Source organism: Cornus florida, unplaced genomic scaffold (genome assembly GCF_030987335.1).
Source record: "Cornus florida cultivar Cherokee Brave unplaced genomic scaffold, ASM3098733v1 CherokeeBrave_3.0.0_Hap2_Chr04, whole genome shotgun sequence".
In the NCBI taxonomy this organism is placed as follows: domain Eukaryota; kingdom Viridiplantae; phylum Streptophyta; class Magnoliopsida; order Cornales; family Cornaceae; genus Cornus; species Cornus florida.
Genome location: NW_026775574.1, coordinates 13,812,707 through 13,884,795, shown reverse-complemented (window position 1 = coordinate 13,884,795; position 72,089 = coordinate 13,812,707). Strand labels below are relative to the sequence as shown.

The following is a 72,089-nucleotide window of genomic DNA, read 5'->3' as shown; positions in this document are numbered from 1 at the left end:
GCTGGCCTCGTTCACTTGACGAAGGATCTCAAATTGGTGCAAGAACTCTTCTCGCATCGTTTGCATTAGCTCTATCTATTGGTCAGCTGCCGTTGTGGCTCCTCCGATTGACGTTCTGGATCATAGTTGCATAAAAGATTTGAATCACTTGTGGGAGTCTATTTCTATACGTTTCCCACAGACGGCGCTAAAGTGTAGGTGCAAATAATTCGTCTGACTAAAAAGTCAAAGGAATTGATACAACTCACTCGAGATAAATAAAAAATAAAAAAAAAGAATAATTCAGAGAGAAGCTAATTATGCTTGATACCCTTTATTGGATGTCTACACCTCTATTTATATACAAAAAGAAGATAGAATTATAGTAGAACTCGCATTGCTTGTCCTCTAATTCATTCCATATACAATTCCTTACCAACATAGTTCTTCCCTTTCGTAGTTTTTCCTATACCAAGTTTCCTCTATCCAGAGTTCCTTTTATGCAGAATTGTTAAGTAAAAAGAATTTGATTCAATTAAATTAGATTTAGATATAAATGGGCCGACCCTAGAGCAAGAAACTAATATGGATAATCGGTCTTCCAGCGGTTTTATTTGGACTTTACCGAGATTGGACTTTGATGGCCAGTTTGGAAAAGAGTTTGGATTTTGACTTACTTCAATGATGTGGCTGATTTTTATTGGTGGAGGGATTTTTCCCTCCACAAATAGCAAAGTTGAGTTTTGTAGATTCACAGTCTCCTGTTTACAAAGAAGATATATATATATATATATATATATATATATATATATATATAACGTAGAGTTAAGAGGGATGTTTTCTTCTAGTATTAATTAGGGCACTTTCGTCTTTTAAGAAATTTGATTTTTTTATTGACATGAATCTGAGTGAAAGTTAAAACCCAAATGTCTCTTCCTCTAATTTTATCTAAGTAGCTTCCATGTCCCCATAGAAAACAAAAGGCACATCTTTGGCACCTTTATTCCATTTTTTGTTTGTAATCTTATAAGTTGTCATTGATGATAAAATTATTCACTTAATCACAACTTAATCCTCAATTCATTGCATCCGACGACTCATTAAGTGTGATAGTTGCGGATCATTCGATACGATATAACACATTATGTATTGTACTGCATTCAATCTTATTTTAATAGAAATTTGCCACTCTATCTGAAAATTTATTTGGATCAAATGCAGAAAACACTTCTACAATATGTTTACAGTGCATATCACATCCACCACGTGCCAAAAATACCCTTAAAGTTTCAATTTGGTACAAATACAAATTTAAATCCAAAGTTGACTAAATTACCCTTACTGAACCATTTTATAAAATATATAAAAATAAGTAATTTTGTAAAATGACTGAAAATGACATTATTAGAAGACGCCTCTCATGTACAAAAAACATCCCTAAAGTTTCAATTTGGTTAAAATAGGTCTATTTTATAAATTTAAACTCTAAGTTGACTAAATTATTCTTACTGAATCATTTTATAAAATATATAAAAATAAATAATTTTGTAAAATAACTGAAAATGACACTGTTGGAGGACGCAGACAATGGACAAGTAAAGATAAAATTAGAAAATAAAAATAAAAATAAAAATAAAGTTATAAAAGTAGAGTAAAGATAAAAATAGAAAATAAAATACGAAAATTAAGTGCAAACTAAAGAAAACAAATCTACTCCAAATTCTGAAAACCATTGTATATTGATATTGTATTTTTTCCTTTTTAATTTTTTTTTTTGTTTAACAGTGTTGGTATGAAAAAAAATAAAATAAAATAAAGAAAAAAAAAATAGTAGAAAACAGTAAACTGAAATCTCAAAAAAAATTCAAATCCTTTGTTCTACAAATTCTCAAAGTTAAAAAGAAAAAAAAAAAAAAAAGTTTATATATATAGAGAGAAAAAAAGTATCACAAACAATATATATATATATATATAAGGTAATGTGCACATAACACCCTTATACTATGAAATTAGTAGCATATATAACCCCTTGGTATTTTCGGAAGAGTAAAAGGTCAAAATGAGTATTACAACACTAATTATGTCAGATTTTTGTATTGAGGGGTATTTTTGCACAATGTAAAAAGATTAAGAGTATTATTTGCTCACTTTTTCAGATAGGGGGTAAAAGTGCTACGCAAAGTATACTTTAGGAGTGTTCTGCACTTGTCCTAAATTTGTTTAGAGTGTTTTTTATGTGACAAGGAAAAGTTTTTTTTTTTTTAATTTTAAGATATTTTAATCTACAATTTTAAACAAAATTGGCTAAATTGATTTTTGACCATTTATTTTTTAGAAAGTCAATCGGTCATATGAATTATGTTCCATTATTATATTCTCTATAATGTCATAATTCCAAGGGACAAGTGCAGAAAACACCATCAGCCAACAAAAAAAAAAAAAAATTGTTGAAATCACCCATAATTATTATTCCGTGTAACATTTTTATCCCTATTTTAAAAAGTGTGCAAAAAAAAAAAACCCATATTCTTTTCACATTGTGCAGAAACACCCCTTAATAAAAAAATATGACATAAATTAGTATTGTAATCCCCATTTTACCCATTTACTCTTCCGAAAATGTCCAAGGGATCTTGTAGTGGAGGAGTATTTTGTACATATGAAATTCAATATATATATATATATATATATATATATATATATATATATATATATATTTGGAATTATTGAATTATTTATAATTATTACCTTTGGAATTATTGAATTCTGATTCTTTACCAAATTGTTATACATGAAATGCAATAATTATTTATTTATTCATTCCGGGTATGAAATAGTTGAAAATTTTCTATGATACACCGTATATATTTTTAAACTCAATCTCATTTGAAATTCTTTTTTATTTCAACATAAAGAATCCTAGCTTAAATACAAAATCATGCCAATATATATATTAAGGGTATAAATAAAAAAAGAATTTATTTATTATTGCATTTCATGTGCAATAATTTTGGTAAAGAATCATAATTCAATAATTCTAAAGATAACAATTATAAATAATTCAATAATTCTTAAATATATATCTATACTATTATTAAATATGCAAAGTGTTTCAGTGTTTCATTATTTCAATATTTCAGTATTTATTTACTAATTGATATAAATTCTATAAAACTCAAAATTACCTAATAAAATTAAAATTAATTCAAATTAACAAATCTATATCTATATCTATACTATTATTAAATATGCAAAGTGTTTCAGTATTTCAGTATTTATTTATTAATTGATATAAATTCTATAAAACTCAAAATTACCTAATAAAATTAAAATTAATTCAAATTAACAAAATATAAAAAGAGTTTAATTCAAATTATAAAGTCCCACATTGGTTTTAAGTAAAAAGGATTATATGAAAGTCTCTTATAAAACTATAGAGTCAAAGAAATAATAATCACACCTTTTGGGCTTTTGGCTACGATCAAGTGTAATACCAAATTTTTTTGGGTTGGCCTTTTGGCTAACCTTTCTTGGTCTTTTAGTTAAGATCAAGTGTAGTACTACTTTCTTGGCCTTTGTGCAAAGAGGAATTTCAGTATTTATTTATTAATTGATATAAATTCTATAAAACTCAAAACTACCTAACAAAATTAAAATTAATTAAAATTAACAAAATATAAAAGAGTTTAATTCACAATAAAGAGCTTTTATTAATTATTATATCTCACAATATAAATTCTATAAAACTCAAAATTACCTAATAAAATTCAAATTAACAAAATAAGTATTTATTTATTAATTGATATAAATTCTATAAAACTCAAAATTACCTAATAAAATTAAAATTAATTAAAATTAACAAAATATAAAAAGAGTTTAATTCAAATTATAAAGTTCTACATTGGTTTTAAGTAAAAATGATTACATGAAAGTCTCTTATAAAACTATAGAACTAAAGAAATAATAATCACACATTCTTGGCCTTTTAGCTAAGATCAAGTGTAGTACTAAATTTTTTTGGGTCGGCCTTTTGGCTAACCTTTCTTGGTCTTTTGGCTAAGATCCAGTATAGTACTACTTTCTCGGCCTTTGTGTAAAGAGTTTCAGTATTTATTTATTAATTCATATAAATTCTATAAAACTCAAAATTACCTAATAAAATTCAAATTAATTCAAATTAACAAAATATAGAAGAGTTTAATTCACAATAAAGAGCTCTCATTAATTATTATATCCCACGATATAAATTCTATAAAACTCAAAATTACCTAATAAAATTAAAATTAATTCAAATTAACAAAATATAAAAAGAGTTTAATTCAAATTACAAAGTCCCACATTGGTTTTAAGTAAAAAGGATTACGTGAAAGCCTCTTATAAAATTATAGAGCTAAAGAAATAATAATCACACCTTCTCAGCCTTTTGGCAAAGATCAAGTGTAGTACTAAATTTTTTTGGTTCGGCCTTTTGGCTAACCTTTCTTGGTCTTTTGGCTAAGATCAAGTGTAGTACTACTTTCTCGATCTTTGTGTAAAGAGGAGTTTTAGTATTTATTTATTAATTGATATAAATTTTATAAAACTCAAAATTACATAATAAAATTCAAGTTAATTCAAATTAAAAAAATATTAAAAAGTTTAATTCACAATAAAGAGCTCTCATTAATTATTATATCCCACGATATAAATTATATAGAACTCAAAAGTACCTAATAAAATTAAAATTAATTCAAATTAACAAAATAAGTATTTATTTATTAATTGATATAAATTCTATAAAACTTAAAATTACCTAATAAAATTAAAATTAATTCAAATTAACAAAATATAAAAAGAGTTTAATTCAAATTACAAAGTCCTAAATTGGTTTCAAGTAAAAAGGATTACATGAAAGTCTCGTATAAAACTATAGAGTTAAAGAAATAATAATCACACCTTCTCGGCCTTTTGACTAAGATCAAGTATAGTACTAAATTTTTTTGGTCCGACCTTTTGGCTAACCTTTCTTGGTCTCTTGGCTAAGATCAAGTGTAGTACTACTTTCTTGGCCTTTATGCAAAGAGTTTCAGTATTTATTTATTAATTGATATAAATTCTATAAAACTCAAAATTACCTAATAAAATTCAAATTAACAAAATATAAAAGTGTTTAATTCACAATAAAGAGCTCTCATTAATTGTTATATCCCACGATATAAATTCTATAAAACTCAAAATTACCTAATAAAATTAAAATTAATTGAAATTAACAAAATATAAAAGAAGTTTTAATCCAAATTACAAAGTCCCACATTGGTTTTAAGTAAAAAGGATTACATAAAAGCCACTTTTGTCTAAGATCAAGTGTAGTACTAAATTTTGCAGTATACTACTACTCACCCAAAATATAATAAATTCAAATTATACTATACTACTCACACAAAATATAATAACAGTAATTACCTAATAAAATTCAAATTAACAAATTATATTTGTGATACCCCTCGATTTTAGAGTCACGGGTGATCAAGTCCGAGCAAAGATCCGAGGGATATCAGACAATCAATATGTAAACGAGCAGGAATAAAACTGAATTAAGATTAAAAAAAAATAATGCGCTGAAAGAAAACTAAAATGAAAAATCCTCAAACCTTAAATAATAAATTAATATAATTTAAATCCGTACAACTCGGAAATCCACCTAGTGGACCCCTAATCCCAAATCTTTAAATAAATTTACAGAATTAAAATCCAAAACTAAAATAGAAAGGAAATCATACGTAACCGGAAGAGTGAGTGTCTGTATCTGCACCAACACGATCAAGCTCTAAGCTTGGTACTGACGAACACTTGAAAAATAAGAGTGGGTCAGGCCCACAAGCAAGTTCCAATTTACTACAATCCGTACATAAACCCGATACGCAGATACACCCTAGATAGCTCGGCAATATTTAAACATAGTCCATATATATATACACACACTATATGATACTCACTAACCTATAGTCATCACATCTGAGTAGAAGGTAACACGCAAAACGCCGCCGCGTCGTCATGCACACCCAGACCTACCAGGGAACGTCTTTAGGTCCAGTTATCCCTCCATGCGATATACGCACCCCAACCATGATCAGGAGACTCAAGCTCGTATCATGGTACCATAAGTATATATGTAAATTCCTTCTTAATACTGAAAGTAAAGCAAACATCCGTCATGTTGTTCAACTGTCTTAGTTGACAGGACATGCATCCATGTAGGATTTAACTGTTTTAGTTAATCTATTCCATATGTATGAATGGGTAGGAATTAGCGTTGTGACCTAATCCATCCCTCCGTATGATACCGTCCCATACCGGTGCATACATGCAAATGATTCGTAAATAATGCAACATTATAAGCAGTACATCAAATATAGTCCACATTATCCACATAATTGATAAACAGAATTTAAACAGTTCATCAACTTGCAATCCAGAATCCATCCATGTAATTAACGAGACAAAGTTTAATAGTTCATCAAGTTAAAATCCAGAATCCATCCATGTCATTGACAATTTAATTCATTTAATTAAATTTCAACTAACCCATAGTACAATCCAGCAGTTGACAACATTAACAAAAGTAAGAGTCAATTATAAAGCTGAGAATGACAAACAATAACTCAGAAAATCCACAGTACTAACCAATAATTGCTCAAACATATAGAACAGTTTAACCATTAAAATAACAATCTCCATTTAATTAATGAAACCTAATTTATTAGTTCCTTAATTAAAATCCAACCTATGCACAAATAAGATCTAATAGATACATGACCCTATTCTGTGTCTAACATAGATTTCAAATCCATCCTCCAGTCATCTAAGTTGCTAAATTAAATTTACATAACTAGATACTTTACAATCGCCAACAATGTGCGTCATTACATAAAACTCCTACACTATGAAAACCCTTAGCATATTAGGATAAATTATGCATTGTGGGTCCTAATATAGCATAATATCATGTTTAGACTCCATGCAACAATCCGTTAAATTTTTTTAAAACAAAACTTAGCGCCCTAGTCCTTCCTATTCGTTAGCAGCGTACAAAGTTGCTTATTTTTACACTGTTTATTCCATTTGCCCTATGGACCAAAATATATAATTAGAGGAATTAAAATCCCTTGAAATTACTTTTAGAATTCTCATTCCAGTCCTTGAAACTATTTAGAATTTCAAACATGCCCCAAATAGTGCCCAAACAGCTCCAGAATGCATCCAAACGTGACTTAACTAAGGGAGCCTGCTCTAAAATCAAAGAGCGGGCTCTATGAAGGGGGAGATGGCTCCCACAATCTGCAGCCCTCTCTCTCTCTCACTTTGAGCCTTCTCCTCTGCTCCAAATTCATCTCTGCTTCGTCCGGTTGCCTTCTATACTTCCGGCGATGCCCACTGTCCCATCCCAAACCTTTCTAAGAATTTTAGGGTTCCATTAAAGTTCTTAGATCTCTAGAGACTCCTCCTATTCCAGTGTGAACCGATTGACAAAAAGCTTAAACTACACACAACAGTTTATGCAGGAAAACCAAATTCAGTTTAACTAAGCATACGAACAGTTTAAGGTCTGAAACATGTATCAACAAATCGTTTTAAAGTTTTCAGTGTTAAATTATAGTCCAAACCATCTTAGAAACTCCTTGAATTCCCTTACGAACTAATTTACAGAAGTTTAAAACCATATTTAACACAGTTTTATGCAAGAACCAACTTCAGATCATTTAAAGGTATAATATGCATCATCCACCATGTTTTAATCATTTAAATTAATCCCTGGAGACTATAAAGAATGCACAGAACACAAGTTTACAGGAAGGAGAGAATGAAACTTGCCTCTAGGTTTCAGTTTGAAACCTTTTGCCGTCTCTAAATTGTAGAATTTCCTAGACTGTATTTCCTCCTCTGATTACTGTTCCTTTCCTCTACTGTTTCATGGTTTCATCTAGAAGCAACTCTTTAATAAATCTCTCAAGACCCTCACTGTGTATCTCTCTTTACATCCCAGAGCCTCTGTTTTCCTCACAGGTTAATATTATGTGAATAGGGTTTGTTTTGAACCCTAGGAGACCATACTGTCTTATATATATATAGGTTCCTTCTAAACCCTAATCCTAATTCCACGACTCAGTAACAGTCGACTACTCTAATTTTAAAATAAACCCTAAACTTAATTATACTAAACCAATGAGCACAACTGTAAATAGAATTAAAAAAAAAAAATACCATTAAAACAAACACATAAAGTCACGCAAATAATAATTACATTTAAAACAAATCATGCAAACAAATAAATAATTAATTTACATAAAACTACAATTAAACAATTAGCAACTACACACATAAGTCCAATTCCCATTAGTAAAATAAAAGGCACATAAATTAAATTCAAATTCCCATTTTATCCCTTTTGAAAACTAGGGGTATTACATTCTTCCCCCTTAACAAAAGGAATTTCGTCCTCGGAATTCACGAAACTCTGAATTAATAACTTTGCAAAATTCATTTCCGTCTTCGTGTGGCACAACCGTTTATATGAGCTCCACCAAATCCTAACACATCCAAAAATATCCAGGTTTCTATGTTTTAAAAAATCCCTAAATGTACAACTCTGAGGTTGTATCTAGCAACCATCCAATACTACCGAACATGTTAATGAAGGTAACGATCCCTATTCCTCCAAGTTCTAGAGAACAACCGCATAAAATCCCTATGCATCCAGCGCTTAACAATTTGGTAATGCTAAGCAATAGGCTACTGCCTAAATCGATAAACAAAATTCGTGCAAAGTCAACGCCATACGTAAAATTGACCTTCCTCCAAAACACATTGCTTCCGATACGGAAGACCTCCCAAACAACCATTTTAGGATAGAAGACTCCTATGTACGAGTTCAACTATCTTCAAAATCCGACTGTCGCCTCCAAACCATGCTCACTCATTACCAAAAGAGAGTATGTTTCTCCGATGTATCCTTACATAAAGTTAAGATCGTATCAGATAACCTTGCTTCCATGCCGGACCAACCAGTGAGAGATCGGCACAACCTACTATCCAAAATCCCAAACATTGTCGTACAAACCTCCTTGTGCCAACAATAGCACAGATAATATCTAAAAATCTAAATAACGCTTTTAATTACCCGTGCCCACCTAGGAGGTATATCCTAAGCATATTTGCCCTGATCAAATATTATATTTCGACCAAATGTCCCGTCTAGAGATGCGTAGCACAGTTGTTGCTCCAACATCTTCAAAAACTCCATTGACATAGCAGTGTTTACCTCCTATAAGAGATAACCACATACTATAACTCTGTTATCAGTGCTATGTAGAACTGACACAACACGCCAAAACAAACACCACGAACAGTGATGTCCACCCTCGAACTTGCGTATCCACGACTCTTAATCCAGAGAGATGTAAACTTCCAACCAACCATCCACTCCTGTGTAGTCCTACTTCCATAGTGATATAGGAAGTGGCTACAACCTCCAATAATATCCAAGTATCAATTCTCCACCATTGCGAATAGGTGATACCCTTGGAGGCAGTGATATACATGTCTCTATCCGTACCGGCTCACCAAAACGAACCTTGTATGTCGTGCTACAACTCTTCCCCATTTGATTGTACCGTAAAATTTTAGTAATTTTACATTTCAATCACTCCCACCTTTCGAACATCATTAAGACCAACCTTTCGTCCTCCTTCAGTACCCTAAACTCAATTGAGTAAGATACTACATCCTGTGGGGTCAGCTCAAATATTCTAAATTGACCACTTCTATTTCCCTGGTAATAGCAAGTGTTATTATTTCCACATGCTAAACCACAACGGATTGCGTAATAACCACCAAAGGTTTAATTACTATATCGGTTGATAAGATCATCATCTTCCCTATTACTTTCACCAGACGAAGCTTAATGCAAAGTGGGAATCACCAAGTCTATCCATCCAAGCCGTCTTGTGATCTGTGCTATTCGTAGGAACTGATATCTTACCAGTTCCAAAATAGACAAAGTGAAACTGATTCAGTTTTATCAGTCAAATAATATCACAACCAGAATCCTGACCCTCGTGTAAAATCAGCAATCTCTCATCTAGATCCGTGGAAACTACTCTGTCAGTCCCGCTCCATTATGAGAATTGGCTGCAAGGATCCAATGATCTTTGACAGTCCATCCAGATTATCTACTAGATAGCAGACTTTGAGACAAATTCACTATATCCCTTCTCTTGCTTGCCCTCCAAACATCTGTTTCCTTCTGTAAAGCATTATGTTTTCTTCAAGTGCAATAAAGAACTAAGAGTGGTGAACCTCAGTCCTTACATCCTCCTTCCAATTTGTCTAACGAAAGTATTGTTAGTTTAATAACACCAGCTTCCATAATTAGATGTTCGGTCTTATCTCAAGTCTTTGACATCCTACGTTTCTAACACAAGTAAGTGTCTATTAGACTTCTTGTCGAACTTCTAAAAGAATACAGAAACTATCCATCATCCAAATAGTCAACAATTCCCAACTACAACCATTTGTTGCGAATTGGGACCTTAAAAAAAAAATTCCATATTATTTGTGCAAATGAAGAAACTTGTTTTATCCTCGATATGCACCTCCAGCAATTCCTCCTAATGACACCCCCTCATGAAAAAAAATTCTTAATTAAGGATAAACTGATGAATAGTTAATCCGTATACTATCCTCAGTCGGTGATGTTCCATTAAGTACTTAAACCAGTACAAAATCCTCCTACTGACTTGGGAACACCTGTTTAAAATTTCCTCGAAGATATTCAGCTGAGCCAGTTCCTCCGATGAACCAGCATGACGTTACAACTTATCAAATGAATCTATATCATTTAACTCAAACTGCTGGTTTACTTATCCCATCCTGAACACATACTATAACCACGCATGTCTAGGTTCATTAGATTGGCTAAAGTTAGATATACTTACCAAATCCTATGATCACATGCCTAAAATCCTAGCGTAATTAACGCTATTCCTCCAAAACGGTAGTTAACTAATCACTCACTTGTGTCCCCAACTAAACCGTATTCCCAATCCTGAATAATTGACGAAAAAGAAATACATAAAGCGCACACAGTAAAACATAATAGAACCCTACGTAAAACATCGTTCCTCCTAGCAAAGAAAATCTCTTTTAGAAATCAACTTTACCTGATTAGTTTACAATCTCCTTTCTACAGTTTCAGAGGTAATCATCCAACCTCGAAACATAGCTCAAAATAAACTGCATTTGCCTCAGCAAATGCCAAAGGCTTAACCTTCATCCTTCTTATACACGGAATGCAAACCGTCTAATGTAGCTGTATAAAGAAACTTAGATCGTCAAAACCTAATCCCCATACTCCCCGGAACGTGCTATATAATCTTTGCTTCGTTCAGAGAAGAACTCCATCCGATTCCTGAACCCCTAAAGAGTTCTCTTTATCTACCTCGTTTAAAGGTAATACACAAGGTTAACTATCCACCTCAACTCTACGAGTATCGTTCACTATACTATTAGTGAACAAGATCACTTTTGCGTGATCCTTGATTTTCAACATTCAACACCCTCTTTCTTGGATATGTTAAAATCTCCTCCACTAGAATCCTCTTTGGACTCCTATTCCTCGATTGTCTCCTTTACGAGAACAACTGAAATTGTGTTAGTCCCGTTATGCGGTGACCCAAAATGCACTCCTATATCCTTCCTTGGCTTATACTTCGAAAAGTAGCGCCAACCGGAACTAAACCTTCAATCCCAAGTTCTACTTCTGATAGAGAACTCGATAACGTACTCCTCTACTTCTTCGGTCTGATTCGCTGTCGCCGCAGACCCCATCCTCCTTCTAGTGTCAACCATTCTATAAGGATGAAATATAATTGACATCAGCTGCTACTTCTAACGAACCATAAAAGAGTACAACGAATCCTAGAATGGCTCTAAGTTGTAAGAGACGCAACGCGGAAGACTTCTAACGAAAAAACACTCCTAAGGACACTAGAACCTGGAGTCCTCTGATACCAACTGTGATACCCCTCGATTCTAGAGCCACGGGTGATCAAGTCCGAGCACAGATCCGAGGGATATCAGACAATCAATATGTAAACAAGTAGGAATAAAACTGAATTAAGATTAAAAAAAAATAATGCGCAGAAAGAAAACTAAAATGAAAAATCCTCAAACCTTAAATAATAAATTAATATAATTTAAATCCATACAACTCGGGAATCCACCTAGTGGACCCCTAATCCCAAATCTTTAAATAAATTTATAGAATTAATATCCAAAACCAAAATAGAAAGGAAATCCTATGTAATCGGAAGAGTGAGTGTCTGTATCTGCACCGACACGATCAAGCTCTAAGCCTGGTATTGACGAACACCTGAAAAATAAGAGTGGGTCAAGCCCACATGCAAGTTTCAATCTACTACAATCCGTACATAAACCTGATACGAAGATACATCCTAAATAGCTCGACAATATCTAAACATTGTCCATATATATATATATATATATATATATATATATATACATACACACACACACTATAGGATACTCACTAACCTATAGTCATCACTCCTGAGTAGAAGGTAACACGCAAAACGCTGTCGCGTCGTCATGTACACCCAGACCTACCAGGGAACGTCTTTAGGTCCAGTTATCCCTCCATGCGATATACGCACTCTAACAGTGATCAGGAGACTCAAGCTCATATCACGGTACCATAAGTATATATATAAATTCCTTCATAATACTGAAAAGTAAAGCAAACATCCGTCATGTCGTTCAACTGTCTTAGTTGACAGGACATGCATCCATGTAGGATTTAACTGTTTTAGTTAATTCATTCCATATGTATGAATAGGTAAGAATTAGCGTTGTGACCTAATCCATCCCTCCGTATGACATCGTCCCATACCGGTGCATACATGCAAATGATCTGTAAATGATGCAACATTATAAGCAGTACATCAAATAAAGTCTACATTATCCACATAGTTGATAAACAGAATTTAAACAGTTCATCAACTTGTAATCCAGAATCCATCCATGTAATTAACGAGACAAAGTTTAATAGTTCATCAAGTTAAAATCTAGAATCCATCCATGTCATTGACAATTTAATTCATTTAATTAAATTTCAACTAATCCATAGTACAGTCCAGCAGTTGACAACATTAACAATAGTAAGAGTCAATTATAAAGCTGAGAATGACAAACTATAACTCAGAAAATCCACAGTACTAACCAATAATTGCTCAAACATATAGAATAGTTTAACCATTAAAATAACAATCTCCATTTAATTAATGAAACATAATTTATTAGTTCCTTAATTAAAAACCAACCTATGCACAAATAAGATCTAATAGATACATGACCCTATTTTGTATCTAACATAGATTTCAAATCCATCCTCCAGTCATCTAAGTTGCTAAATTAAATTTACACAACTAGATACTTTACAATCGCCAACAATGTGCATCATTACATAAAACTCCTACACTGTGAAAACAAAACTTAGCGCACTAGTCCTTCCTATCCGTTAGCAACGTACAAAGTCGCTTATTTTTACACTATTTATTCCATTTGCCCTATGGACCAAAATATACAATTAGAGGAATTAAAATCCCTTGAAATTACTTTTAGAATTCTCATTCCAGTCCCTGAAACCATTTAAAATTTCAAACACGGCCCAAACAGTGCCCGAACAACTCTAGAATGCATCCAAACGTGACTTAACCAAGGGGGCCTGCTCTAAAATCAAAGAGCGGGCTCTATGAAGGGGGAGAAGGCTCCCACAATCTGGAGCCCTCTCTCTCTCACTTTGAGCCTTCTCCTCTACTCCAAATTCATCTCTGTTTCGTCTAGTTGCCTTCTATGCTTCCGGCGAAGCCCACTGTCCCATCCCAAACCTTTCTAAGATTTTTAGGGTTCCATTAAAGTTCTTAGATCCCTAGAGACTCCACCTAATGCAGTGTGAACCGATTTACAAAAAGCTTAAACTACACACAACAGTTTATGAAGGAAAACCAAATTCAGTTTAACTAAGCATACGAACAGTTTAAGGTCTGAAACATGTATCAACAAATTGTTTTAAAGTTTTCAGTGTTAAATTATAGTCCAAACCATCCTAGAAACTCGTTGAATTCCCTTACGAACTAATTTACAGAAGTTTAAAACCATATTTAACACAGTTTTATGCAAGAACCAACTTCAGATCTTTTAAAGGTATAATATGCATCATCCACCATGTTTTAATCATTTAAATTAATCCCTGGAGACTATAAAGAATGCACAGAACACAAGTTTACAGGAAGGAGAGAATAAAACTTGCCTCTAGGTTTCAGTTTGAAACCTTTTGCCGTCTCTAAATTGTAGAATTTCCAAGACTGTATTTCCTCCTCTGATTACCATTCCCTTCCTCTACTGTTTCATGGTTTCATCTAGAAGCAACTCTTTAATAAATCTCTCAAGACCCTCACTGTGTATCTCTCTTTACATCCCAGAGCCTCTGTTTTCCTCACAGGTTAATATTAAGTGAATAGGGTTTGTTTTGAACCCTAGGAGACCATACTATCTTATATATATATAGGTTCCTTCTAAACCCTAATCCTAATTCCACGACTCAGTAACAGTCGGCTACCTTAATTATAAAATAAACCCTAAACTTAATTATACTAAACCAATGAGCACAACTGTAAATAGAATTAAAAAAAAAAAAAAAAATACCATTAAAACAAACACATAAAGTCACGCAAATAATAATTACATTTAAAACAAATCATGCAAACAAATAAATAATTAATTTACTTAAAACTACAATTAAACAATTAGCAACTACACACATAAGTCCAATTCCCATTAGTAAAACAAAAAGCACATAAATTAAATTCAAATTCCCATTTTATCCCTTTTGAAAACTAGGGGTATTACAATATTATACTACTCTCATTAATTATTATATCCCACGATTGGAGCAAGAAAGGATTCAAAACCTAAACCAAACCCAAAATGGACCGAATAATTCTTTCCACACTTGAGAACAAACATATTTAAATTAAGTACCATATTTGATCTGAACATTTTGGAATAGCTTTAGAGTTACTGTTGAAAATTCAATCTATAATCAATTGTGCTTGACCAAATGGTCCATATATTAAATTATTTGTCAATTTTTATTTTTTTTATTTAATAAAATCCTTGATGTAAATGAGTCGTGAGTTTATTGCTATAAGCCACACTAAAAATGATATCTTGGAAAGCAAAATTAATACATCAAACGACAGAGACCAACCAATATGCAATAACGAACCAAGCAGGAAAAGCAAAATACAACACAACCTCTCCTAATTTGAGAACCCCCAAAGCTCTGTAACTTACCACATGCTTCCACAGTAATAAATTACTAAATTATAATAACAGTAATTACCTAATAAAATTCTAATTAACAAAATATAAAAAGAGTTTAATTCATAATTCAAATTATACTATACTACTCTCATTAATAAAAGCATATTCATAAAAAGAGTTTAATTCACAATAAAGAGTTTAATTATCATATCTCACAATCAATAAAGAGTTTAATTAAAATTCAAATTATACTAAAATTCAAAACATATAATAATTAAAATTCAAATTATATTCAAAACCTAATAATTAAAATTAAAATTATACTATACTATTACTACTAAACCTAACACAATTGCAGCACGCAAAATATAATAAATTATAATAACAGTCCCAGTAGAAAGGAATTAAAAACGTAATAAAATTCAAAACCTAACATGATTGCAACAGAAAGGGATTCATGGCGAGGGAGAAAGAGAGTCCATTTTGGATATTAATTAAATCTATATTCTCTCTCTATATATAAGTCTTTTTTTACCTTCATCTAATCACATCAAGTTTCAAGGTACGTGCATTGTTTTATTTTTTGCTCGTGCATTATTTTATTATTAATCTTATGTTTTGATCATGCATTGTTTTATTATATATATTGCTATATTTAATGTATACAAAAATAAAAAAACCTAATCAATTGTCTTTCTCTTCTTCTTCTTATTATTAATCTTATGTTTTGATCATGCATTGTTTTATTACATATATTGCTACATTTAATACATTTAATGTATACAAAAAAAAAAAAAAAAAAAAAAACCCCTATTCAATTGTCTTTCTCTTCTTCTTATTAGTCCAAGTTTTGCCAAGATCGGAGCCTTTTTTGCAAGGTACGTGTCACCCCCACTCCATATTGGTAGAGTAATTCATTAATTTTGTAATTATAATTTTTTTTTGATTAAATTTGAATATTGTTATTGTTCTCTCAATATAATAAATTTAATTGAATTTTTTTATTTTATTTTATTTATTTATTTTTTCATTGTCTCTTTAATTAGTGCTAGCCATCTTTTACATATAAATTTTTTTTGATTAAATTTGAATATTGTTATTGTTCTCTCAATATAATAAATTTAATTGAATTTTTTTTATATTTTTTTCATTGTCTCTTTAATTAGTGCTTAAATTGCCTGATTATTTGATAGTTGTATTACCATCTCTGTTAAAATCAGATGTTCTCATCTTTATCCTTATCTTTATTAATCCAGTTGAGTTTCCAATCCGGTTGAGTTTTGCAATGACAATAAATAAGGCACAGGGCCTAACAATTCCTTATGTTAGAGTTTATCTACCTGAGCACGTGTTCTCCCATGGACAATTACATGTCACACTATCTAGAGGAACTTCAATGTCAACTACTAAAGAACTTGTTAAGAAGGATCAAACAAACATTAGAGGTAGTGCATACACTAAAAATGTTGTCTATAAGGAGGTTCTCCAGTCTGAAAGGTAAGGATACACCCACATTAATATCCATGCCTTCCCATTCCAAAATTATTTTGCATTGTTCGAAAGGTAAAGATACCCCACATTCGCTACCAATTATTACAATATTTAAATCTTTCACTCACAATTTTATTCTTTTAAAAATATAAAAAAATATTAACTTCGATTTAACTTACTATATATATATATATATATATATATATATATTCATTTCTATTTTGATACTCGATCATTCTTATTTCACAATTTTATTTTTAATTTTTATTTTCTTTAACCTTAATTCTTTTTCCTTTTAATCATGCAAAAAAAAAAATTATGAAAATGAAGAAAGGTCACCAAAGCTTTGACTTAATAAATTCACTTGTTAGTTTAAAAACAGAATCGACAATAAAAGTAGTTGTACTTCGAAGAGCAATCGAGGAATACACATTAGGAACAATATTGAAAGTAGTTCTGATGGATGATGATGTAAGTATACCATCGGCTATTTCTGTTAGTGTCATTAAATGCATCTATATTTATATGGCAACATTGTTATTTAATGATCTTATTAATCCATTTACACATCTTTTTTACTCTTTTAGGGAACACAAATTCAAGGTGTCTTATTCAACGAGCTAGTCACCAAATTCAGTGATTCACTATTGCTTCACAAGATATATAGAATTTCTAATGTAACTGTAAAAGACGTCAATCCTATATATAAGAGTATGCACAAGGAGTATGAATTGCAGTTTCTTAATAACACCTCAATTGAAGTTGAAGAGCTTGAAGTAGTAAGCTTAGAAACAATAAACTTAATTTTGTGGACTTCAAGGAGTTGAACAAGCACACTGATGCAAAAGAAAACATGGGTTAGTTTTCGTTTAATTCTCAACTCTCCATATATATGTTCTCTCTTGTACATATATAAAATTAAAATTAAAATTATTTATTTTTTATTTTATTTTTAATCTGGTTAGATGCTTTGGGAATTGTTATTAAGGTATCTCCTACATTGAACATATGTAAGAAGAACAACAAATGCACAACCAAAAAGTGGGAAGTCATTATAATGGATATGAAGTACGTCATTACTATATTACATATACGATCATAATTATGCCAATATAATATAATGACTAAAGTAATTAATCTTTATTATAGTTCAAGGACAACTACCTTGACGTTATGGGAGGATCTTGCTGAGAATGAAGGAAACTTTATCATGGAACTAATACAAGATAGACTTATTATCACAGTTACACATGTGTCAATCAACACCTACAAAGGTAAATTATCATACAAATTGATATTATTTACATTATATATTATTAAGTAAACCTATAATAACAAACTTTTACAAATAATAATATTATATTCCAGGTTTGTCTCTTCAAACGCAAAAAGGATCTACATTGCAAATCAATATGGATATTGAAAGTGTCAAAGTATTAAGACATTGATTCGTTATTTATTCCAACCTCTTTTACATTATATATATATTCATAAAGCTATATGTAATCTTTTTCTTTGAGCATGTTCATATATAAGTAAACATATATGCTAGAGAGCGAACATGTTTTTATATTGCAAACTTCTTGGTGCAAAATATACACTATTTATAGAGAGCGAACATGTTTTTCTATTTTATTTATTTAATTATTTTACAAGATAATTTATATGTAGACAGGTCCAAAGAGAACATAAATAACAAAGATATAAGAAGTTTGATGTACAAAAGATCAAAAATTCAATGATGCTGAAAATGTAATGACCCGGTCATTTTCTTTCCTTTCATTTTTCTCAAATTTTACGGATAAATTTTTTTTCGTTTAATTTCCTTTTCTGAATTCTGTTTCTTGTCATTGGGTGTCGTCTTGAGTGCTTGGAAATGGTTTCCGAGACTCTTTCGTTTGAATTGACAACTTCCTTTAAGGACCGAGTCATTTTCACATTTTTGTTTTTTCGACATTATTCACCTTTTCGTCTTTTTCTCGGTTGTCACTTTGTTGGCACAACCTCATTTTTCGTGTTTGGATTTGATTTCGGTTTTGCATGCATCCATGATATTTAAATTCCATACTATATGTATCTTTACTTTTGTAAAAAAATATGTTAGTTGTGTACTTTCTTCCTTAGGGGTGTGGATGCACACTTCTTTGGAATTTTTCTTTCATTTGGAGTCATTTGTGCAATTACTGTAAAGTAATTATTTTTCTTCTTAGGGACCATTTTACAATTTAATTTGAAAGATATTTTTAAAAAGGACCTTTTTGTAATTTTCGGAAAGTGTGACAAGTGTTACACTCTCATTGGTCCACTTGTTAACATTTGTGTGGAAACACTTTGATGCTTTGGATGATGACATGTGGAGGGTGGAGATTCACCCACATGTGGATGGTTGACAAGTGTAGGCTTGAGATTAAGTCTAGGAAGGAGCCTTGAATTTGTGATAAGTGTAGGCTCACAATTTAGTCTTGCAATTATTTTTGGACTACTTTGGGATTATGGTTTTAAAGAGGGATTTTTGTGCAATTAATTAAGACTTGTGTGTGTTGACCTTGGTGTAAGACCACATAGTGAGTGGAGGATTTCTATTTCATCCACTCACATTTTATTACACTTAATTTCTATCTATTCCCTCTCTTGTAAAGAAAACCCTAGCCACCATTAGAGGAGCTTGAAGCTTTAGGCCTTGACCTTGATTTTTGAGGGCTTTCCATTGATTTTCAAGCTTGACCTTGGGAATATTTTTTGTTCCCCTCATCCTCCTCTTCATAACCCTTGAAGGGTTTACCATTTTGTGTTAATTTGCCTTGGATTCTAGAGAGACACTTCTCTAGTGAGGTAGGGGGTGTTATAATTTATTTTCTAAGTGGTTTTACTTACTTTTGTATAAGATATAAGTTGTATGCATGTCTTATGTTAATTTGATAAATTAATGATGTATTATAGTTTGCTTATAACTCATTTTAGACTTGGTATATGGCATGGCCATGACTTGATCTTTGAAATATATTAAATTGGGATGATTTAAATGAGTTTTCAAATCTAGAGATTAAATGGATTTAATTTGATTTAAATTATAGTAAATTGTGTTTTGCTTGTATTCCATTTTAGACTTGATATATGGTATGACCATGACTTAGTGCTTAATATATATTAATTTGAAATCACTTGAACAACCTTGGAAATCTAGAGATTTAATTAATTTTAAATTAATTAAATTTTACATGTTTATATCTTGCTCATTTTATGAAATTGATGTGATATTTGCAATCACCATGGAATGGACATTCACATATATTATTTTGAGAATTTTTGGACAACTTTGATTTTTAGAGAAATTAATTAATTAGGTTAATTAATTTCTACTTAGTGTACTATTGATTTGAACATCTATTTCATGGGGCTTTTGCCTTTTATCATGTATCATGACTTGTTACAACTTAACTCCACTAATGTAGTTAATGAACTTGCACCTTTACATTGTAATGATTTAATTGTTCAAAAGTTGTTAAACAAATGATTAAATCATTAATATTATACTTGTGGTATATTTACATCAATGGGTTCCTTGTGCTATGAATACTAGTTTGTAGTCTATGTAGATGCATACTATGATTTCTTGACATTTCACATGCCATTATAGTTAAGAACTTAGGGCATGACTTGTGTGTTTCCAAAATCTTGGTTGTGCATGAAATGTGGTTTAATGCATTACTTGTATCTTGATACACTCTTGGTTGCACAACTTATTGATTTTGGAACTTGGGATATCAATCAAGAATTGATATGGCTAGGACTTGGTTTTAGTACGGGAGATAGAGAGCTCCCTACACTATAGTGCACACTAGGAGAAGGTACCCATGGGTTAGTAACCCTAAAGTGATCCCAAGAGTACGGTTTTAATCCAGGCAATATCCGAGTTTCCACATTAGTTGATTTCACTATTTAAATTTCAAGTTGCTATTCCTTGGAGATTTAAAACTTGTCGTGCATGTGAAATGCTCCAATCTTGTTTACTTGCATAGATATTATGCCTTGTTCTTGATTTCATGTATAACCTTTTCGTGTTAATTAGAATGTTCCAATCTTGTTTAATTGCATAGACATTATACATTGTCCTTGATTTCATGTATTCCAGCATTCTTCTTGTCGTGTTGTATGGATTATTCCAAACCTTGCTCAATTACATTGATAATGTGATTCATGTTAATTCATAAACTTGTCGCGTTCTTTGGATTATCCTAATCTTGTTTCATTGCATAGATTTTATGCTTCATCTTTGATTTCACTCCTTAAATTTCAAGTGTTGCATTCCTTGAAGATTTATGAAACTTTTCGTGTTATATGAAATGTTCCAACCTTGTTTAATTACATAGATATTATGCATTATCCTTGATTTCACGTCTTATCCTTGTCGTGTTAATTGAATTGTTTCAATCTTGTTAATTTTCTTAGTTATCTCGTTTCATGTTACTTTATGCTATCGTGACTTAGGAATGATCTTATACATGTAACTTGACTTAGATTCTAGGTAGCATGGACCACTTGTAATGATTTATATCAACATGCAAAATCTCTGAACCCTTAAATTTCAAGTGTTATCTCTTAAAGACCTAAGAACCTTATTGTGTTATATAGAGTATTTCCTACCTTGTTTAATTGCATAGATATTATGCTTGCTTCGTGCATTTATATCTCATTTAGCACACTTGAAACTGTGCACTTGCTCCTTGTATCTGGAATTCTATCTAGTATACTCGTGTCTTGTATACTTACCTCGTGTGTTTCCAGTCTTGTTAGTATACCTGTGTTTTGTATACTTACCTCGCATGTTTTCATCTCTGTTTAGTACATTTGTAACCGGTATGCATGTATGTCATGTATCTTATTTAATTGCATGAGTAGATTAGAATGCTCCCTGAGTCTAACCTTTGACATAGACATTAGGTGGCATGACCCCTTTTGAGTTTGTTTCGAGATAATGTAAAAATCTCTAAAGAAATCGAGTCGATGCATGCTCATTCTCTACGAGTAAACTTGTTTACTCACCCTGAAGTTATTGGGGGATTTGTTCAGGTACGAAGATTTGGTTTGTGATGCTTATCGTTCATTGGGATGACTTGCAGCTTTTAAAGTTTCCATTTCATGCAAATGTTAGCATGAAATGCCATTGTCATAGCCTTTTGTATCAAACTTGTATTCTTTGATTCCATTTATGTAATGTGGACATAACTACACTCTTTTCATTGTATTCGACATGTATAAGATGAGGCTAGAGGTCTATGACATGTATGTTGGTTTAACTTCATATTTTGCTTATGGAATTTCAAGGATTGAGCTTAATTTGTAAATGACTTGCCATGAGGCCTTAAGGCCATCTTTTATTTATTTTCCTTGATTGATTAGAAATCACCCTTAAGTATGTTCCATACACTTGCAAATGATCAATTAAGCTGCCTAGGTTCTTGAGATTTGTCTTCCAAATCCTGTTTTTGCGTTTTGGGGTTCAAAAATCTGCGCTGGGGTAGCAACTGGTGGGCCCCGGCGGGTTTTGGTGGGGCCCTGCGAAAAATCTCCAGCCCACTGTGAGATTTGGCGGGTGCCAGCAGGATTTGTGCATGGTTTGGGCGAGCGCCTGCCATGGCAGGTCCTACTCCAAACATCTTCCTTCAGAGGGTCATATCTCACTTGTTTTAACTCCAAATTGGTCCGTTCTTGAGTCTAAACTAACCACGTCGAAATAAGCTTTCCAATGGTACAAATTAGAGCTTCAGATTCCATTTGTAACTCAAGTTATTTAAGTTTTAGTGAGATAGTGTTAGGATTTGATTTGAACTGGAAAGGGGTTTTCTTTCCTTAACTTCAAGACTTGATATCTTCTTCGTCAGGACACCAAATCAGGTCATTATTGAGTCCATTTTTATTAATTTTTCGTTATCTTTCCAATGATATGCTTGGTAGCATCCATTTCTCTATTAAATGACCATTTTACCCCTAGGCTCGTTCTTGTCTATTTTTGAAACGTCGCTTCCGCACTTATTTTCTTTGGGCTCTGTGACCTCATTGAGTGTCACCTTGGTGTCTCATAGACATATAGTATCTCTAGAAACCATTGTTTTACCTTTTACATCCGCATTCTGATTCATTGTTGGATTTGCGTTCGGGTCACCGCTAACGCACCGAGTTGAAGAAAACTCGGGTCGTTACAGAAAAAGTCAAACTTCAAGACATAATAGGAAAATCTACAATGTCCTTTGAGGTATTAAATTTTAGTATATTTCTTAATCTTTCTTAATTGTATATCACATTTTTATATATTCAATTTATATATTGAGAAGTTATATTTTGTTGCATAACCTGCAGAAAACAAATTACTGTTTCAAAGCAACAATTGGAAATGTCGTTAATGACCGTGAACTGTGGTACGACGCCTGTAAGAAATGCAACAAGAAAATAAAAGTTGAAAAAGATAGAATATACTGTCCTCGATGCAACACAACAGACCCAAAATGCATTCAAAAGTATTATTATATCCTAAAACTTTATTATTGCATTTATTTCAATGGTTTAATAATGTTACAAATACATAATTCTTTGTCTTTACTCATATGCAGATTCATGATGATAATTAAAGTGCGAAGTATGGAACATATTGCAACACTTGCAACCTTAACATTGTTCAATGATTGCCAAACATTAATAAATTGTTTACTAGATGATTTACTACAATTACAAATTGAGGTAATTTCCCACCCCTGTTCATAAAATTTTAATTAAATAAATAAATAAATAAATAAATAAATATATATATATATATATACTTACTTGAATTTCTCAATAGCTCTAAATTATATTTATTCTTTTTGCAGGACATGGATGAATTTAGCAACAAAATGACAAACTGCAAAGGGAAATCTTTTCTTTTTCTGGTGAAGATAGACAATACTCAACAACAAGTTGTGAAAACTTATTTTGCGGTGGAAGAATTAAAAGAATTGACACTTGATAATGATTCATTTCATGAAAAAATGAGATATGCAAAAAAGATAAAGATTGAGAAATAAATAATTTAGGAATACTTTTATTTTCAAACAGTTATAGTTTTGGATTTTCTAATATATTTTGTTTCTTTTGAGGTGACAATTATTACAATCTAAACATTGTTGGTACCCTTTCGAATTTTATAATATATGGAATTTTTATATAGTATTTATTTATGAATGTTTTGTAAATTATAGAATTTTAATTTTCATATATATTTTTAAATGTTTATAGTTTTTATTCATTCATTAATGAAAAACCTTATTTTGTTTCTTTTGAGGTGACAATTATTACTCTCTAAACATTGTTCATATGAATACTTTTATTTTCAAAGAGTTATAGTTTAGGAATTCATTGAGATGATAATTAATACACTCTAAACATTGTTGATAAAAATTTATTTAATATCCAACAATATCATACAACGAATATATTAATAAATTACAAAACATTCAATACGTGCATCGCATATTCGCACGTACATTTTATTAGTATATATATGTGTTTGTGTGCGCGCGCATGTGTTGCATAATTGTTACCAATCCGTAAGTCAGTGACCCAAGGCAACTGAATCATCCTAGTTTGATCATATATAGTGTGATTAATTTATTTCAATTTTCTTATTGAACCGGATATGGATCAAATTTGATTTGGTTACTCAAAAACTAGTGAGACAAGGTAGGGGTTACATCTTCTATATAATAATACAATTTTACATTGATTTTTACAAACGACAATTTAAATGCGTCTTCTAACAAAGAATTTGAATGTTCAAATTCAAGTATAAGTATTATTTTCATCATTCTTGCCATAATCATTAGCGACTTGAATGTCTATGCTCTTTTCATTTAGTATTTAGAAAATCATACACATGTCACGCTAGTATTTTTTTTCTTATAAGTAAACAGATTTTTTTGTTCATCATTACAAAAAATAACAATAATAATAATAATAATAATAATAATAATAAATTATATTTAGTGGCATCGAATCTTCAATTAAACTTTTCAATTCCAAATCCAAAGTACGTATTCGTTACTCCCAATCATAACATAACTTAGTTTTGTTTCATTAAAAACTCGAAATTTCAACCAATTTCTTTTAAACTACAAAAATTGAAAAAATACAAAACACTTTGGCAGGTGAGTATGTGTATGCTATGTTTGTTTAGAAGGAATAATTGAGAAGGGATGAATAAGAGACGGGATAAAGTAATTTTTTTTGTATTTGATTAGAGGAAAGGGAAAAGAGGGAAGGAGGGTTCTTTTGTATTTTTCTATGGGTCCAAAATTGGTGGGAAGATGAGAGAGAAAGAAATAATAATTAAGACAAATATGAAATTTTCATTTCTAACCTAAATATTTGGGATAGATATAGAATTTTTACATTTTTAAATAATGAGGACGTATTAGTAAAAAATATAAAAACCCTCTTTCCCTTCCTTCTAAATTTCCAACCAAATAAAAAAAAATGTGTCACCCCATCCATTATTTTTACTAACCATTCCATTCAACCAAACAAAAAATAATAAAAATGTCTTCCCTTCTTTAAAAATGTCTCATCCATCCATTTTCCTATCGTTTCTATCTATTTTTCTGTCCTTCTAATCAAACAAGCGGAGCAAAAAAGTAGAAATTGATGGGCTAATGCCAGGTTTGGACTTCGCTTGTAAAAAACTACCTGTAACCTAGTTTAAGAAAAAGTATTCTACATGTCATGTTTCGTGAAACGTGACATGGGCGGTCAAAACATTCTAAACTTCATTACACAGTTTAAGAGTTGTATAGATTAGTACATTGTAACTTATAATTAGTACATTGTAACTTGGAATTCTCTAAAGTAATTTAACACTGTTAAGAATACCTTTGGTGAATTTTAGAACCCAATACTAGAATACTCGCCACCAATAAATCCTAATCATCCATTGAAATGTGATACATCTGTATAAATGGGAGAGCTCATTTGTCCTCACCAAGCAAACGACGATGGTAAAACATTGTCCAACCAACACAATTCCATTACTTTTATATTCTCTGTGTCAGTTACTAGTGTGCTAGTACGATGTTGAAGAAAATATGTTACCTCAAATATGACAATCAGTTGTGTTTTATAGTTTTTATAAAATATATCTCCTTTTTGGCACACGAATACAATTGTAATAATTGTTTTGGGTAAAAGGATCAAAATAACAACAAAAAAATTTTCATGACGTCAATGAATCTCGATTTACTTAAATTTATGTTGACATGAATTCTAATTACAACCTATCCAACTTCAATTAAAAAAAAAAAAAAATTACGTTCTTTAAATTTTGAAATCCAACTTCATATAAACCATTTGTTTCTGAATTTCCATGACAACAAGTTCATACACAAAAATTTATTTACCGTAAATAAATAAAAAAATTTATTTAGCATCAAAAAAAATTCATACACTAAATTTGTATATAAATGTGCTAATTAAGTAAATCCAGCATGTTTATAGTCTGTCTCTAAACCTCACAATACTAGGAACTAGGAAGTGGACGTAAATTGTAACGTAAATTGTAACGGGTCATAGTGGCATAATTTGCAAGTTGGACCCACTAGAAAATTAGTATTGATGGGCTTTCATACAAGATATAATTTGAAGTCCTTGTTCCAGATCGGCCCAAAAGCCGAACAGGAAAGAGAGTGTTCTGGGCCATGAGTGGGCGTGTTTGGCAGCGAAGCAATGAGAACAAAAGGATATTGGCACGTGCAAGAGGGTCCATGACCCACCACCGAGTGGGACCATCCATTTCCATCAAGGTGTTGTATTGTATTAAATTATTGATTAATAATAAAATGATGATGGGGTTTATCTTTCTTTGATTGGTTGTTTGAGATAAGCCACAAGTTAATGGAATTGCATCTTTTAATCATGAATACGTGATTAAGAATTGGCATTCGGTGTATGGTAGGCCCCAATATGCACAAGGAATATGCCATATGAGATAAAAATGTGTGTCTATGGTTTGCAATTGTGGTATCAGACATCAATCATGGTATAACGGAGTTGGACGAATATTATTATAAATTTGTCATTCGGCCGGTTTATAGGGATGAGTAACAGTATCAGTCCTTGGAAAAAGAGTTACCACGTATCGGCCGATACGACAAACCATACTCTATATATGAGTTTGCAGCTTTCACCCTTCTATTAAATTATAGTATTAAAAAAATACTCATACCTCTTTTGAAATTTCAACAATGCAAGTAGTAGGTGTTCCTAAGTCACATTGAGCGGAAGCAAATATCATAGTTTGCAATCGTGATATCAGTCGCAGTGTAACAGACTAAGATGAATATTGTTGTAAACCTGTGGAACCAGTCGGTTCGGGTGTGCAATGGTATCATACCCCTGAGAAAGGGCGAATATATGAGTTTGCAACTTTCACATCCCCTATTAAATTATAGTGTTAAAATTTTTACTCAAAACTCTTCTGAAATTTCAACAATGCAACTAGTAGGTTCCTAGGTCACATGTAGCGGAAGCAATTCAAGAGTAGGAGCACAAGAACAACAAAATTAAATCACACCGCAAATCGTGAGAACAACATCGATTTAGAAACATTGTGTGATTTAACTGAGTCTAGTTCCTTAATGAATTACGGTTAATTCTGTCAAAATAATTTTTTTTGCATCAATAACTAACAGTGGCGAGAGAAAGAGAGATTGGGTTGTGTTAGATTCTCCTTTCTGTTGTGAGGAAATTCAACACTCCAAATAAATTTGATAGAAGACTCTAAACTCACTAGTGTTTTTTCCCTTTTAATTGGTTCCACATATCTAGTAAGCTTCCATGTCCCCCACACAAAACAAAAGGCACATCTTTGGCACCTTTATTCTTTTTTTTTTGTTCGTAATCTTATGAGTTGTCATTGATGATAAAATTATTCCCTCATTATTATCATTAATCTCCTCTTGATCCTCATATAGGAAAGAGTCCAGATCCAATGGATCAGACGGCTTACAAATATTACATGTCTAATGGCAAATACGGATGATATTTGTGAATCGTTTGATGTGATACAACATCCCTATTGTGATACTCTAAAAGTTTGTTTAGAGTTTTTTATATGTCACAAGGAGAAGTGATTTTAGAATTTTATGATGTTCTAATCTATAATTTTAACAAAATTGACTAAATTGATTTGTGAGGATTGTTTTTCATAAAGTCGCACATCCTATTTCAAGTGTCAAATCGATCATATGAATCATATTCCATTATTGTGTTCTATAATCTATATAATATCATGATTCTAATTAAATTTCAAGTTATAATATATTTCCTCATTAACTATTATCGGACCATTTTATTTATTTTTCTCTCAATTTATATTTAAAAGGTATCACTTAAAATGTTCATAAATGTGAAGAAAGTATTAAATACTCCGTAAGTATAGTACCCGAAATCATTCTAACCCTTGAATGTGATAAAACTCACCACTATATCCATGATTCAAGAGCTGCCATTGTACCATATACCATAGTCCCATAATATTTAATACTTTATTCATAAATTTGAGTATATTTCTAACTTTATGCTATAATACTTAATGCTCATGAATGTGAGTATTTCTACATGAGCATTTGTTTTGTCCACATATTAATGAATATGTTGTTTTTAGAGATCCAATTATATATACTTTAGAAATATAACCATATGTATATCTTTAGAGTTATGCTTCCTCCAAATCTTTAAAAGGGCATAAAAAACTCTTTCTTTTTATTTTATTCATGAGTAAATATTTTCCATTGTTATTTTCTAAGCACAAATCTAGATTGATTTTCAATTTTTCCAAAGTACCACCTGCGCATGATAGATAGAAATATATTAAAAGGGTGATGTAATCAATCCCATTAATTTAAAACACAAGAGAAAAAAAAAATGTTTTGTTGAGTTATCATTGAATCAAATTAGGGGGTCAAATTTAACTTGCTCAAGAGAAAAGCAAAAACATGTCCAGACAGGAGTCACTTGTAAGCCCGAGCAAAATCATAACAAACCACATAAAGGACACCATGGGAAAAAAATTTATTACATTTTTCAGGTGCACGCCAAAGTCTAATTACAAAGAATCACGCAAAATGTACTTGATTTTTATTTGATTTTTTGTTACCATTTATATAACATGGAGACGGACACGATACGATACGAATTCGTCTGACACATCAAATTTTTAAAAAATAGACGTGAGCACAGTTACATATAAATATAAAATTTTATTTTTATACGTCTATTCATTAACAGTATTATAAAACTTTAATTCATTTATAATTTCTATACTAAAACTTTATTTTGAAATTAATTACAAAATAAAATTATGTCACTATTGTAATGATTTTTATATCATATATATATATATATATATATATATATATATATATATATATATCAGTATTTCACTACTTTATTATGATAGGATTCATATTATTTTCAAAAATTAGTGAGTAGACTTATGTTAGAAATGTCCGAAAAGTGTCGGTGAAATGTCTGAAAGTGTCGGCGAAGTATCGAAAAAGTATCAACGATGTGTTTAAAAAATGTCGACGAAGTGTCTGAAATATTAAAATTAATTTTATTTATGAAAACATATATAAAGTGTGGATAGGTATTCAATATTCATAAAGTATTAGTATCCAACATGGGTATCGCATCTTCTTAAAACTGTCGTACTTTCTTGATGACCATATAATTAAAATAAAAAATGGTTTATAAACATGTCCAGTAAGGACCCCTTGCCCATGCACCAACCTAAACCTGGTTGGGTTAAGTTTTAATCCTGCACAGAAGTTTATGACCGTTTGAAAAAACACACACATGGACACACAGCCAAGTACATGACAAAAGCTTAGCTTGCTCATTTCCCCGTAAGGTCATAACACTCTATTCTTGACAAATGATAAAATAATGTATAAAATAAAGAGGTCGTAAGCACAAAAGAAGTTATCAGAAATAGACCCTCACCAGCCACTACCCACCATCACTCTCAATATTGTTGTCCAGAAATCTCCATTCCACCTTCCACCAACACACACACACTCTCTCTCTCTCTCTCTCTCTCTCTCTCTCTCTCTAAGCTTCTCTGTTCTCTCTCTTCTTATCCATCTTGTTATCAAGTTCAGCCAAGTACTCCTAAAATACAGTAGTAATTTATTTATTTTATTTTATTTTCCTCCACAATCTTGCTACAACCATGGGTGTTTTTGGAATATGTCTTGTGGTTTTCTTGGCCATGACTGGTCATTCAAGTAAGCCCCCCCGGGTTTTTGTGTTCTCTTGGATTTTCATTTCCCTGAAGATGTAAAGGCTTTTAGATATCATATCTCATGTTTCTTGAGATGGATTTTCATCATATTTTCACTTTGTAGATTTTGCACAATTTCTTCTTCAAAAATTATTATTATTATTATTATTATTTTTTTGGGGGAAGAAAATGAATTTGTATGAGCTGATCTGTTGGTGATTTTTAATTAATTAATTTTTTTTCTTTTATAAATTTGTATTATAGGTGCTACTTATTGTGTATGCAAAGATGGAGTGAGTGATTCACTTCTTCAGAAGAACATAGACTATGCTTGTGGAGCTGGAGCTGACTGCACTCCAATTATTCAAAATGGTGCTTGTTACAGCCCTAACACTGTAAAGGATCACTGCAACTATGCTGTCAACAGCTATTATCAAAAGAAAGGTCAAGCTATTGGGAGCTGTGATTTTTCAGGCACTGCCACCACTAGTACAACTGCACCTAGTAAGTCCCCTGACCCTAATCAATAAGTTTCCAAACCACCCATATAAATTGCTTTTTTTTTTTTTTTTTCATGGAATACTAATTCTTTCTTGTTTTTTGTGTGTGTTTTTCTTGGTGTTTGTTTAGGTGGTCAAACTACTACATGTGTTTATCCTTCAAGTGCAAGGTGTGCCTTTAATTTCTTGTCTCATATCTTCAATTTTTGTTACCAGATCTTGTTTAATCTCAATTTCAGATGAAGTTTTTCATTTGGTTTTGGAGTGAGAACCCTTCTTGTGTGGAATATTTTGTTGCTTATTACATATGACAATCTCTTTTCCATAAAGTTATTTTCTTCCAAATTTTTTTCCTTTGGTGGAGAAAAGGGTTTTCTTCCTTCATCAAGTTTTTTTGATGATGAAGGGGAAGGGGAAGGGAAAGGGAAAGGGAAAGGGTAACCTTGAAATTGATTTTAATTTTGCTTATTTTTCTAACTTTACTAATCTAAACCTATTGAAATATTTTGAGGTGAAAGAGAATCTGATACCTTTCTCTCTTTGAGTTGATTTCCTATTGATAATCTAAACTTTACTAATACACTTATTTTAAGTACCAAATCACCACTGTTTGGTTGTTAGGTTCTGTGTCACACTTACTTCTAACTTGTAATTATAAAAATCTAAATGGTAGATGTGAAATTGATTTTCAAGCTAGGGAAAGGGTAGATCTAGCATCCCATTCTAAACATGTTCTTAATTAATTGATTTCCTTATGAGCTGTCATGATGTTGATATCTCATAGAGTTTGTTTGTCCTTTGTTCCTTGCCAATATACTGATTCCAGATAGCTGGAAATATAACTTTCCCTTCTTATAATTATACATATTTTTTAAAAGTTAGGTTCCTTTTGCTTTCATATAAGACCATGTATGGCGGCATGAAATTGGAATCGATGGAATTCGTGAAAATTTTGGTTCTAAGGCTCCCAATTCCACCAATTCTAATTTTAAGACTCTAATTTCATGCGTGCCAAACATAACCTAAAAGTAATGTTATAAAAAACAATCAGTTTTTTATGCGACTTTAATAAATAGTGTCTAACAAGTAAATGAATAAAAATTTCAAAGATTGTTTCAACGGTAACAAAAACAGGATTGTATTGAGTTGCTTTTGATTATATTTTTATCAAGTTAGGTCCCGTTTGCATGAACAGGATTCTATTGAGTTGCTTATGATTATATTTTTATCAAGTTAGGTCCCGTTTGCTTTCATAACAAGAGTAATGATACAAACAACAATCGTTTTTTTTTTTTTTGGTACTACTTCAATAAATAGTATCTAATCCCAATGATTGCTTCATAAGACGGTAACAAAAACCGATCCAAGATTCTAAAGGGTTTTGATATTTTGTATCTGATTATGAGTTGAGGAGGCTGATATTGATTCATTGTTATTGTCATATGGTGGTCAGCTCTTCATTGTTAAATAGTGTCTAACAAGTACACGAATAAAAATCTCAATGATTGCTTCATCGGACGGTAACAAAAACCGATCCAAGATTCTAAAGTGTATTGATATTTTGTTTCTGATTATCAGTTTGAGGAGGCTGATATTGATTCATTGTTATTGTCATATGGTGTGGTCAGCTCTTCAGGAACACCATCAACCAACACCTCAACAGGAACACCATCAGGAACCACAACTCCATCCACAACAAACTCACCACCTTCCTCAGTTTTCGGGCTGGGTCCCACCACAGGCATCACCAGCACTGACAACAGTGGCAGTTTGTCTCTCCTCCATCAAACCACCAACTTGTTCTGCTCTTTCGCTCTAACCCTTTTGTTCTCAGGCCTCATGTTTTTGAGGGTTTAAAAGATTTGCAGGAGAAGAGAAAAGGGTTGGTTGGTGATTATTAGTGGGGCTTGATGTGTGGATGATATTTTGCCACGACAGCAGTAGTACAGTGGGGGTTATTAGCAGGGAATCAATCATCTGGACTCAACAAGCAACCACTAGGGTTTTGCTTTGTATTTTTCTTTCTTCTTTATGTGAAAATGCTGGGAATTTGATTCCTTTTGGTGGGTGATATTGGCTGCTATTGGAAGGTATTTAGCTGATCTCTTCTTTTTGGAATTTTCCTTCTGTACATCTAGAGAGAGGCTGTAATTTTTTATTTTAATGAGAATTTGCTATCCCTTCAGTCTTAGTTTATATGTAAATTGGTCTATGTTGCACTTTGTTTGATGTGACCCCCCTCTCTCTCACACAGAGTATGTGTTTTGTATGTGTATGATTTTACCCTTGTGTGTGTGTGTGTGTGTGTGTGACTGTGTGTTGTGTATGGACCAATAGAGAGAGACTTGATCTGTGGGATTAAATCCAATTTGCAATTTGCATTCTGGAAGTCAAACTTCAGCTCAGTTTTATTAATTTAATTTATTTTTTGGGTAAGGAGTACAAATTACAAGTAAAACCTGAAAAAATTTGGAGATGAAGGGACCCTACGTAAACATGATATATGCTATATTGCTATGCGTGTGTGATTTTCCTTCTTTTTTTGTGTTTGGACCTTTTTTTTGTGTGTGTGTGACTGTGTGTTGTGTATGGACCAATAGAGAGAGACTTGATCTGTGGGATTAAATCCAATTTGCAATTTGCATTCTGGAAGTCAAACTTCAGCTCAGTTTTATTAATTTAATTTATTTTTTGGGTAAGGAGTACAAATTACAAGTAAAACCTGAAAAAATTTGGAGATGAAGGGACCCTACATAAACATGATATATGCTATATTGCTGTGCGTGTGTGATTTTCCTTCTGTTTTTTGTGTTTGGACCTTTTAGCAGTAAAAACTGAAGAGAGACTTAATCTAAGGGATTAAATCCAATTTTGCAATTTGCATAACTTCAGCTCAATCTTTTATTTTTATTTTTATTTTTATTGTTGTTTTAAGGTGGGACCTACCCAATAAACATGCTGCATGCTATATGTATTTTGGTTGGAAATTATATCCATCAATTGGTGTTCCATATTTATTGCATGATGCACAGGTCAATCAATCAAAAAATCAGAGCATGCATTTGACATTTTGGTTGGAAATTAAATCCTTCAATTGGTACTATAGGAGAAAAATTCTATGCACGGGCGCATGTAACTGTTTATATAGAGCGTGTGTAATGTATGCGTGCAATATATGTATTAAATGAACAGGATTCATATGCGTTTACACCATGCAACAGGTATATCTTAGTGTCCGTACACGGTGTAGACACTAAAATTTTAGTGAACTTTAATTTGGACAAATTAACCCATTAAATATGGGCCCAATGTTTAATTAAGTTATTTAATTGGCCCAAGTATGGTCCACTTAAATTATTTAATTAAGCCCAGTCTAGAGTCTAGTTGGTCAAATAAAAAGAATAATTATTCCTAATAAAATATATTTGGAATAATTATTTTTAAGGATAATTATCATAATATATCCGGCCCGGCCCAATTATAGTTTTTTTCCTTATCAGGAGATGACACGTGTCATCATCCTATTAATCCAAGAAACCTATAAATAGAGGCTTGGAGGAAGAAAAAGGGAGAGGATTCAGAATTCAGAAGTCTACAAATTCAGACACAAAAGTTCAGAGACTCAGAATTCCAGAGACTCAGAATTCAGACACAAATTCAGAATCGAAACCCAAAAGCGAAGAACATCAAGCACATCCAACAACGTGCCGTTCTTCATCCAATTCCACAGTGATTCAAGAACAAGCTCGTGCAGCCCTTGGATCCAACCAACCAAAAACAAGGAGATCGAATCAGAGGACCATTCTTTTTTTGTAAAAGATATTACAAAGGACTGTACTCCACATTCATAAATTAATAACATTCTATTTGCTCCATATTTTGTTTCTATTTGCTCCATATTTTGTTTCTATTGCAGACTTACAAAATTTGTGTGTACAAATTTGTGGCACGCCCGGTGGGACCACCTTTGCCTCTCATCTCTTTCTCCTACCATCAAGTTTCTTCTCTATCAGATTCTATGGCTCCCCCTAAGATTCAGACAGACAAGAAAGCCCAAAAGAACATCGCTATTGCAAAGGTCGACGCTAAAGCCACCATGAAAAGTGGCTTGAAGACCAAATTAAGCGATGGAAGTACCTTGACGGGCCCTGTGACACGTAGCAAGTCCCAGGCGATGGCGTCATTCAAACTTCAGCAAGATGGGGTGACAACTAATCCTGCAACACCAGCGAATGTGAAAACTCAACATGTCAAAAACCTTGACATTATTCTAGAGGAGGCTCCACCACTAAATTCACTTCATTCTATCTATGATGCTCACTCTAGTGTCGGTTCACCCCCAGAGTCACCACGTCAGACTTCGGAGCAATCAATTACTTCAAGGAACGTGGATTCTCAAGGCCTATCATACTCAGATGTGGTTGCTGCAATGATGACTGGAGCTGCTACGGTGGAGGAACAACTAGCAACTATGGCTCATTCCTTTGAGAACCTCACAAAGACTATTGAAGAAAAGGACTTGCAAATCGCTACACTAATGAATAAATTGGAAGTTCAGACCTTCGGTGAAACACCAATGCCATCCGGGAATCGTGCAACTTTCACACCACCACCGTCTGGGAAACCTACATCTTCCACAGCAATACTAACGGAGAATCCTAATTCTACAGCACAAGGTACTCACAGGGAGAATCCCAAACAGACGCCGGTGACAGAACACGCGACCAGTCAAAACCAGACGCCGGGGATAGAATAGGCGACTGGTCAAACCAATCATACCTCGTCTTCGGTCTCTTCATTATCTGTCGAACAATTGCAAGATATGATAACGAATACAATCCGAGCTCAATATGGTGGTGTCTCACAGAGCACTCTCATGTACTCAAAGCCCTATACAAGGAGAATCGACAGTATGAGAATGCATGTAGGATACCAACCTCCGAAGATTCAGCAATTTGACGGAAAAGGTAACCCCAAGCAACACATTGCCCATTTTGTCGAGACTTGTAACAATGCCGGAACAGAGGGGGACTTACTAGTCAAACAGTTTGTCCGGTCCCTTAAAGGAAATGCGTTCGAGTGGTACACTGACTTAAAGTCAGAATCAATTGATAGTTGGGACAAGATGGAACGAGAATTCTTGAACAGGTTCTATAGCACTCGTCGTACTGTTAGTATGATAGAGTTGACTAACACGAAGCAATGGAAGGATGAGCCTGTAATCGACTACATTAATCGGTGGAGAGCCTTCAGTCTTGACTGCAAGGACCGTTTGTCAGAAGTATCTGCTGTGGAGATGTGTATGCAGGGAATGCATTGGGGCCTGCTCTACATTCTGCAAGGCATAAAACCTCGCACATTTGAAGAATTGGCTACGCGTGCCCATGACATGGAGATCAGTATGAAATACCATGACGGCAAAAGTCCCATGACTATAGAACCACGCAAAGATAAGAAGGACTGGAAGAAGGGCGACAAGTCATCAAAAAATGTGGCTAAAGATTCAATGGCTATCTCAACCACCCCAATTAAGATATCTGTTAAAGATGACAAGAAGGATGATAAAAAGCCTCGCCAGTTTCAAGAGAGGGAGAGACAGCGTCCTACGCTAAAGGAGTTAGAGAAGAAAGAATACCCCTTCCCCCATTCCGATGTTCCTGGCATCTTGGAATGTTTACTTGAAAGTAAAGTTATAGAACTCCCTGAATGCAAACGTCCTCCAGAGATGGGACGTATCAACGATCCAAAATACTGCAAATATCATCGCATTATCAGTCATCCAATTGAGAAGTGTTTTATCTTCAAGGAGGTGGTGATGAATCTGGCAAAACAAGGAAAAATCTTGTTGGATACAGACGAAGTTGTAACTTCAAATCATACAACTGCTACTTTGACAACCTCTGTCGTGGGGAGTACTCGTTCTCAACTTTTAACTTCGGAGGTATCTTGCACAACTATCCAGTTTGGTTCATTGGAACCAATCCTAATCTATATTGGCCAAGGGAGTGTACGGGACATTTCAACATTTGGAAGGGTTTTTCCTCAGGATGATGAAGAAGGATGGACTCTGGTGACAAGAAAGAGACCACGGAAGCAACAAGCTGATATTTTTCAGACTAATTATTCTGACAGAGGGCAAAGGAAGAAGAAACCCCAATATCACCATAAACAGTCTGGCCATAACAGAAAATGGATCAAGAAGACACAGTAACTAAACACACCTCTATAAGCAAAAAGAGTCAGAAGCCTATTACTTTGCAAGAGTTCTTTCCAAAAGGATACCTAAATGACGAAGTTGAAACAACTTACATGGTTTCAACTAAGAAAACAAGCCTTAATGATGAGAAGAACGAGGATCAAGATGAAGTCCAGACTGTAGAGAACCATAATACAGCCATCATTGAAAAATCTGATGATGATGAAATGGTCAGAGGTACGTTTGAGTCATGTTGTGCACCAATTGTTTTCACGGACGAGGATCTTCAGTTGGGTTCGAAGCCGCACAATTGTCCTCTCTTCGTCTCCGGTTACATAAAAGAACGAAGAGTTACTCGTATTCTTGTTGATGGTGGCTCGGCGGTGAATCTAATGCCAAAATTTACGATGAAAAATCTTGGCATCACAATTGACGAGTTATCGCGTAGCCGTCTTATTATTCAAGGTTTTAACCAAGGAGGACAGAGAGCTATCGGCATGATTCGGGCAAAGCTAACTATTGGCGAGCTCCAAGCAGAAACCTTATTCCATGTGATTGATGCAAAGACGTCCTACAATTTGTTGTTGGGAAGGCCTTGGATACATAGTAATGGCGTCATTCCATCGACTCTTCATCAGTGCTTCAAATTCTACAAAAATGGCGTACAAACGGTTGTGGCTGATCATAAGCCATTTACAGAAGCAGAATCTCATTTTGCCGATGCCAAGTTCTATATCGATCATGATACACCTTCGGAAGTGCCCATCCCAAGCCTTCCGTCTACACAAGAGATTCAATCTACAAAAGCAAAAGAAGCATTAAGTGATCCACTAGACGTTTCGGTGACAGACATTGTAAAGGTAGCTAAAACGCGAGGGGTCTCGATAAAAGCACATCGGACGAAACCTATTTTAAAGTATGTTCCAAAATCTCAGCGACAAGAAGGGCAGGCACCTATTATCGAGATAATTGAAACTAAGGAATTTAAATTAAAGATGTCACAAACCAAAGAAAAAGAAGATATGCAAAAGCTCAAAGGAGAGTTAACTCTTCCTCTCCCTAAGATTCAGAAGTCTTCGCCTTCCAAGTCTCTGTTAAAAGGGTTCGTGCGGCCTTCTCAATCTATGGTTGATCATTTACCACTTCCAAAACAAAGAACTGACGAAGGATTCGATCCTAAAGCATACCAACTCTTGGCTAAGTCGGGGTATGATTTTACAAATCCTGCAAGCCTTGGAAAACTGAATGCTGAGGTCACCGGTGAGAAGGTGCACGGCCTCAATGAGACACAGAAGAGGTTGAAAGATCAAGGGCATAAAATCATTTCACCTAAGTCTGGTCTCGGTTTCGTAGCTTCTGAGCCACTTCGAATTCAAATCACAAAGAGGGATAAGAAGTCAAGCACCTCATACATTGGGTTTGAAGAAGTTGAGGATGAACAAGATCAGCAGACTGGGCATCAAAAATCAGTCTTTGACCGTATAAGAGCTCCAAGCGATCGAACATCTGTATTCAATAGGTTGTCAAGCCGAGAATCAAATGTTTCAAGTTCTCATATCAGCAATTTGCCTCGTACCTCTGTTTTTAACAGAATGAGCTTTCATGACCAAGGAAGAAAATCTGCACAACCTCAATCTCGAAAGTCAGTATTTTCTCGAATTGGTACTATCCATGATACACCACTAAAAAACAGCAAGATTGTGAAGTCAAAAGAAGCTAACATCGACATGGTGAATAATAGTGAGGTTCAGAGCCTAGTGCCTTCGCGAATGAAACGTAAGACAGAGATAGATGTCACCAATGATGTTACATTGAAAGCTCGAAGGCGAACCATTGTATTTACTAATCAATCAGCAGAAGTGGATAGAATAGAAGGCACTGGCGAATCGTCTTGTGTTACTTCATACCATATCACTGTTGAAGAGGAACCTGACTATGAACAACCAGATGATATCGAGAAAGCTCCACCAACACTAGAAGACGAGGGGCAGGCTACTGTTGATCAACTCAAAGAAATCAACTTAGGAACTGACGATCAACCCAAACCAGTTTTTGTTAGTGCATTCCTAAACCCCTCAGAAGAAAATGAGTACTTTCAATTATTGTCTGAGTACAAGGATGTCTTTGCTTGGACATACAAAGAGATGCCCGGTCTTGATCCTAAAATTGCAGTGCACAATCTCGCTGTCAAACGTGGGACACGTCCGATTAAGCAATCTCAACGTTTCTTCCGTCCAGAGCTAGTTCCAAGGATAGAGGAAGAACTCAACAAATTAATTGAAGTAGGGTTTGTCCGTGAGGTCAAATATCCAACATGGATTTCGAGCATTGTTCCAGTGAAGAAGAAAAATGGACAGATTCGAATCTGTGTGGACTTTCGTGATTTAAATGAAGCATGCCCAAAAGATGATTTTCCTCTTCCCATCCCTGAGCTCACTGTAGATGCAACCACTGGACATGAAGCTCTCTCTTTTATGGATTGTTACTCTGGGTACAATCAGATAAGAATGACTCTGAGGGACGAGGAGTTAACTGCCTTTCGCACTCCTAAAGGCATATATTGTTACAAAGTTATGCCATTTGGACTAAAAAATGCGGGAGCAACATACCAGCGCGCTATGCAAAGGATCTTCGATGACATACTCCACAAGATCGTTGAATGTTATGTTGATGACTTGGTGGTTAAGACAAAAGAACGAAGAAATCATTTACAGGATTTACGTACTGTCTTTAATCGCCTTCGAAAATATCAACTTAAGATGAATCCCCTTAAATGTGCATTTGGTGTGATTTCAGGGAAATTCCTGGGATACGTCGTACGTCATCATGGTATTGAGATTGATCCTAATAAAATTGAGGCCATTCAAAAGATGCCGCCACCAAAAAATTTACGTGAACTTAGAAGTTTACAAGGTCAACTTGCATTCATTCGTCGGTTCATCTCAAATTTAGCGGGTCGTTGTCAGCCTTTTAACCGACTCCTAAAAAAAGATGTTCCATTTAATTGGGACCAATCATGCCAAAAGGCTTTTGATAGCATCAAAAAGTACCTTCTCAATTCTCCGGTATTGGGAGCACCGGTACCTGGAAAGCCACTCATACTTTACATTGCTGCGCAAGAAGAATCGCTGGGTGCCCTACTTGCTCAGAATAATGAAGAACATAAAGAGAAGGCATTGTATTATTTAAGTCGCAGACTCACCCCGACAGAGCGAAATTATCCTCTAATTGAAAAAACATGCCTCGCACTTGTCTTCGCTTCTAAGAAATTGAGGCATTATTTCTTGGCTCATACGATACATCTTGTTGCAAGGGCAGATCCTCTCAAATATGTCATGTCTAAGCCGGTCCTTTCCGGACGATTGGCGAGGTGGTCAATTTTGTTCAACGAATTTGAAATTATTTATGTGCCACGAAAAGCAGTAAAAGGACAAGTCTTAGCTGATTTCTTAGCTGACCATCCTATTCCAGCCGATTGGGAAATTTCTGAAGATTTTCCTGATGAAGAAGTCTTCCTTGTGGACATCCTCCCTTTATGGATGATGTTTTTCGATGGGGCAGCACGATCAGATGGGGCTGGAGCAGGTGTAGTTTTTGTTTCTCCAAAGAGACATGTCATTCCATACTCTTTTGCACTTGCTGAAAACTGCTCAAATAATGTAGCTGAGTATCAAGCCTTGATTATCGGCCTTCAAATGGCGAATGAGATGAACATCACGGACCTCGAAATATATGGAGACTCTAAGTTGGTGATCAACCAACTTCTTAAAGAATATGAGGTTAAGAAAGATGATCTAGTACCGTACCATCGTTACGCCTCTCATTTGTTGGAACGGTTTGATAGCGTCATACTAGAGCACATTCCAAGAAAAGAAAATCGGATAGCTGATGCTTTGGCAAATTTGGCTACAACATTGGCGTTAACTGATGAAGACCTGGTTGATGTTCCTGTATGTCAAAGATGGGTCTTACCACAAGTCTTGGAGGATAAATTTGAAGAAAGTAATGTAGTTTCTTGTTGGACACAAGAGGAAGAAGACTGGAGAATCCCTATCATTGATTATCTGGAACATGGAAAGCTTCCCGAGAACCTACGCCATAAGACTGAAATACGAAGGCAAGCACCTCGTTTCATCTATTACAACGATACATTGTATAGGCGTTCCTATGAGGGCCTTTTCCTTCGCTGCCTTGGAAATGATGAAGCAACGCATGCAATGAAGGAGGCACATTCCGGGATTTGTGGAGCTCATCAATCTGGTCCAAAGCTGCACTTTCGCGTCAAAAGAATGGGTTATTATTGGCCCACCATGGTCAAAGATTGCTTGGAGTATGCAAAAAGGTGTCAAGCCTGTCAATTCTATGCCAACTTCATACACCAACCACCGGAACCATTACACCCTATTGTGACATCATGGCCGTTCGATGCATGGGGATTAGATGTAGTTGGTCCTTTAGAAAAGTCTTCAAAAGGCCACTTGTATATCTTGGCTGCAACTGATTATTTTTCAAAATGGGCGGAAGCTGCACCCTATAAACATGTGAAAAAGGAAACAGTGGTTGACTTCATCAAGTCCAACATTATTTATCGATATGGTGTCCCTCGATACATCATCACTGATAACGGGACGAATTTTAAAAACAGTTGGGTAACTAACCTTTGTGAGAAATTTGGATTCAAACAACGTAAATCCTCCATGTACAATGCCCCTGCAAATGGTCTCGCAGAAGCATTCAATAAGACTCTATGTGAGCTATTGAAGAAAGTAGTCAACCAAACAAAGCGAGATTGGCATGAGCTAATGGAAGAAGCATTATGGGCATACCGCACTACGCATCGGACACCTACTCAAGCAACTCCATATTCTCTGGTTTATGGCGTAGAAGCAATTCTTCCATTGGAACAACAAATCCCATCATTAAGGATAGCCATACAAGAAGGTCTTACAAGTGAAGAAAATGCCATCTTACGTCTTCAAGAACTGGAAGCATTGGATGGAAAGAGATTAGAAGCTCAACAACAGTTAGAGTGTTATCAAGCTCGACTTTCTAAAGCATTCAATAAGAGAGTTCGACCTCGGTCATTTCAAGTTCGAGACTTAGTATTAGCTGTTCGTAGACCGATTGTCATAAATCGTAAGGGAAATAAATTTGTATCCAAATGGGATGGACCGTATGTTGTTCGCAAAGTTTATACTAACGGCGCATATCTCATTATTGATGAAGATAGGGTAAGAGTAGGGCCCATTAATGGAAAATTCCTGAAGCGCGACTACCCATGAAGGCAATGCTCCTGATCATACGAGCTTAAACTGCACTATGCTCCTGGCCTGCATGAGCTAAAACTGTGTACGGCCCAAAAAAAAAAAAAAAAAAAAAAAAATTCTTTATAAACTCCTGGCCCGCAAGAGTATAAACTGTGAACGGTGAAACAAATAAATAATGATAACATCTTTGTAAATAAAATGGAGATAATAAATCATTTGTTTTATTGCTAAAATTCAAAGTTACAACTTTGTTTTTGGAAAAAACGATGATCAATACTAAAATTCCATAGCGATAATTTCGTCATGTTCTTACCATAATATCTCTTCCAATTGTTTCACTACTTCAAGATAGCGATTCGAGATGACGTTAGCTTCTTCTATTGATTTTTGATCTTCCCAAAGTTTGGTGATGGCTTCTTTCTTCTGAGATAATTGTGCTTCCATTGTCGATATGAGGACTTTAAGCCCTTGAGTCTCTTCCCTGGCTTCTTGCAATTCTTTCACTAATCTAGCTTCTTTAAATTCAGCTTCACTCAAACTAGATTGAAGTGATTCTATGCGCTTAGCACCATCATCTTTTATAGACCTAGCGTTGGTGAGCTGCGCATCAATACTGGCCAATCGTTGGGATTGAGAGTCTGAAGTCATCATACAGGCATATGAAGAAGATGTAGCAATATAATTGGCCGCATTATTGGTATATGAGTCAATTCGCTTCTTCAAAGCTGAATGGTCTCCAGGGAGTTTTGCGAGTCCTTCAGAAAGTGTTTGAAGTTTAGGTGCTCGAGACGGTATTTTATCGGTAGGAGTATCGCGTATGATATTCTTTATGAAATCAATAAAGAATAAAGCAGCACGACGATGAACATCAAGAACGATCTCTTCCGCATTGAAAATTGACATTTCAGAAGAGGCAACACGATGCAAGGGTGGACCCTGTTCTCTTAAAATCAAAGAAGGGATAACTACATTATCTTTACCAATATTTTCAACCGCCTCCATAGCTTGACTAGTCACTTCAGCAACCCCCAAAACATCCGAGTGTTGATTAACTCTGCTTCTTTGTAGTGAAATCTCTGTACCTTTTCCTATCGCAGTGGCCAACTCTAAGGCAGACGGTCCATAAATAGATTCTTCACTACATGTTGGATTAGCAACAATGACGACATCTTCCCCAAGAAATCCCTTGCTATCTTTTATCTATTACAAAAAATAATAATAATAAATAATGGTAATTTGCAGTACCACAAAAAAAAAAAAAAAAAAAAAAAAAAATTATATATATATAGGAAAGTTCAATTTAAATACCAGTTACCTGTATAGGTTGTGAACTACTAGGTACCCCAGTAAAAAAGTGATCAAGAGAAGTGGCAACACATTCCTGTACTGAGTCAAGTCTCACTTTGTCGGTGACATGCTTCCAGTTACGATCCTCATCATAAGCTTTCACATCCTCCTCTAACTCCATTAACAACTGACGACGGCGACGGTTATTGATTAGTGGTGGGACATCTTCTACTGTTTGGTGATGGCTACTAGATCCTCCAACAACGTCACAATCATTATGAGATTTGATAGTTAACTTTGGCACTGGCTTAGATGGGAGATTTGACTTCAGCCCCTTAATTAAAACCTTTCTGATTTTAGTTGGTTTCTCTGGTGGGGAAATCGTGCGTTTAGATTGCTTTGAGGTAGTTTCTTTCTGTGTAAATGGATCAATATATATGCTGGACCACCATTTGGCATATGCTCTGGTAACTGAGGATTTTTGGTGGCTGAAGGTTGAAGGAAGCAACGCATCACAACCAGAAGAATAATGAACGGATGAGTCCCAATGCTTTAAAAATTCCTCTAAGGTGCAAGTACGAAAGTCATTTTTTAATTTTCCAGGAATATCTTGATGGTACCCAAATTGTCGGCTAAATCTGTGTGGACTATACGGCTAAATGATAAGACGGTCATTTTGGCGCAATGTCAAATAACATGATCGAAGATTGATTAGGGTGTCAAAATCAGCCTTTTTCATCTCGCCATTATCTACAATAAGTCGCTCTGTTGAAGATCTTTTAGCCATTCGAGTTTAGTTTATTCCTTTACATGATCTGAATAAATTGTGGGCTTCAAAATGGTCAAAGTATCTTGCTCCTCCTTCGCCTGCATATAATGTCATTCTAGGCCAATAGTTGGTATTAGGAATGGTGAAATTAGTTCTGAAATATTCACTCAACCATCCGAATACATAGTGAATAGGAAATATCGCAGAGTAGCTTCCAGGATCTAGTGAGGAAACAATCTCGTTCAAGCCTCTGTAAATACTGGCCAGAACCGGGATGGAAAGACAAATGTTGCAGCCATCTGCTAACATGCTTGCGACCTTGAAAGTCCCAGGACGAATTATGTTGCCAGGGTGTACAGGTAAGGCAAATTTGCAGAGCTAACAGGCTAAAAAAGCCGCCAGATAAGTGGTGTCTCTCGATGTTTCATCTACACCAAGGTTGATAAATACTTCTTTCTCTTTGGTGGACATCGACCGGACAGGAGGGATCACACCAGACGGATTTTGAGTCCTCATAGGGCGGTGAACTTTATTTTTTGTTGATTTCTTTGAAGGTTTGGCATGTCTTGATGCACTTTTAAACCAGAAATTAATCCAGTCAGATATCTTCACATTCTGATCTCCTTTATACTTCTTGGAAAGTCTGTGGAAGGCCAAAAATAGGTGTTGACAACTCAAAGGGATAGAATTTTTGTTGTTGCCAGCTCTTGATAGTTCATCTGCACAAGGAATAACTTCATCATAAATAGTTCCTTGCTGAGGGAGACCACCTAGCATATATAGATCTCGAAGAGAAATTGATAGCTCGCCAATAGAACAATGAAGTGTATTAGTGACTGGGCACCAACATTCAAGGAATGCTTTGAATACATCTTCATGATGATCATAGGAAAATAGGGAGGCGAATAAAGTACCATATAGTTGTTGTTTTGATAGAAAGTCATGGAAACGCGCCAAGACATCTTCTAACCACTCCCAATATAGTTCGGTGTATAGCAATTCAGCAGGAAGTTTATAGGGAATACTCCATGATATTTCCTTCGCCTGAACAGTAAGACCCAATAGTGAAAACTGGTTTTCTTCAACAACTCTCTCATGAAGTGAAGAATTTAGTATCAAGGCTTTAGAGACAATAGATTCTTCATTAATCTGATCAGGACCAAAGTCGGTGAGTTCGCATGTGGCCGTGCATGTCCAATGAGATGAACAATGTTTATTGTTAGAATCAGGCACTTGAATAGCATTGCGACCAAAAAGTGAGTCATATACACTTAATGTCGTTCCTTGGACTCGTTGACTATTCTCGCTCTCTAAGATAGTCAGTTTCTGCTTTGCGAAACACTTGAACACCACCATGATGGATACCAAAGCTCGATCGATGTTGTTTAGAAAGAGGATTTCAATTTCTGTTATAGCTGACAAAACCAATTTGCTATACCTTCTCAAGTCCTTCAAAAAAACAAAAAAAAAAAAAAAAAAAAAAGGGAAGAAAAGAAAAGGAAAGTTAAAAAAAAAAAAAAAAAAAATTGATTCCTCCAACAACAGGCAACGTGGAGGAGGAGGAGAAAAAAAAAAAAAAAAAAAAAAAAAAATTGCAAATCTCAATCTTCCAGGAAACGTGGAGGAGAAAAAAAAAAAAAAAATTTGCAAATCTCAATCCTCCAGGAAACGTGGAGGAGGAAAAAAAAAAAAAAAAAAAAAAATTGATTCCTCCAACAACAGGCAACGTGGAGGAGGAGAAAAAAAAAAAAAAAAATTGATTCCTCTAACAACAACAGGCAACGTGGAGGAGGAAAAAAAAAATTTGTTCCCTCCAACAACAACAGGCATGAAAAAAAAAAAAAAAAAAAAAAAAAAAAAAAAAAAAAAAAAAAGCATTCATACATATGTGTTCAAGCAGATGCCGCAATCCAATACAATCTTCAGAGGCCGCAATCTTACAAGTTCTTCAGAACTGATTGAAATTGATGTCAAACCCTATGACTTGGGTGGTATATATAGGCAAGGGATTTGTATAAATTGGAAAGTAAAAATCCAAAAAAAAAAAAAAATAAATAAATAAATAAAAAAAGTTGGATACTTCAAGTCCCACTTGAAAAAGGAGACAAGTCCTGTTAAGCGTAGACACTAAAATTTTAGTGAACTTTAATTTGGACAAATGAACCCATTAAATATGGACCCAATGTTTAATTAAGTTATTTAATTGGCCTAAGTATGGTCCACTTAAATTATTTAATTAAGCCCAGTCTAGAGTCTAGATGGTCAAATAAAAAGAATAATTATCCCTAATAAAATATATTTGAAATAATTATTTTTAAGGATAATTATCATAATATATCCGGCCCGGCCCAATTATAGTTTTTTTTCCCTTATCTGGAGATGACACGTGTCATTATCCTATTAATCCAAGAAGCCTATAAATAGAGGCTTGGAGGAAGAAAAAGGGAGAGGATTCAGAATTCAGAAGTCTACAAATTCAAACACAAAAGTTCAGAGACTCAGAATTCCAGAGACTCAGAATTCAGACACAAATTCAGAATCGAAATCCAAAAGCGAAGAACATCAAGCACATCCAACAACACATCCAATAACGTGCCGTTCTTCATCCAATTCCACAGTGATTCAAGAACAAGCTCGTGCAGCCCTTGGATCCAACCAACCAAAAACAAGGAGATCGAATTAGAGGACCATTCTTTTTTTGTAAAAGATATTACAAAGGACTGTACTCCACATTCATAAATTAATAACATTCTATTTGCTCCATATTTTGTTTCTATTGCGGACTTTCAAAATTTGTGTATACACACGGCGTGTGTAATATATGCGTGAACATATGTATTATATGAACGATTTAAATATACTCTTTGCATAGGTACATCTTAGGGTTCATATACGACGTGTGTAATATATGCGGGGACATATGTACTATATGAACCATTCAAATATACCCTTTGTACGATGCAACAAGTGTAAAGAAAACTGTCTTATATATTAAATTGGTGTTCCATATTTAATGCATGATGCAGGGGTCTAATATATTTGCTTGTACATTAAATAATGAGAGCATTGTATTTTGACATTTTAGGTATGGTGTCTAAACTCTTCAAGGACTATGACTTCTGAACCAACAACTGCCTATCTATGCTAGCCATTCATAACTTTGAATGACATGATACAGTGGACGGGTACCAAATTTTGATAATATCTTTGTTGGATCATTGGTCTGTTAAATGGAATTCTTAGCATGTTGGCACCCTTATTTTTGTCTCAAACTCTATATGAATGAGTCGATTTTATGAATTCTTCTTTAATTTTTAACTTTTTAAAGTTATGCGATCAAAATGTTTAGCACTTTTTAAATGCAATTGTTTTTCTTCCATAAGGACTTAAGTTTTCTTTTCATAAATTTATTTAGGCCTGTGAACCGATCGGATTTGGATCGGATCGATCAAATACATATCATATTTGTTAAGCAAACGAATTATCGGATTCGGATCATTAAAGGGTTCTCGGACTGAATGTCCCGATCCATATCTTATTTAGTTCGGACTCGGATTAAAATCATATTTACTAACATATATAATTATAAAGTTAGATGAAGCAGATAATTGCTAATATACAGAATGATACATAATATAACTATGCAACCAAATGAATATAATGATAAATAATTAATATATATAAATTTAGTAATATATAACTAATATATATAACATTGATATATAATATATTGTAAATTATTTACTCTTTGTTAATGAATAAAGAATATGATATTATTAGTTGTATATTAAAAGATTTATTAGCATGTGAATGAGAACACCACATTATTATATATATAATATTATGATTTTTTTTTTTTTTTTTTTTAAATTTTGGATTAATAGAAGTATTGATATATATGTGTGTGTGTGTGTGTGTGTAAAATTATTAATAACTAATTATTTATATAAATAATTTTAATTGGATCGAATCGGATTATTAACGGATCAGATCAGCATAATCTATATTCAGTTTGTTAAGCTAACGAATTATCGAATTCGGATCGTAATCGGATTATCGAATTTTTTATTCAATTCATATCTAACTAATTGGATCGAATTCGGATCAAGATCTGCTCCATTGACGGGTCTAGGTTTAAGTGGTAAAGTTTCAAATCTTCCTAAATAAATAAGAATTGTATTCTTATAAGATAATGATGTAATGGAGTGTGTTCAACGCGCTTAAAGTATAAGAGTAACAGTTTCTAATTTTAATTTTTGAGAAAACTTTACCAAACAAACTAATAAAAATTTAACTTTTAACATCTAAAGAGCAAAAGGGCATTTGGTCTAGTGGCATGATTCTCGCTTAGGGTGCGAGAGGTCCCGAGTTCAATTCTCGGAATGCCCCCTTTTTTTAACCTTTTGCTTCCCACCACCAGATGAAGCTTGTACTAAAAAAAGCTCATTGATTTTATAACAACCACATAAATTGATTTATTTACTTTTGGGTCATATTCATAAACTAATGCATCAGCAACTAACAGATTGAGTGGTTGACAAAAAAAAACAAAAACACTAACAGAAGAGCTGTTATTGCGCTTGATTAATTGTACTGTATAATTTGTTTGTGTTATTACCACTTATATTTTTCCTACATGAATTTAAATGAATGTGAAGTGCCATTTGCCTAATTGATTGGTATGATTTGCCCGTATAAACCAGACACCATGACCAACATTTTTCATTTTAGGGGAAATTGTTAGATACCCGTGTATGAATTTGAATGAACATTATCCATATGAATTTGAATCGTCTCTTGTACACCATCAACGGAGCAATAGGTGGAACCCACAACTGGGATCACTCCGGTGCTTTGTGGGTTCACTCCGGTCATTGCCAAAGCACCGGAGAGGATCCCAGTTCGTGTCATACTTAATGTCTTCGAAGTTGAAGTTGCATGCATATGTTTCATGAAGCAAGTTTCTGTGTACAAGGTAATCACAATTTTTATGACTGCTTGAAGGTGTCTGTGGCAAGAGCACTGTGATTGAATTGGTCATATAACTCATAAAACCTAACCAAATTTGCCAGAAATTTTTGGAACTTTCTATATAATAGGAAGTATTATTTTCCTTCATTTATTCTCAGCAAACAAACACTGCAAAGGAATATATATATATATCTTGATTGCTTTACACATAATATTTATATTACAATGCTTGGACTCTGGGACCCAACAATCATTGACTGTCTACAAAAACAAATGAATAGCCCTAACGGAAGCGCTGGCTTATTTTGCTTGTCCTTTTTAATAAACCTCAATATATCATTATCATTCATAATTTCAATATTGTAGCTCCAAATCACCGACGCCGTATAATTAATAATTAATACCGTAGATGGCACATACTATATATATATATATATATATATATATATATATATATATATAAACTATACATATTCTGTGTGCATATAGTCTGTATTGAATATTGATGCAGCTCCGCTGTTTAAAGATTACATATTGCACACCACCACTGAGCATAAATTTTTCACCTTCAAATTTTGTGTAAACGCTTTAGTTTTCTCTTCTTTTTGCGTCTAATACAAAGCAAAGCATGCTTTATAGAACAAATAAATAAATAACACACAAGAAACAATCCATTAAAGCTTTCCTTAAAGCAATGAAAAACATAAAATTTTCTCCCTATGAAGCCCCAAAGGCCTACGGACAACGCATATTTGTCTACAACCAGAAATCATCGAGAGAGGAAACAAATTTTCTGCTACTACCACCTTATAAATTACATGAAAGTGAACATACCCAAAAGTTAATCAAGTTGCTTTAGCTCCCAAATGCAGTTTCAGGACCAAGTGGTTGACAAATACACTGGAGCACCCACATTAACCTGGACACAGCAGGAACTTGATAAACTCATTTGGACAATTAAGTAAGGATAATTCAAACATCTTCCGAGTTCGTGACATTGACGTGTAAGATTAGTAGTGTATTAATATGATGTTGAGCATTCTAATAGCAACAAAAGGTAAGGAGAGACCCGTGACGATAGAAAAAGTTCTGATTGAGAATGGGAAGATTCTTGTCCCAACAAGCACCCACACTCTTACCCGAATTGCTTTGCAATCATCAATATTACTCGTTACTGTTTCCCTGTCATAATCCTGTCACACTTTCTTCTTCAGATAGATAGCTGTTAGATTCATTCTCTGAACTCCCAGAAGTAAAAGCTAAATTTCAAGAATACTGCAAACTTTCTAGTCATTCTTTTCATCCATTGATTTACTCATCCAATTTGCCCTCCAAGTGATTGAGGTTGACAAAAGGCGTTCCGCTTTCCACCCAGATGACTGGAGCTGCCAATCAATGCATAATAAAACATTTTAAAAACATACAGTTTGAGTAAGAAAGAAAAGATACAAAGTTCACTGTTAGTTCATCCACGACAACCACAGCTTGCAGACGCATACCATGAAAAGTAATGCCCTGTGATTGGCCATGGGACAAATGGTTGGTTGGACTTATACCTTATTCACAACTCACAAGCACAAATTCAAGTGAGTACTCTCAAATGCAGGATTTAGGTCCATTATTTCTTTAGGCTGTTTTTGCTAAGCTCATTGTATATTTTCATTTAAATAGGATATTATGTAAAGATGCCAGCTATACAAAGCACCGGAAGATAGAGGACATTAATAGAATAATACCTTCAAAACAAAGCCTTCATAGTGTTTATCCATCCACAATTGGCTCTCCGAATGGGCAGAATTGACTTTACCAACAAGATTTGCCATAACAAGAGCATGCATGAATGCCTGCAAGACATCTGCAGCTGCTGAATCTTTATGGATAACAACGCTGATGATGCCCTTTTGCTCGAGTAGCAGGTACTTCTCTAGAAGATCATAAAAGGATAACTAAAATAAGCCAGAAGTTTTATGTTGAATATTCATGAATTTAATAGATAAAAAACTGAACCTTTCTTGTTATGAGATCTGGCAGAACGCAAGAGGCCCACCCTGTTTCCCAAGAACAGAAAAACCACTTGAATAGTTAATTTAGATGCAGTTTGATATGTTTGTTGAATGCAGTCACTGAGGGAGTTGGCTCAGTAGCTGTTTTTTAAATTAAAAAAAAATTATCAGCTCTACTGTTGAGCCAATGTATTTGACTCTAAAGATGCATGAGAATGCAATATTTCAACCCAATAGTTCCAAGATGACTCCCAGAACCGGACAAGTGCATGCTAAAAGCATACACTTGAAGGTAAGATTTTTAAACTGGGCAAAAGTACTTGAACACCTAAGGATGCCTTGATGGCTAAATTCAAATCAATAAAACTGAGTGAATTGAAGACTCACATTTCCAGGAGGTTCAGTGAGGAAACCCTCACACCTAGGCGTATTCGTGCATGCAAAAACTTTACATTCTTTGAGCTCCATGGAGTGGTCCATAATGGTAAAACATGCTCCATAACAGAGACCTGGTCTGGGGAGAGAACTGGCAGCCAAGCCAAAAGATATTTTTAACATCACATGTCATAACAATAAAACAAAAATATGTGTATAAAATATACATATGTATGTACACATTCTGCTCCTGAAGTGACAAGCCAATCCCATAATCATGCAATACAGTAATTGATTTTACTAATTAGCATAATTTTTCATCATTATACTAGAAATCGAGTATATAATACTTCCAAACACAAGATGTTTGATTCAATTTTCAAGAAAAAACAGCTTCTATCTATAAAGACATATTGGAGTGAGTGTATAAAACCAATTGATATTTCAATTTAATTAAAATATGTAGTGGTATAACTTTACATTGTTTGGCCCACATAATTCCCATGGTATGCTGCTTTCTCAAAACAGTGTGATAAAGGACCTTAATTACAGAGTCTAGGGTAAAGAAATATCAGTCAACTGACTCAACCGCAGTAAAAGACTGGTAGAAGCTCTGCCTCACCTTGGCCTGTTTCCATAAAATGCAGCAGAAGAATTGAGCTTCTTTCAGAGTTTAATGTAGACAACGAAAGGCACCGAACAGCTTTGTAATTTGCTACACATATCCAAAAGCAGTATTGCACAGAAAAGTTATTGTAAGACACAGGTGAAAGTTTTATTTAAAACCCGCATCGCTTACAAATTTGAATGCCAGATGGCTCCTGCAATGTGTTATGTCATAATATTCCGGTAAGAGATTCCAGTAAAAAATCCAAGCAGCAGAACTAACCATACATATGGAACATGGTGAGAGACAAAAAAGAAAGCCATATAGCTATGGAGTGTCCCATTGTAATACGTGCAAGAAGCATTCCTAATGCCATCCCTGTAATTGTTGCAAGTGTCTCTTGGCTTCCTTCCTAAAGTAAGGTATACAATGCCAATTAGTATAAGTAATATTTAGTGTTGATCGTGCAATTCTTGTTCAACTGTTGAAATGTGAGTGTTAGTACCTTTGCAGATATATCTGCTGCATTATTCTGAAGGGCAAAATGCTGTGTCAGAGCAGCTCTAGTTGCTCCACTTGCAACACCAGCTAAGAAGAAACATAATATAAAAAAAGATGATTAAAAATGGAACTCAACAAAAACGGACCTTTGGTCACCATGTAAAAACTGATTATAGATACATTCACTTTTGTCTCAATAGCATTCTAAAGCACACTCCTCACCGATAATGCTGGTAAAAATTTGAAATGATCTCATGCTCAAATCCTAAGAAATTAGCTATTCATTATATGAGCTGCTTTCAAATTTAAATGCTATGGAAAACAAAAAAAAAAAAAAAAATCATCAATAATATTAATAAGCATAACAAATAAAAATCTTCTTCCAAGTTATAGACCAGTATGCAACCCATACATAGTCCACCAGAATGGAAACTGGAATTCATTCAGATGGGGGAGAGAAAGAGATGGGGTTCGCTATAGATTGGTGACATATCTTGGTTTGAAGACTCTGGATATATTAGCTATAGTAAACTTCTAAATGGAAGCAATGAGATATTTTGTAGTTAAGAACACTGCAGGCAACAATGGGCTTTAAACAATAATCAATCCCAACAACAGATTAAAGAAAATATGCTGATTAAGGCTCTATTACTGTACTGATATTTTATAAACTGTTTTTATGAATTGAAGTGGTATAGAACTTATCAAAAAAAAAAAATATGAATTGAAGTGGTATAGAAGAATCAGGATGTGAAGTTGAAGACTGAAGCTCATTCCTAGCTGCAAACTTGCATTATTTGGTGATTTCACCTACAAAGAATTTGCAAAATTTGACATTGTCAACAAGACGAGCTATTGCTAATAATGTCCAAAAATAGTTTGTGAGCACCACAATAAGCAGGGTGTGTGTGTGCAAGTAAAATAAATCTTTTTAAACGTAAACACTATGAAGTGGGATTATATCTTTAGGTGTTAATTATGGAAGTTCCATTTCTTGAGTCCTAGAATGGATAATTGTTGTATTTTTTCCGGAAAGTTCTCTATCATGATGAATGGAGAGACAAATCATGAATTTAAAGGGACAAGATGTCTTTGCAATTACGATTTCTTCCTATTTGTTTGTTATGGTAATAAATATCCTTACAAGCATATTTAGAGCTTGAATTGGCCAGAATGCTTTCAATTTAATTCCAGACGTGCAGCACAAAATTACCCTCCTCTGTTTCACTGATTTTTTGTCATGTCGTTGTAGATTCAGTGTCTAATGATCAGAATATGATTGAAAAATTATCTATAACTGGGTTGCGAACTAACACTGATGAGAAACTTGTATGCTTTGCTGGCGTATGTGGCTATTAGAAATGAGATTCTAGGCACTCTTGGGGTTTAAGGAGGGTAAACTTCTTTTTAGATAGCTTGGAGTCTCTTTTATCACAACCCAGCTTTCAGAACAACACTGCAGAAGCTTGGTTGATCTTGCTATGACTAAAATTTAGTAACGGATGAGTAGGTCTCTTTCTTTGCTGGTAGGTTACAGTTGAATCAAATCTGTTTTGTTAAGTATTAAAGCATTTTGAAGCAATTTATTTCATCTTACAAAATGAATTGGATCTGAAATTGAAGTGCTTGAGACTATAAATGCAATACATTTGATGAAAGTGAGTTGGCGTTGCACTAAATTGTGGCTCAAAATGAAGCTTCCATGACAGGCACATCTAGTTTGTTTCAACTAAAAAGTACTTTGTATGGGTGGATCGGGTTTATCAGAACTGGATAAAGGACAGATTTTTTATTTTATTTTTTTATTATTTTGTTAAATCTTAGCAAGTGTTCATGGTAATGGAGGAAGGTCACACACACACACATATATATATATATATTGATAAGTAACAAATAATTAAGAGCTTAAAACATAAAACAGGTACTTGCTTATGGCTTGGTAATTGGCATCATTTTGGACCTCTTGCCTTGCATTTTTGCAATAGGGTAAGGATCCTAAGCAAAAGTTACCAGTATCTTCATCATGACCAGAGGTTTTCACAGCTGCTAATTCAAATCCATTGGATCCCCTTTTCTGTTGGCAGACTTTAAGTTTGAATTACTTGTATTTATCAAAGGATCCTTTTCCAATTGCTACTCAGGCACATTTGTTGTGGGCAGTAAAAATTTTCCAGACATTCATTATTGGTTTAGTTGGCTATTAAAATCGCCTCTCAACTTAAGGAATGGCTCTTCACTAAATATATTATCTCTGGAGAGTCTATCGCTTTCTATTGAAGAACAGTTGAGTTTCATAACAAACTGATTTTTGCAAAGGCTTTATGGTTTAGAGTTCTAAAATATGTGGGATGGTAATTTACTCTTCCGATTAGGTAGTGAATTGACTGTGTAAAGATGCAACCTTTCTGAGAACATTTTGAAGAGCGGCAGTTACTTAAAACTTTAATTTATCATATATGGCTGGTAAGATTGGCAAATACTTGACAACAATTTCAGGCACAAGGACCAAGAGACTCGAGCTACCCCAGAATTTCTATCAAAAATGGGAAATTAATGTGTAATGGAAGCCTGATGGTATTGGTACACATGACAAATTCTATGGGTTCTGTTCTAAGGTTTATTGTGTCTAGTCCATAGACTTGGTTATGGGGTTGTTATGTTGGATGTATTTAGTCTTCGAATAGGTGTTGTCTGTGATATTCTTATGGGTATCTCAACCAACTTGTTTTTATTGTGCCATTACACCTTACCTAGAGGCTACCTTTAGTTCAAGTATGCGCATTGGCACATTTATCCAATATATTGTGCACAGCCAAAAGTTGAAATAAAACTCATAAAGAGTTCATTATATAAAAACCTTGCAGTTGCTTCCTAATTCAAGGCCAATTATTACATAATTCACATATTATAGGTTATAAAAAAAAAAATTAATAAATAAAAAAGAAGAGTGAGTACATGTTAATAAACTAAAATAATTTCAATTCCATAGACCACTTTTAAGTGACCTTGTTACATATAGCCTACAGACAGATCCAACATAACTCAACAAAAACACTCGGGCAACAGAACCCTAATATGATTAACAATACTCAGCTGATGAGCACTGATTTACAAATTGTATTAAGTATGGGGCTTATAGAAACTTACTGAATGATCTTGATAAGCTCCCTAAGCAAACAATGAACACAAATGCTGAAGGAAATAAAGGAGAAAGAAGGTCCATCAACATTCCTGCAACCAAACCTTTCATGTCATCTCAAGGCAAATATTATGAAAGATATAATCAAATTACACCAGCTATATGGCAACGAAATCTAAATGAAACTAGTCTTCAAGTGAGTGGAATATTATACTAAATATTGAACTGCCAGTCCTATTATAAGTTGGTATATAGCACCATGACTTCAATCATTTAGAACACATTGTTCTCTTTTTTCCCTTTTCGACATAAATAATCCCCATTCCTGTTGTTAGGAGCTGTAGTGCTCCATATTAACAAACAGGCAGTAATAAGGATCTGACGCACTTTCATCATGTAACAACACAAAATAATGGAGGTGTCTCTCCTCAACATGGTGAAAAAAAAAAATACTTTTCACTTGGTTGCTAAGGAACTGAGGAGAACAAAATATTTTTCAATTTAATTCTCACATTTTGTGGCGTTTTGTAGTCAGGAAAATGTAAAATCAATTTAAACAAGCCAAAAATCTGTGTAGGCTTACTTGAGAGGATGTTCCAATCTCAGATTGCATACGCTAAGAAGGATAAAACTAAAACAATACTTTAATTTCTTTCTCAACACTTCCTCAGCACTAAACAGAGCATTGTGGGAAAGTTATAAAGGATGTGTGAGACTAATGTGTACCCCAAAAATAAAATAAAATGAAATAAATAAAAGGATAGAAGTGCATTTGAACTATCAATGAAAGTGCAAGATATTTTGTGTGCCATTTAATTAATTATCACATGATAAGGATCATTTATTTATAAAGCAACGGCCAGTTGCAATCTACTTCTCAATATTTGAGCATCCCAAGGAGAAATTAAACAGTATACTACAGAACTTTACTTAAGCACTATATCTACACCAGATGAAGTATCCACAAGCATTTACATCTCTTACTAGACATGCTGAAGTTAATGTTCAATTTGGAACAGTAATATGTGCTGGTATAAATAAGAGATGAAGCTTCAAGCATTTGATATTACATGAACTCAAGAAGTGAAAAAAATTATGAGAACTTCATACATGCACATGATTTCCATACAATAACCCTTTCTTACACCAATGCACTACTTTAAAATTTGGTATATTGAATTAGAAACTCTATAAAGTGACATTCAATGTCAGCAGATATTTGAAGTAGACAGTATTTCCAATAGAACAGATAACCAAAAAAATAAAGATGTCACATTTATGTCCCCATCAAACGTGTGTTGAGAGAGAGAGAGAGAGAGAGAGAGAGACAACAAGTTTAATGTATACAGAATATGTAACCAAAACTAAAGGCAGTACATGTTTTTTTACACCAAAATCATGTTCTGGTTGGTGTATGTGTATGCATGTATTAGAAAGCAAGAAAGAGATACCAAGGAGGGGTTTCTCCAAAAAAGTTTCCAAGGTTCGAATGCATGAATATAATAAGGGATGTACCAAGATCATTCATGAGATCTGCAACCAAACGCCACATTTTGGCATTGTTATCCAAGTTTGAACCCTGAAGAAGGAATTAGAAGCGTTATTGTCTTGACATGATCTAATAAATTCAAATTATTAAATAACGTACAAAGCAAAAAAAAATTCAACCCACCCACCCCCCACTCCCTAAAGGCTGAGTAAAATTAAATCACCCCATATGAAGTTATCAATGAATGACCTAATTATGCTTACTTCCAGAAAGCCTAGTTTTATCTCGCAGATGAAAGTAGACCTTGAGTTTACTCATTCATCAGGTACATGGTGCACACTACTACAGAAAGGATATGGCACTTCCCACTTTTGTTGGAATTCACACAAAAACTTGCACAATTTCTTACATAAAGATAAGAAATAAGATGAGAAAGTAAATCTTCAAATGGAAGGATGGTGTGCACTACTCGTGAAAGGGTAAATACGTAAAAAGGAGAGAGCTGGAATGAGGTGCATGAATCATTAAACTTCCCGTGGGAGAAAAGGAGAAGAGCAGTTAAATCCCATGGCACAACTCTCTCATATGAGAAGTAGACAAACATGGAGGAAAGTGGTGCGTAAAAAGGAAAACACATATGCATGCTAGTGGCCCCTAATTAATTTAACAACACCAGATGAAAAGGTTGAGAACTGCAGACCTGGTAAAATGTGAACAAGATACCTCCAAGCATTCCAGTTAAATCCCTTAGAAACCACTTTAACCATTTCAACATTCAGAAACTGTTGTTAACATAACAATCAAGAATGAAATTACATAAGAAGTAATAAAACTAAGAGTTTGTGATATGTAAAAACTTTACCTGAAATGTAGCCCCAAGGATGGTGGCTGATTTCTCACCAACACCAATGGCACTTAGGAGAGCCTGAAAATGATTCAAGTACCGAACAATTTTCAAACAACCATTTAGCAAGGTTTCTGGGATAAAGGCAAGGATGATGACGATGATGATTATTTAGCAAGGTTTAAAAAACACCAATATGAACAATAAAACCTTACTTGGGTAGAAAGCATTGTCCGAATGTAAGTCGATAGGCCCTAGAGAAAATTGAACCAATCAATCTTTAAGTAAAACTAATTCAGATTTAATTGCATCTTTATATACAGTGTCCCAAATCTTAACCTGCAATAAGTCCCACATTTGAAAAGAGACATAATCTGGAGTTACACTGCTAGGAAACCCCTGCATTTACACAAAATCGAACAAACTCATCTTCAAAATATTACAATAAGAAATTAAGAACAAAAAATTGAAAGCATATTTGATGATATTACTGTTTCCAGTTAAATAAAGTTCTTTCTTTTATGCTCTGTCACCATTCTCTCTCTTTTTGTTATTCAAGAGATACCACTTGCAGTATTGTTTAATTTACACACACATCCCAGTTTCATACTTAAAGCATTATTGTTTTTGAAAAATAACCCAGTTACATTCATTCAGTTTCTGAATTGATTTCTTATTTTAAATTACAATACTTCTTTTTACTGAACAAATTCTACAAATGTTCGATTTCTTATTCAATCCTAAATATTCGATTTCTAAGTCATTTAACCGTAGACTAGCTTCCAATTTCATGTCTTTGAAGCAATAAACTCATAAACGAAGTAAAAGAAATAAAAGCACAAGCTCAAATCGTATGAATTTGTGAACGTATATATAGAGAGAGAGAGAGAAAATCTTGCCTCAGGCACGAATGCTTCAAGAATCCGCCTGGAAACGTGTTGGAATCGGCCACCGGATCTTTGGACAGAGATCGAAGAAGAAGAGGAAGTGATAGTGGCAGTCCTTGAGAGCTTCGCCGACGATGTACCGCTCCATTCTTCCACTACGATCTTCGAAGAGACCTCCTTGTGATCTTCACCACTCACTTCCATGCCGGGCTCAATACTCTTCCTTCAATTGAAAATCTCGAATCGATCGATTGAATTCGAACCCTGATTTCTCGGAAGAGAAATATACAACATATATATATATATATATATATATCAAAATTAAAACTTTTGACTTGTGGTAGAGAGAGATCTCGAGAGAGTGTGGAAAAGCTGTTTCTGTTACTCACAAAGTCACGTCTTTTCTTTTCTCAACCTGAAATTTCTAGCCCAATACTGGTTCCTCGATCCATCAACTTCCGACCCGACCCGAAAAGCCTAACCCTATACCATAGAAACAATTTACATTTGGAAAAACATTTTTTTTTTTCATTGCAAAGGCCAAGTCATTACGGAAGTAAAAGTTAAGCCATAAAAGACATACAAATTTTAAATAGAAAATGTACAATCTTGTTTGGTTTGTAACTTTAAGAATAATTTTTTGTTCTTAAAAAACTAAAAATAAAAAATTGTACAAAAAAAACTCTGCTTGGTTTAATTTTTTGAAAACTGTTTTCTAAAAATTCAGTTATAAAAAAAACTATTTTTATAGAATTATTTTTTTTTATTTTCTAAAAATTATTTTTTATTTTCTGAATTCTTGAAAATTATTTCCAAAGTTACAAATTAAGCAAATCCGTACTGTTTTAGTTATTCAGTTATTCTTTCGGCTTACAGCTACTCTAGCAATATCCAATAATTTGCCGTACATTAATTTATTTGTATTTTTTTTTTTTTTTTTCTTTTTTTACCCTCTTCTCTCTCAATTGACCCTCTAAAAATTCCTCGTCCTTCAAGTCTCTCATCAACGGCTCTTCAATCCCAATGAGCCTCTCACCAACTTTCTCATCACCCACTTGTATTCATTCACTGATACTCACATTCTCAAGAGGTGGTTTTTCTAATTTTATTTTTTATCTTGGTGTTTTTGTTAGAAAAAGATCCAAAATTGTGTATGCAACTGTGCAAACTCTTTTGATTCAATTTAGAATCAAAATGTGACCAGTGGTGCACCTGCTTTTGCATTAATCAAATGAATGTTGAAGCATTAAGCATACATAGTTTTTTTTTTTTTTTTAAATGCTTTTTAGGATGTGGGGCCAATGTTCTTGTTGGAATTTATAGAGAAAATGGTAACTTTGTAGTATCATTTTTGCAGGGTTTCAGTGACAATTGTAGGATTGCAATTTGGTATCTTTTCAGCATAACAAAGGAGGATTGAAAAAATTGCAACTTTGTTGCAATTTGGCATCTTTTTATAAGGTTTGATGGGTGGGTTTGATTTTATGGGCGGGTTTGATTCTACTTTTTACAAATAAGATGACATTTCATAGTAATTTGATAGTTGGGTTTGTGAAGCCAGGAAATTTGGAGTGTGTTTTGGCAGTTATTGTACAGAAGGAGATGAGTATGATTCATGTAAGCTATTCAAAGGATTAAAAAAACCAAAAAGAATTTTCTTTTCTTCAAAAGGTTTAGTGAATTGAAAATGAAAAGTTGCTGAATTTAGGATAATGGATTAGCATGCTGCTACTTAGATCTCTGACCAACATTTGGAATGTATGACTAAAAACAAAAAAAAAAATAGAAGTTGGGAAAATAATAATATTTGGTGTTTTAAACAACAATGCCCTAGTTCATATCCAGATTTTATATAATGTACTAATTATGACTTCATAATTCACATTGTCCAACGTCCCACAAGTCCCATCTAGGGATGGCAATGGGGAGGGGTGGGGCGGGGATCTCATTCCCCATCCCCATCTCCGGTCAAATTTTTTAACCTCATCCCTGCCCCCATACCTTTTTAATTTTCAACCCCCTCTCCCGTCCCCACCCCGCCGCATTAGCACCGTCCCGCCCCACCCCGCCCCGCATAACATTATTTAAATTCCAATTCACCTTCAACAAAATCAACACAACCATAAAATTTTTAACCTAATAATTTAATAAAACTTCAACACAATTATAACAATTTTCAACCTGATCTGGAAATTTTCAACCTCATGAATCAAAACAAATAACATTCTTCCAAAAAAAAAAAAAAAACCGACAAACAAAATTACGCGTTCCAAACAAACACCAGTCTTTCATTAATTGAACAAAAGTAACTAAAGTTGAAAAAGTTCCAAAGATATCAAGCCATTCTCTAAAGTCCCTTCAAAGCTTCCGTGGCATAAGTTGTAGAGCTGAAAATAACATAAATTGGATGGGTGTATGTCTACACACTCAGCAACAAATCCTGAAATAGAATACAAAATATATATATGTTTGGTTCAAGCAATTATCTAACTGAAGTTGCAAGTTTTTGTCTTAATTTGAATTATTGATATATATATATATATATATATATATATATATATATATATATATATATCAATAATTCAAATTAAGACAAAAACTTGCAACTTCAGTTAGATAATTGCTTGAACCAAACATTGGCAATGGTTTTGTATTTCCAACTAATATATGCAATTCTTTTCTCTAGACAATGCAATGGGTTCCTATCTCTTCTCAAAATAGGAGACTTCAACATTGTGAGAAATCAGGATCCAAAAAAAAATAAAAAAATAAAATAAAATAAAAAGAAAACAAAAAGAAACTTTGGGACTGAGGCAATTGCAGTTCTATTGGTCTTCCTTTAAGATATATATATACATTTGAGCAACCCATAAATAGTAAGGAATATGGTGGCTATTAGAAGTATTTGAGCAACAAGAAGAATAGATAGAAATAGTTGCAGCCTCATAATTTACCTTTGTAATAACACTTATTCAAGCAATTGATTAAGATATTAAAACTTTTGCAACCAATTAACCTCAATGTTTAAAGTAATACCTTAGTTCAAAAGCTCAGATCTTGGAGAATCATCATCACAATCACAAAATATATTGGCATTGGATGGGTCTAGATCTGCACGAGCTCCTTAAAACAAAATAAAACATTTTAGATAGCTATTACATTTAAAAAATAATAATAATAAAAAAAAAATTAATAACAAAAATTTTAGATTTAATATACCATCCTCTTCACTCAACATCCAGTTTTGGGCACACATCAAAGCCTCCAAAGTAGTCGGATGAATTCTACTACGATGTGGACTAACCATTCTACCACCGGTGCTAAAAGCGGACTCCGATGCTACGGTAGACACAGGGACAGCTAAAATGTCCCGAGCAATCTTTTGCAAAGTAGGAAACTTAATTCCATTCATCTTCCACCAGCCCAAGACATCAAAAACAGTTGATCTAGGCAACACATTTTCTTCCAAGTAAAAGTCCAGCTCACTCTTTAGTTGCACTTTACTTGAACTCAAGTTCATAAACAAATCAAACTGTGAGGGATCATCCTCCTCCTCAAAATTTATAACTCCGGTTATTGAAGTGATATTAGAAGATGAAGCCCTTGCACTAGTTCCATTAAAGCATGCCTTGCTTTGGTACTCATAAAGTAAATCATAACAACTTTGTCGAACCTTTTCAATTTCAACCAATGCTCTACCTCCATAAATTTTTGGAAAATAATATTCAACAAGCTTCATCTTGTATTGTGGATCTAAAACCACCGCCACTACCATCATTTCATGACAAACTTCCTAATATTTCTCATATTTCACCATCATTTTTGATGTCATCACTCTAATGATCTCAAGTGGGCTTTCAAGCCAAATAGACAATGCAACTCTAATTTCACAAATTTTTTGAAAATAACAATTTGAAGTAAGGTATTTAGATCTAGAAAATAACTCTGTAGTAAAGTGAAAAAGTTTCAACTTTGCACAAATTTCTTTTGCCCTTTCCTAATCTTCATTAGTTGGCACTTTAGTGTAAAGCCTCTCACGTTGCTTCAACCTTGGGAACACATCTTTATATATTAAAGCGACTTGAAGCATAAGATATGTAGAGTTCCAACGAGTTTTACAATCAGTACATAACTTTTTAGTACATGGAATCTTTAATTGTTTAGCCGATTCTTCAAAATTTTCAATCCTACCCGGTGTAGCTGTCCAAAAATACACACTATCATGGATTCTTTCAATCCCATCCCCCATTACTTCTAACCCATTTTTCACAATTAAGTTCAAGATATGTGCACAACATCTCATATAAAGAACCTTTCCCTCATGTAAGAGTGTACCTGAATCAATCTTCTCTAAAAGACTATCAATCATGGCATCATTTGTGGCGCAATTATCCAAGGTAATGGTACTCAACTTTCTCTCAATATTCCAATCTAACATGGTATTAATAAGAACTTCAATAAGAACTTCCTTATTATGTGGAGCAGGCACATAGGTGAACCTAAAATATATTAAAATATATATATATATATATATATATATATATATACATAATTAATAAACATATAATAAGTGCATGCTTAGTACCATGAGCATTTATCAAAAGAAACAAAGAAACATGGATTTAAAACATAAAGCAACCAATAACATTTTCTAATATACAATATATTTGTAATAGAGAGAAAAAAATAATAATGAAAAAGAAACTAAATGTACCTCAAAATTCTTCGTTGTAATTTCCATGAATCATCAATAAAATGAGCCGTTACCGCCATAAAACCTTTCTTTGAGTGATTACAAGTCCACATATCTGAAGTAAGGGCAACTCTACCATGAAGATCATCCATAAATTTGCTTGTTTTAGCCTTCTCGGAATGATAGATCTTTAAAATATCACTCTTGATGGTGTTTTACATAGGTTGAAGGGTATTAACAAACTTTCGAAAGCGGGAATGGTTAACCATGGCAAGTGGATACTCGTGTACTATGATCATGCAAGCAAGGTCATGTCGTGAGATGTTTTGATCAAACACAAAATTATGGTATTCCACTTGTGCTTCATTAGTGACTTCATTCCTTTTAATATTGGATTGCAAAACATATTGTCTCATGGCCCCATCTTTCCTCCGTTTCTTGCAAATTTTTAAATGGTCACGCAAACTTGTGGTTCCATAGTTCTTAGCTGCTTTCAACCGTGCCTTACAATAGTTGCAAACACCAAACCGCATACCATTAATCGTTGTCCTTGAAAAATCATTCCAAACTGCTGATGTGAATTTTCTTTTTCTCTCTGAAGTAGCAACTGTCTCATCAGGGGTTTCTAATGAAGTAGGATAGGAACTTGAGAAGAGGAAGCTGGAGATGAATTAATATTTAATGGAGGACTTGCACCTATATTTTGAGGCTAAGATTCTACATTCGACATCTTTAAAGTTACTTGCTGGAGAAAAGGAAAAAAAAAATATATGTATAGTAATCAAATAACAATATTGATTATAAAAAAAAAAAAGGAGGAAGAAACAAGTTGAGGTTTTGAAAGTTACTTGCAACTAGTTTCCAATTTAATTAAAGGTCAGGGAATGCATGTGATATATGTCTTCAAATAGGGTTGCTCAGTCTTAAGCAGAGGGTTAATACAACCAATGAAACATGGTCAATGTTTACTGTTGTTTTAAGTTAATCATATTAGTATTGAATTAATTTTAATAACATTATGTATTAAAATTGTGTAAAAATTTAAAATTAAGTGATGTTGAATTAAAGAGTGGTTTTGTGTACTAGATCTATAAGTCAAATGCAGTGCCACGATTGCTTGAGCTGGGCAGTGGGCAGGCATCTTGCATCTAGTTGCATAAATTATGTATGACTGTATTCGGATCCTCTCTTATGCTTTGTTGTATATTTAATTGAGAATGTAATAATATTATTTGATAATGCAAAGGGCAGAGCTAGAAATCTTCATTTGAGGCCGAAGTAATAATATGTATAATTTTTTTTTTTTTTTTTCTAAAAAATGTACTAGTAGTAAAGTAATAATATAAAATTAAACGTTTTATATAAAAAAGTGTAAAATTTTGGGTTCGGAGCATAACTTTACAAGATGAGAAAATATATATATATATATATATATATATATATATATATATATATATATATTGCAGGAAGATTAGTTAATCGTCAAGCATTCATTTATATATTTTATTATTTTTATTTATCGTTGATATCCAAAATATCATCCAGATTGAACCAAAAGAGATATAACAAAAAAAGGGATAATATAAAAAAGAGTGAGATCAGATAATAAGCCAAAGTAATGAGAGGTTCTTACATATATATGGACCTTCTTGACTCGCATTTAGAGAAAGACAAAACCAGGCATATCATGCAAGTAATAATATCAAATAGTCGGCTGCTTGAATATTAGATTCTTGTAGTCACTGCTTGCTAACCCTGAAAATGTTGTGATGAGCACCGAAAAGTGCGCATTTAAACCCGTTAAGTGTAAGCATTCTAGTACCTTTATCTATCTTACTTTGCCGTTTTAGACTTATCACGTGTTATTTATATTTTCAGGCACTAATCCAAAAGTTGAGCTAACTCAGCCAAATAAGAGCTTAATTGAAGCAATCCTGAGATAAACCAAATGAGGGAGCAAAGTGGAGAAAGAAAGGAGCAAAAAGGAATCAAAGTTGTGTAGCTGAAAAGTTCGATCAATCCAATTTAGAGTTCGATCGATCGAACATCTATGATCGATCACAGTACTTCTCGATAGATCCAACCTTGACCTTTGCTGAAATTCCAAGTTCGATCGATCCAAGTTAAGGTTCGATCGATCGAACTTCCTCCAGCGAGAAAAAGTTAAAGTCCAGCTCATTTATTCCGTCCTTCATCCAATCATTGGAGAATATGCCTTGCACGACCACAGCTCATCATAGGGTGTATTTGACCTACCTATATAAGGAATATGATACACTTTTTGGAGAGGAGTCTAGAGTCTCTTGTCACACATTGAAAATCATTTTTGGAGACTATTCTTGGAGAGGAAGAAGGGAGGGAGCTAGAGCAACCATTGGAGGAGATTCTCACCAACAAGGAGCAGCCATGGAGTTAGCCCTTGGGGGTTGGATCATCACTACCATGAGTGGCTAGACATCTTCTTGGGGCTAGAGTTAGCCCCAAGCATGCTTTCTATACTCTAATCTTGTGTATTATTGAGGGATTAGTGTTGTATGATACATCTTGATATTCATGTATATATAAATCTTGATTATTTCATGGTTTGTATGGTTTAATGCTTCTAATTGACTATTCTATTCTACCCATATGTCTATGTATGCTAAAGTAGGATATTCATGTGCTTATCTCTAGATTTAGTGTTTTTGATGCATGTCTATGTGTATTGATGCTATAGATCTAGAGATTATCAAGATGATATGCTTAATGAATGCTATTTTGGTTCATTTGATGGTTTATGCCTATTCTTGATGGTTTGTGCCTCTCCCCTGGTCTAGATAGCTTTATTTTCATGCTAGTAGTGTAGATTTAGTGTAGTGGTAGTATAATGTTAGATGGGAGGACAATCTACTCTTGATTTTTGATATTCCATGCTTGTGAGTCCAAATGGCATATTCCTCTAATATTGTGTTGCATGTGGATTGTGAGCTTAATAAAGGATTAATGACTTGTTTTGATCTATTGTGCTATCCCCATGTTGTCTAGACAATATATGCTCTATTGTTTAGATATATTGTGCTCTTCACATGATGTTTAGACAATACTTGCTTGATTTGTCATCCTTGCCAATTGAATCAACCTAATGCACACACACCCTTATCATATTGCAACACATCCATTACCCTCAATTGATCACTTGTTAGTAGTATATAAAAGTATTGCTTGGTGGTGATCTCTACACCCCAAGACCTCTCTCTCTCTTGTTTACCTCATATTATTTTATTTAGTTGAATTCAATCTAGCTTAATCAACCAACCAACCAATTGTGTGATCACTCGACCTACTAACCCTAATTACCATAGTTTCACAATTCGATACACCATCAAATCCCTTGGGACAATCCCTACTCGCCCTATCTATATTTTATATAGAGAAAGGTAGTAGTGGCTTTCTATAAATGTAAAACTTGGCCACCTCCTAAATTCACACACAACTTTCAAGCTTGACTTGGTATCGCGACCCTTGTAAAAGAGGACCCGGTCAGTTTTTGGCGCCGTTGCCGGGGATTAACGGTTTTGTTGGAATTAAACTAAACAATAGTGTTCATTAGATTGCTTCTATTTTTATTTTATTTTCCATTGTATATTCTTTTCTCTTGATTCTCATTATTATTTGTTCAATTAGGTACTTGACTACAAGGAAGGCGAACTTTGGAACTTAAAGCAATCATTGGAGCTTAAAAGCTAAATTTGGAGTTGAAGTACTAAAGGACCATTGTGAGCAATTCTTGGCACTCTTGTATTTTAATTGTTTCACTTCTTTGTATGCTTGTGATAGCCCTTGTTGAGGCTCATTTTATTACTAAATTTTTGTCCAAGCATAAGCCCTTGTTGAGGCCAATTTTTTTTGCATTTGGGTTTTAATTGTGAATGGAGGAATTGTTTGATCCAAGTTTGGGGGGGAATTACATCCCTTCACCTTATGCTCCTCCATCACATTTTAATCCTTATGAGATTGAGTCCAATTCATTTCATGCATCATCTTATTATGGATTTGATCACTCATTTAATCCTTCTTATGACTATTGCCCTCCACCACCATTTTATGATGAATCAATTCCACCACCTTCTAAGTACTCACCCGAATTTGAAGAAAAAGTGTTAGCTTTACTTGATGTGCATATTTCACACACTTCACTTATTAATTCTCATTCTCAAACTTTAGCCAACTTAGAAGCTCAAGTTGAGCAAATTGCAAGTACTCTTTCTCATCAAGAGGAGGAGGAAGATGCAAATGAAAAAATGGCAAGAACTTCAATGTATATAGATGAGGATGATGAGAGTGAGGAGAATGAAACAAGTGAGCTAATGCCTAGTACTCTATCTTGTATAGAGGAGGAAGTGGCAAGTGAGTTAGTGGCTAATCCAATAGAACATAACATGATTAATGAGGACTTTCCTTGTTTTGATTATGATTTTATCTCGGAGATGGCTACTCTAGAGAGTGAGGAGATGTTGACCACACTTGAGGTAGGAGAGAAGGAGGAGGAACTTGTTGAAAAGGGCCTTCCTTCTATTATCTCTATTGACCCTCTTGAGGAGTGTCTTTTGGAAATATATAAAAATTGTGGTTTTGGCTTTAAAAGCTCTAAAAATGAAATAAACTCTCTAATGGACTCCTTAGCTTACTTAGAAGGTGAGGAAATGGTAATTTATGAGGAGGAGAAGAGGGATGAAGAGAGGGTGTTTCTTATTAATCCAAATGAGTCTTTGAAAGACAATGCCTCACCAATTATCAATATGGATGATCATTTGAATGTGTTTCAAGAACACAACAAAGAGGCAAGCCTAACCATGATTGATTTTGTTTTTAAGACCGTGGATGAAAGGAAAAATATCATCTCTTTTATTTCTTTTCAAGTCATTCTTTTGGAGGATGATTTTATTGTCATAAGTGGGACATTAAATGAGAAAAGTGAAAAGAGTGTCAATAAGAATGTTTCATATCCAGTTTTTGATTCATTTGATTAGTGAGTTGACCTAACATCTTGCTAGAGACGTTAAACACTAGTATTCGTAGAGTTTCACAACTCTATTCCTCCCTCATTTCTTTTTATTTTTTTCATTCTTGTGTACATTCTTCCATCTATTTTTCAAAATTTCATTCTTGTTACCATCATTGGGGCTTAGCATAGGATTTTCTGCACTTTCAGTTCAAAATTAGGCTTTTGGTGCCAGTTCGATCGATCACAAGAGCACCTTCGATCGATCGAATTGTTCTTCGATCGATCCAACTATGGATTCGATCGATCAAACTCCACTTGAGTCCTAACACTTAAAAAAATTTTGGACCTGCATCCAAATTCCAAAATGCATGCTCTCGGGATCTCCAAATTTTCAAAAGTTCGATCGATCGTAAACCATTTCGATCGATCGAACTACCTTTCGATCGATCCAACATGTGGTTCGATCGATCATGAGTCCCAACACTTAGAAAAATTTTCAGGCCTCATCCATTTTTCAAAAATGTATGCTCTCGGGATCTCCAAAATTTTACATGTTCGATCGATCGAATTTCATCTCGGATCGATCACAGCTATGTTCGATCGATTGAACTTCATCTTCGATCGATCACAGCTTTGCCCCTTTGACCCTTTGACTTTTTGACTTTTTCCTATTTCTATTTTTATTTTATTTTATTTTATTTTTTTATTTTATTTTATTTTATTTAGTTACTTCTATCTTGGTATTAAAAATAAAAAAAATATATATATAAAAAAAAATAAAAAAAATATAATACTTCTTTTCTTTTATTTTATTTCCTTTTATCTTATTTCCAAAAATCCAAAAATATTTTGTTTAACTTTAATTTTTTATTTCAAAAAAAAAAAAAAAAAAAAAAAAAGACGGTTTTTCAAAGAAACATTCCGTCTTGATAGAGACGTTAAACTTAGCACCCATTTTGCATATTTCTTACATTTTTCATTTTTCTTTGCATGTTTTCACATATATATTAAAATTTTAAAAAAAATAATAAAAAAATGAAAAACAAAAAGTAAGAAAATTTTGTATATACTTGCATTGTACATATTCTTTCCATTTTTTTTTTTTTTTTTGCATTGTACTTGTTCCTTTTCATTTCTTGCATTGCACATATTGTTTTTCATTTCTTACATTGAACATATTCTTTCATTACATTTTGCCTTATTTAATTTTCTTTTTATATTTGTTCATGCATTTTATTCTTTGTTTTTCTTGCATTTTGTATATACTTGCTTTCATTAAATGAAAAATATAAAAAGATTCATCATTGTGCCCTTATGTGTAGTCATGCATACTTTATACTTTAGTCAGGGCTTGATCTTATATCTCTCTTGCATCATGTGTTACATTACCTTAGAATGTTTGATTTGATTATTCTTATCCCATTTGATATTTGATGTGAGTTTGCTAGCGTGGTTATTCAAGTAGGTTGTTGATTCCAAGTTTGGGGGAGACGTCTTTCGAATTGGATCATGACTGAGCTTCATGTCTACACCACCACGGTATACTCTTTCCACTTCTTTTTTTTTTTTCCATTGTTCTCATTGCACATTGAGGACAATGTGCGGTTTCAGTTTGGGGGTAAGGTGTCTTGTTGCATTCTACTTAAGATTTGAGCTTTAAATGCATGATTGAGATTTGAGATTGATGTTAGCTATGATTTTGATCTTTTGAGGACTATATTGCTTAAAATTTAAAAATTGCTTGACTTGAGAGTCCAATACTTCTTGTATGCCTTGAGGATGCCATTTAGGAGTAAATTTTTCGAAAGATTGATATCTTGCTTGCATTTGTGGTCCACATCATCCTGAATTTGTGATTGTTTTGAGATTCATTCTAGGATTCTACACTAGCACCGGCGCACGCTAGCATTCAATTGTGGGGTACATGCTTTGTTGATTATTGAATTGGTTATATCCCAATTGGGCTAATAGTGCATTGAAAACTTTCATTCTTGATAAAGGTGGATAACAACCCCTTTTCATTGAGTAGCCGGGATTCTTGCCTCATTAAGTAGTGAACTTCTCGCGCCGAAAGGTGGAGGGCCCAAACTCTAGGTTAATAATTGATTAAAAAAAAAAAAAAAAAGAGAAAAAGTTGCAAAAGTAATAAAAGTGAGGACTTCTCCCAAAAGGTGAGAAGTAGGAAATGATTAGATGGTTGTTGTCTTGATTTGTAGCCTAGTTGATTTGAGTTTGTAAGTCCGTAGGGGTGTTTTAACACCTAATGCCCTAAAACCATTTGGTTTGGAAGTCATTAACCTAAAGCTCGCTACATGAATCTTCTAGAAAGCTTAAGAGATCAACACATTGCACCATACTTCCATCTTTGATCCTAAAAAAAAAAAAAAATTGAGTGAAAAGAATAAGCGCACCTAGAACAATAAAGCTTTAATAAAATGTCCACTTTTTGTCTTGATGATTGGGACTAGATTTGTATGCTAGTTTGAGGGTAAGGATGTGATTAATTCCTTAGTTGGCTAAGATAGCAACACACTTGATGCCAGACCACTCAAAAAAGGATTCTAGACTTGTTTCGATTTTCATGATCATTTTCTTAATGTGTGGAGGACCATACTTGCTTGATTGATGTTGAGATTTTGGGAGATTGCTTGGAAATGGTTGAAAAATTACATACTTGAGGTAGTTTTCTCCCAATGCTTGTTTGCAATATTGGTGCCTCTTTTGAAAGAATGAGCTTAATGTTTGTGGGTACCATTTCTGGAAACCCTCACGAGACTTTACTCGTCCACTAGGGGTAACCTAGGGGTTTAAAATGCTTGTTACATATGCTAAATGCAATCGTGTTCCCTACGAAAATGGTGTTATCATTTTACTTGCTTTCCAGTTTATACTTGTTTAATTGTTCATTTCATTCCTTTACTTCTTAGTTTATTGCTAGGGACTAGCAATATTTAAGTTTGGGGGTGTGATGAGCACCAAAAAGTGCGCATTTAAACCCGTTAAGCTTAAGCATTCTAGTACCTTTATCTATCTTACTTTGCCTTTTTAGACTTATTACGTGCTATTTATATTTTCAGGCACTAATCCCAAAATTGAGCTAACTCAGCCAAATAAGAGCTTAATTGAAGCAATCCTGAGATAAACCAAAGGAGGGAGCAAAGTGGAGAAAGAAATGAGCAAAAAGGAATCAAAGTTGTGCAGCTGAAAAGTTCGATCGATCCAACTTAGAGTTCGATCGATCGAACATCTATGATCGATCACAGTACTTCTCGATAGATCCAACCTTGGCCTTTGCTGAAATTCCAAGTTCGATCGATCCAACATCACCTTCGATCGATCGAACCCTATTTTGTCCTATTCAAATGATTGATCTTATCCACAGCTGTAAGCCTACCAACCACTTTTGTCCTTTTCCCCATA

At 33.8% G+C, this 72,089-nt stretch overlaps 2 protein-coding genes and 1 non-coding gene across 4 annotated transcripts; 2 read left to right on the top strand and 1 right to left on the bottom strand.

The window, feature by feature from the left end:
- The first annotated feature begins 29,842 nt into the window (after nucleotides 1-29,842).
- On the top strand, nucleotides 29,843-32,848 carry LOC132302770 (PLASMODESMATA CALLOSE-BINDING PROTEIN 3-like). The gene is made up of 4 exons (XM_059799707.1): nucleotides 29,843-30,161; nucleotides 30,422-30,661; nucleotides 30,788-30,827; nucleotides 32,286-32,848. Exons 1-4 carry the CDS (start codon nucleotides 30,107-30,109, stop codon nucleotides 32,512-32,514), a joined length of 564 nt encoding a protein of 187 aa, XP_059655690.1. The 5' UTR covers nucleotides 29,843-30,106; the 3' UTR covers nucleotides 32,515-32,848.
- Nucleotides 32,849-48,493: 15,645 nt separating this feature from the next.
- TRNAP-AGG (transfer RNA proline (anticodon AGG)) lies at nucleotides 48,494-48,565 on the top strand. Its single transcript has one exon. It is a non-coding gene; the product is annotated as a tRNA-Pro (tRNA).
- Nucleotides 48,566-49,800: 1,235 nt separating this feature from the next.
- LOC132302769 (protein root UVB sensitive 3) lies at nucleotides 49,801-59,401 on the bottom strand. 2 transcript variants are annotated; one of them, XR_009480918.1, is made up of 15 exons: nucleotides 59,005-59,401; nucleotides 58,445-58,504; nucleotides 58,321-58,359; nucleotides 58,124-58,186; nucleotides 57,962-58,018; nucleotides 57,288-57,351; nucleotides 55,781-55,864; nucleotides 52,638-52,720; nucleotides 52,415-52,544; nucleotides 52,148-52,240; nucleotides 51,538-51,676; nucleotides 51,155-51,195; nucleotides 50,884-51,071; nucleotides 50,287-50,532; nucleotides 49,801-50,066 (listed from the first exon to the last, which is right to left on the bottom strand). XR_009480918.1 is itself a non-coding variant. In XM_059799706.1 (14 exons), exons 1-14 carry the CDS (start codon nucleotides 59,194-59,196, stop codon nucleotides 50,434-50,436), a joined length of 1,332 nt encoding a protein of 443 aa, XP_059655689.1. In that variant the 5' UTR covers nucleotides 59,197-59,401; the 3' UTR covers nucleotides 49,801-50,433. The 2 variants fall into 2 exon arrangements, 1 of the variants encoding a protein (XP_059655689.1); XM_059799706.1 differs by having other exon boundaries at nucleotides 49,801-50,532.
- Nucleotides 59,402-72,089: the final 12,688 nt, after the last annotated feature.

What these genes read in the sequence shown, in the direction of transcription:
- LOC132302769 (XM_059799706.1), bottom strand. Translation starts at nt 59,196, where the DNA reads ATGGAAGTGAGTGGTGAAGATCACAAGGAGGTCTCTTCGAAGATCGTA. An exon ending in GAGCTTATCAAGATCATTCA is followed by an intron (nt 52,721 to 55,780) that starts GTAAGTTTCTAT and finishes GTTTCTTCTTAG; the next exon opens with CTGGTGTTGCAAGTGGAGCA. An exon ending in CAGCAGATATATCTGCAAAG is followed by an intron (nt 52,545 to 52,637) that starts GTACTAACACTC and finishes ACCTTACTTTAG; the next exon opens with GAAGGAAGCCAAGAGACACT.
- LOC132302770 (XM_059799707.1), top strand. Translation starts at nt 30,107, where the DNA reads ATGGGTGTTTTTGGAATATGTCTTGTGGTTTTCTTGGCCATGACTGGT. An exon ending in CACTAGTACAACTGCACCTA is followed by an intron (nt 30,662 to 30,787) that starts GTAAGTCCCCTG and finishes GTGTTTGTTTAG; the next exon opens with GTGGTCAAACTACTACATGT. An exon ending in GTTTATCCTTCAAGTGCAAG is followed by an intron (nt 30,828 to 32,285) that starts GTGTGCCTTTAA and finishes TGGTGTGGTCAG; the next exon opens with CTCTTCAGGAACACCATCAA.